Raw genomic sequence first — 67052 nt, forward strand, 5'->3', positions numbered from 1 at the left:
GTTTCATCTCGATATGGAACCCTGCCGATAGGTGTGGAATCGGACAGGCATCCATGCCGCTCAATATTGAGAGCGCTCGATGTCGATCCCCTTCCATGGCTACCACGAGCACAATCGGCCCCAGAGCAAAAGCCACAGATGGCTGTCGACAGCCAGCGGTATCGATGGCTGCCGGCAGGCATCCATCTCCACACTTTGCCAGAACAATCAGCACCTAGTGCTGTGCATCCCTGTAAGGAGCTACGGAAATCCACAGGCCTAGAGGCCACTCGAGATCGAGAGGTATGGACGCGTACCGAGAGGGATCGATCGTGTGCATGTGGCGTCCCAGCGATCGGTAGGGAGATTAACGCTCCGTAAGGCCCGTCGGCATGAAACGCGGTCCATGTCGATAGGCAGCGGCGCCTCCCGAGAGCCACCTCGGCCCCAGAGCCAAAGCTAGGCATGCCTGGGGAGAACCAGCGCATTGTGGGCCTCTCGACAGGGTTTCATCTCGATATGGAACCCTGTCGCTAGGTCTGGAATTGGACAGGCATCCATGCCGCTCAATATTGAGAGCGCTCGATGTCGATCCCCTTCCATGGCTACCACGAGCACAATCGGCGCCAGAGCAAAAGCCACAGATGCCTGTCGACAGCCAGCGGTATCAATGGCTGCCGGCAGGCATCCATCTCCACACTTTGCCAGAACTATCAGCACCTAGTGCTGTGCATCCCTGTAAGGAGCTATGGAAATCCACATGCCGCGGGGCCTCTCGAGATCGAGAGGTATGGATGCGTACCGAGAGGGATCGATCGTGTGCATGTGGCGCCCCAGCGATCGGTAGGGAGATTAACGCTCAGTAAGGCCCATCGGCATGAAATGCGGTCCATGTCGATAGGCAGCGGCGCCTCCCGAGAGCCACCTCTGCCCCAGAGCAAAAGCTAGGCATGCCTGGGGAGAACCAGCGCATTGTGGGCCTCTCAACAGGGTTCGATCTCGATATGGAAGGCTGTCAATAGGTCTGGAATCGGACAGGCATCCATGCCGCTCAATATTGAGAGCGCTTGATCTTGCTCCCCTTCCATGGCTACCATGAGCACAATCGGCCCCAGAGCAAAAGCCACAGATGCCTGTCGACAGCCAGTGCTATCGATGGCTGCCGGCAGGCATCCATCTCCACACTTTGCCAGAACTATCGGCACCTAGTGCTGTGCATCCCTGTAAGGAGCTACGGAAATCCACAGGCCTCTAGGCTTCTCGAGATCGAGAGGTATGGATGCGTACCGAGAGGGATCGATCGCTGTGCATGTGGCGCCCCAGCGATCGTGAGGGAAATCGAGCCTCAGCAAGGCCCGTCGGCATGAAACGCGGTCCACGTCGATAGGCAGCAGCGCCTCCTGAGAGACACCTCGGCCCCAGAGCAAAAGCTAGGCATGCCTGGGGAGAACCAGCACATTGTGGGCCTCTCAACAGGGTTTGATCTCGATGTGGAACCCTGTCGCTAGGTCTGGAATCGGACAGGCATCCATGCCGCTCAATATTGAGAGCGCTCGATGTCGATCCCCTTCCACGTCTACCACGAGCACAATCGGCCCCAGAGCAAAAGCCACAGATGCCTGTCGACAGCCAGCGGTATCGATGGCTGCCGGCAGGCATCCATCTCCACACTTTGCCAGAACTATCAGCCCCTACTGCTGTGCATCCTTGTAAGGAGCTACGGAAATCCACAGGCCTAGAGGTCTCTCGAGATCGAGAGGTATGGATGCGTACCGAGAGGGATCGATCGCTGTGCATGTGGCGCCCCAGCGATCGGGAGGGAAATTGTGCCTCAGCAAGGCCCGTCGGCATGAAACGCGGTCCACGTCGATAGGCAGCAGCGCCTCCTGAGAGCCACCTTGGCCCCAGAGCAAAAGCTAGGCATGCCGGGGGAGAACCAGCGCGTTGTGGGCCTCTCGACAGGGTTCGATCTCAATATGGAACCCTGTCGCTAGGTCGGGAATCGGACAGGCATCCATCCCGCTGAATATTGAGAGCGCTCAATGTCGATCCCCTTCCATGGCTACCACGAGCACAATCGGCCCCAGAGCAAAAGACACAGACGCCTGTCGACAGCCAGCGGTATCGATGGCTACCAGCAGGCATCCATCTCCACACTTTGCCAGAACTATCAGCACCTAGTGCTGTGCATCCCTGGAAGGAGCTACGGAAATCGACAGGTCTCTAGGCTTCTCGAGATCGAGAGGTATCGATGCGTACCGAGAGGGATCGATCGCTGTGCATGTGGCGCCCCAGCCATCGGTAGGGAGATTAACGCTCCATAAGGCCCGTCGGCATGAAACGCGGTCCATGTCGATAGACAGCGGCGCCTCCCGAGAGCCACCTCGGCCCCAGAGCAAAAGCTAGGCATGCCTGGGGAGAACCAGCGCATTGTGGGCCTCTCGACAGGGTTCGATCTTGATATGGAACCCTGTCGCTAGGTCTGGAATCGGACAGGCATCCACGCCGCTCAATATTGAGAGTACTCGACGTCAATTCCCTCCCACGGCTACCACGAGCACAATCGGCTCCAGAGCAAAAGCCACAGATGCCTGTCGACAGCCAGTGGTATCGATGGCTGCCGGCAGGCATCGATCTCCACACTTAACCAGAACTATCTGCACCTAGTGCTGTGCATCCCTGGAAGGAGCTAGGAAAATCCAGAGGCCTCGAGGCTTCTCGAGATCGAGAGGTATCGATGCGTACTGAGAGGGATCGATCGCTGTGCATGTGGCGCCCCAGCGATCGGGAGGGAGATTAATGCTCCGTAAGGCCCGTCAGAATGAAACACGGTCCATGTCGATAGGCAGCGGCGCCTCCCGAGAGCCACCTCGGCCCCAGAGCAAAAGCTAGGCATGCCTGGGGAGAACCAGCGCATTGTGGGCCTCTCAACAGGGTTCGATCTTCATATGGAAGGCTGTCGCTAGGTCTGGAATCGGACAGGCATCCATGCCGCTCAATATTGAGAGCGCTTGATGTTGATCCCCTTCCACGGCTACCACGAGCACAATCGGCCCCAGAGCAAAAGACACAGACGCCTGTCGACAGCCAGCGGTATCGATGGCTGCCGGCAGGCACCCATCTCCACACTTTGCCATAACTATCAGCACCTAGTGCTGTGCATCCCTGTAAGGAGCTAGGGAAATCCACAGGCCTCGAGGCTTCTCGAGATTGAGAGGTATCGATGCATACCGAGAGGGATCGATCGCTGTGCATGTGGCGCCCCAGCGATCGGTAGGGAGATTAACGCTCCGTAAGGCCAGTTGGCATGAAACACCGTCCATGTCGATAGGCAGCGGCGCCTCCCGAGAGCCACCTCGGCCCCAGAGCAAAAGCTAGGCATGCCTGGGGAGAACCAGCGCATTGTGGGCCTCTCGACAGGGTTTCATCTCGATATGGAACCCTGTCGCTAGGTCTGGAATCGGACAGGCATCCATGCTGCTCAGTATTGAGAGCGCTTGATGTTGATCCCCTTCCACGGCTACCACGAGCACAATCGGCCCCAGAGCAAAAGCCACAGACGCCTGTCGACAGCCAGCGGTATTGATGGCTGCCGGCAGGCATCCATCTCCACACTTTGCCAGAGCTATCAGCACCTAGTGCTGTGCATTCCTGCAAGGAGCTAAGGAAATCCAGAAGCCTTGAGGTCTCTCGAGATCGAGAGGTATCGATGCCTACCAAGAGGGATCGATCGCTGTGCATGTGGCGCCCCAGCGATCGGTAGGGAGATTAACGCTCCGTAAGGCCCGTCAGCACGCAATACTGTCCATGTCGATAGAACGCGGCGCCTCCCGAGATACACCTCGGCCCCAGAGCAAAAGCTAGGCATGCCTGGGGAGAACGAGCACATTGCGGGCCTCTCGACAGGGTTCGATCTCGATATTGAAGGCTGTCCATAGGTCTGGAATCAGACAGGCATCCATGCCGCTCAATATTGAGAGCGCTCGATGTCGATCCCCTTCCATGGCTACCACGAGCACAATCAGCCCCAGAGCAAAAAGCCACAGATGCCTGTCGACAGCCAGTGGTATCGATGGCTACCGGCAGGCATCCATCTCCACACTTTGCCAGAACTATCAGCACCTAGTGCTGTGCATCCCTGGAAGGAGCTACGGAAATCGACAGGTCTCTAGGCTTCTCGACATCGAGAGGTATCAATGCGTACCGAGAGGGATCGATCGCTGTGCATGTGGCGCCCCAGCGATCGGGAGGGAGATTAACGCTCCATAAGGCCCGTCGGCATGAAACGCGGTCCATGTCGATAGGCAGCAGCGCCTACCGAGAGCCACCTCGGCCCCAGAGAAAAAGCTAGGCATGCCTGGGGAGAACCAGCACATTGTGGGCCTCTCAACAGGGTTTCATCTCGATATGGAACCCTGTCACTAGGTCTGGAATCGGACAGGCATCCATGCCGCTCAATATTGAGAGCGCTCGATGTCGATCCCCTTCCATGGCTACCACGAGCACAATCGGCCCCAGAGCAAAAGCCACAGACGCCTGTCGACAGCCAGCGGTATCGATGGCTACCAGCAGGCATCCATCTCCACACTTCGCCATAACTATCAGCACCCAGTGCTGTGCATCCCTGGAAGGAGCTACGGAAATCCACAGGCCTCGGGGCCTCTTGAGATCGAGAGGTATCGATGCGTATCGAGAGGGATCCATCGCTGTGCACGTGGCGCCCCAGCGACCTGTAGAAAAAGTGACCCTCAGTACGGCCCGTCGCCAGAAAAAGCGGTCCATGTCGATAGGCAGCGGCGCCTCCCGAGAGCCACCTCGGCCCCAGAGCAAAAGCTAGGCATGCCTGGGGAGAACCAGCGCATTGTTGGCCTCTCAACAGGTTTCGATCTCGATATGGAACCCTGTCGCTAGGTCTGGAATCGGACAGGCATCCATGCCGCTCAATATTGAGAGCACTCGATGTCAATCCCCTTCCATGGCTACCACGAGCACAATCGGCCCCAGAGCAAAAGACACAGACGCCTGTCGACAGCCAGCGGTATCGATGGCTACCGGCAGGCATCCATCTCCACAGTTTGCCAGAACTATCAGCACGTAGTGCTGTGCATCCCTGGAAGCAGCTATGGAAATCCAAAACCTCGAGGCCTCTTGAGATCGAGAGGTATCGATGCGTACCGAGAGGGATCGATCACTGTGCATGTGGCGCCCCGGCAAGCGGGAGGGAAATGGACGCTCAGCAAGGCCCGTCGGCATGAAAAGCGGTCCATGTCGATACGCAGCGGCGCCTCCCGAGAGCCACCTTGGCCCCAGAGAAAAAGCTAGGCATGCCTGGGGAGAACCAGCGCGTTGTGGGCCTCTCGACAGGGTTCGATCTCGATATGGAACCCTATCGCTAGGTCGGGAATCGGACAGGCATCCATCCCGCTGAATATTGAGAGCGCTCAATGTCGATCCCCTTCCATGGCTACCACGAGCACAATCGGCCCCAGAGCAAAAGACACAGACGCCTGTCGACAGCCAGCGGTATCGATGGCTACCAGCAGGCATCCATCTCCACACTTCGCCATAACTATCAGCACCCAGTGCTGTGCATCCCTGTAAGGAGCTACGGAAGTCCACAGGCCTCGGGGCCTCTTAAGATCTACAGGTATCGATGCATACCGAGAGGGATCGATCGCTGTGCATGTGGCGCCCCAGCGATCGGGAGGTAAATCGACCCTCAGCAAGGCCCGTCGGCATGAAACGCGGTCCATGTCGATAGGCAGCGGCGCCTCCCGAGAGCCACCTCGGCCCCAGAGCAAAAGCTAGGCATGCCCGGGGAGAACCAGCGCATCGTGGGTCTCTCAACAGGGTTCGATCTTGATATGGAAGGCTGTCGCTAGGTCTGGAATCGGACAGGCATCCATGCCGCTCAATATTGAGAGTGCTCGAAGTCGATCCCCTTCCATGGCTACCACGAGCACAATCAGCCCCAGAGCAAAAGCCACAGACACCTGTCGACAGCCAGCGGTATCGATGGCTACCGGCAGGCATCCATCTCCACACTTTGCCAGAACTATCAGCACCTAGTGCTGTGCATCCCTATAAGGAGCTACAGAAACCCACAGGCCTCTAGGCTTCTCGAGATCGAGAGATATCGATGCGTACCGAGAGGGATCGATCGCTGTGCATGTGGCGCCCCAGCGATCGGTAGGGAGGTTAACGCTCCGTAAGGCCCGTCGGCATGAAAAGCGGTCCATGTCAATAGGCAGCGGAGCCTCCCGAGAGACACCTCGGCCCCAGAGCAAAAGCTAGGCATGCCTGGGGAGAACGAGCGCATTGCGGGCCTCTCGACAGGGTTCGATCTCGATATTGAAGGCTGTCCATAGGTCTGGAATCCGACAGGCATCCATGCCGCTCAATATTGAGAGCACTCGATGTCGATCCCCTTCCATGGCTACCACGAGCACAATCGGCCCGGGAGCAAAAGCCACAGACGCCGGTCGACAGCCAGCGGTATTGATGGCTGCCGGCAGGCATCCATCTACACACTTTGCCAGAACTATCAGCACCTAGTGCTGTGCATCCCTGTAAGGAGGTGTGAAAATCCACAGGTCTCTAGGCTTCTTGAGATCGAGAGGTATCGATGCGTACCGAGAGGGATCGATCGCTGTGCATGTGGCGCCCCAGTGACTGGGAGGGAAATCGAGCCTCAGCAAGGCCCGTCGGCATGAAAAGTGGACCATGTCGATAGGCAGCGGCGCCTCCTGAGAGCCACCTCGGCCCCAGAGCAAAAGCTAGGCATGCCTGGGGAGAACGAGCGCATTGTGGGCCTCTCAACAGGGTTCGATCTCGATATGGAAGGCTGTCGCTAGGTCTGGAATCGGACAGGCATCCATGCCGCTCAATATTGAGAGCGCTCTATGTCGATCCCCTTCCATGGCTACCACGAGCACAATCGGCCCCAGAGCAAAAGCCACAGATGCCTGTCGACAGCCAGCGGTATCGATGGCTGCCGGCAGGCATCCATCTCCACACTTTGCCAGAACTATCAGCACCTAGTGCTGGGCCTCCCTCTAAGGAGCTAGGGAAATCCACAGGCCTCGGGGCCTCTTGAGATAGAGAGGTATCAATGCGTACCGAGAGGGATCGATCGCTGTGCATGTGGCACTCTGGCGACCGGTAGGGAAATCGACACTCAGCAAGGCCCGTCGGCATGAAAAGCAGTCCATGTCGATACGCAGCGGCGCCTCCCGAGAGCCACCTCGGCCCCAGAGCAAAAGCTAGGCATGCCTGGGGAGAACCAGCGCATTGCAGGCCTGTCTACAGGATTCAATATCGATATCGAAGCCTGTCGCTAGGTCTGGAATCGGACAGGCATCCATGCCGCTCAATATTGAGAGCGCTCGATGTCGATCCCCTTCCATGGCTACCACAAGCACAGTCGGCCCCAGAGCAAAAGACACAGATGCCTGTCGACAGCCAGTGGTATCGATGGCTGCCGGCAGGCATCCATCTCCACACTTTGCCAGAACTATCAGCACCTAGTGCTGTGCATCCCTGTAAGGAGCTATGGAAATCCACAGGCCTCGGGGCCTCTCGAGATCGAGAGGCATCGATGCGTAGCGAGAGGGATCGATCGCTGTGCATGTGGCGCCCCAGTCATCGGAAGGGAAATAGAGCCTCAGCAAGGCCCGTCGGCATCAAAAGTGGTCCATGTCGATAGGCAGCGGCGCCTCCCGAGAGCCGCCTCAGCCCCAGAGCAAAAGCTAGGCATGCCTGGGGAGAACCAGCGCATTGTGGGCCTCTCAACAGGGTTCGATCTCAACATGGAACCCTGTTGCTAGGTCTGGAATCGGACAGGCATCCATGCCGCTCAATATTGAGAGCGCTCGATGTTGATCCCCTTCCATGGCTACCACGAGCACAATCGGCCCCAGAGCAAAAGCCACAGATGCCTGTCGACAGCCAGCGGTATCGATGGCTACCAGCAGGCATCCATCTCCACACTTTGCCAGAACTATCAGCACCTAGTGCTGTGCATCCCTCTAAGGAGATTCCAAAATCCACAGGCCTCGAGGCCTCTCCAGATCGAGAGGTATCGATGCCTACCGAGAGGGATCGATCGCTGTGCATGTGGCTCCCCGGCGACCGCTAGGGAAATCGACCCTCAGCAAGGCCTGTTGGCATGAAAAGCGGTTCATGTCAATAGGCAGCGGCGCCTCCTGAGAGCCACCTCGGCCGCAGAGCAAAAGCTAGGCATGCCTGGGGAGAACGAGCGCATTGCGGGCCTCTCGATAGGGTTCGATATTTATATCAACCCCACTGTCGATATCGACATGGCCCAAAACCACTCCTTTTTCACAGGCGTTCCTATCTTTTTCTTTCCCGTCGGTGTTGGTCTTCATTCGCACCTCATTTAAAACTGCATCCATTGGAAGCAAAGCATTTTTAAATAATATCATTTTATATCAAGCATACACAAAAATGTATAGCCATGGAGGCACTGAGCTTTACGTTCTGGAGATAGGTGTGAATTTTTTATTAGATAATTAGAGTGCTGCCAGTTTGGGGTAATTTCGCATTTCTGGGTGGGCCGTAGCAAACTGATGTCTTTTCATCTGCAGGCAGCTGCATTTGGCCAATACATTCAGGGTACTCAGTCAGTTTTGTCCTTTTGTAGAGTTTCCCCTACTTTATGCCATATTTTTTGCTTTTTTTTCCCTGCAAGATTGTTTCCTCATTCATCTGTGGCACCACTGCAGTCTTTCTTAGGAAACAGAAATACCAACTGAAGCACAAAGAAAAGCTGAAAAGACAGAGGCCCCAAATGTTTAATCTCATAGATTATTCCATGATTAATTTTCCCAGATTTATCAAATACCACATCCAAATATGGTCAAACATATTATTTTAATGTTCCGCAGGACACACAGCCACCCTTTTGCACAAGCCCTGATTTTCTATTACAGAAAATTTAAGCTGACTTCCATTAATAACAATAAAAAAAAGAAGTCAGTGTTGATACATTCTGAGCTGTGTACTCAACACGTCAAGGAGATCTTTAGTGACTGACATCAATGACATGGTACGGACAAAAAGATGTCTCTTCTGTGCCTGTCCTTTACTGACATTCCTGTCATTTTCTATTCACCAAACTCACGCCATGATCCTCTAATGCTTTGGATCAAAAATTTCCCTGGTATTGTTAGTGGTTTATGTATATCACCATTTTGTTTTATTTTTCACTGTTTGTTTTGTTTATATTTCAATTACTTGAATGGAGAAGTTTATTCATAGCATAATAATCAGCATGCACACACACAAAACTGGATGCATATCATCTTTTCATTGGTTTATGAGCCCAAAGTCCCAGAGGGAGAGTCACAAATTCACATTATGTCCCTGATTTCACATCTAGGTCTCCACATTAGCTATAAATGTGTAAAACCACATACCATATAGAGGTAGTTCCTATTTACTACTTATCCGAGGAGGCACACAGTTTTTTTTTTTTCTTTCACCATATGGCTGAAGTAACCTGCACACAAGCAATTTGTTCTGATTCAGCTGTTTCAGCAGGAAGGATTTGCAGAAGCAGGATTGGGAAATACACAGGATTCACTTTCACTTCTATGACAAGAGTTTTATTTTTAATTAGCCCTTATTAGTCTTCCAAGGGCAATGTGTAGAAGTTTAATTTTGTATCTCAAGTTTGAGCCCCACTTGATAATGCCATTGTTATGTGTATTTAGGGACTAATTTTGAGATCATTTTCATATTTTTAGAAAAGTTAGTTCTTTACAGTTTCAGGTTTTTTTTACTCCCATTAGACTTGACTTACACAAAGCTTATTGAAGATATAGGGAGCAGGAGGTGGAGGGGAATATGCTACTTCACTGAAATCTTAAGAAAACCAGCTGTTGGGAAGATGTTATATAATATGTATATATTATTTTTAATTCCTGAAGATCCAAGGTTTATACATTGGGAAAGAATAAAAAGATAGCTAATAAGGGAGAGAAAAAAAAGTAGACTAATGTATTCCCTGTTAGTTGGTTACAGAATACTATCAGTAAGATAAAAGCAATTGGATTCACTTAAAATCTGAGAAGTAAAAAGAAAAACTGAAAAGGTCCATTTTAAATAGATACTACTGGAGTAAAAATTTAGCATGTAAGTATATGGATTGACTAAAAACTATAACCAACAGAAGAAAAAAGAAGACTGCCTAGAACATAAAACAGCCTTATTAATTCACAGTGTACACAGATTTTAATAGCAGCTGAATGAATGTGGAGTTGAACACACTTAGGAAGGAGGAATGCAACATCCAAAGGACTTCTAAAGTGTTTTGAGTTCATAATTTCAGATACTACATGGATATATTTGGTGATGTCTTAAAAATCAGCTATAACACAGTATCCTGTTGGCACTGCTGTGGTTAAGAGCCTGTGCAGGAACTTCACTTTAATATCACTGGCCCTTAAGTTTTCAGTTTAGTATTTAAGCTGTTTCTAATTGTGTGCAACTAAAATTTGTCATACAATTTATGGACTTGGATGCAATTTTCATTTTAGTAAAAAAAGAAAAAGGGAGGGGGGAAAAGAGGCAAAATTTTAATTTGTGCTGTTTCCTGAGTTATTGAGCAGTAAACAAGGCAAAACTATCAATGTTTCAGTCATTTTTCCCAAAGTTTTCCAAGTCTATTTTCCTACCCTAAATATAATGTAATGTAATGCAATATAGTATGTGCACATGCACACATAGCCAAGAACTACTCGAAACACTGAACTTTGAACCTTCCACAACATACTCTAAGAAAGCCAAATTAGGATTTTGTTCATGGTGGTTGGGATGGGGGTTTACTGAGTGGAAAAGAAGGTCTCTAAACATTAGAGGAGATTGCATTATCCTTTGTCAACACCACAAAGCTTAAGTGAAAAGTCAATGTCAGAACCAAAACCCAAAGCAGCTTTTAGGAAAGTTCCTGAATTTTTATCAGTGGATATGCCTAGTCCCGCATTTCTTATGTCATTGATCCCCCCGCCCCAGGGCCTGCCCCCTCCTTGCACTGCTGCTGGAGCCAGCTGGCTTCCTTCATCCTTTCATCAGCAAAGATTGCAAGATATGTACTCCAGCCTCGGAGAGCTTTTGGGGAGTAAAATACATCTGCCTATCCCAAAAGAGACAACGGGATTACAGGAAAAAAACTTGCAAGAATTTTTCAGTCTGTGATTGTTATATCTGCAGCCTGTCCCAGAGAGGTGGTGGTGGTTCTGGAAGAGGAGAGAAATGCTCCTTCCTTCCCTCTTTCCCCCTAGGCTATTATGGTTGGCAGAAATACATCTTCTGCCATCTACAGACCAGCTTTTGCTTGGGAAGAGCTGTTATTTAAAGACCCTTGTGTCCCGATCCAATATCGGGATGGTTTTGTTACAATCCCAAGGACGAGATTAAGCCCCTAAAACCGGTCAAATGTCGTACAACCTTTTACCTTTATTTTCAATGGAGTGGGGAGAAAAGGTAGGGAAAGGAGAGGGGAACAAGGGTAAGGGGAAAAGACAGAGAAAGTTGGAAAAGGAGAAAAGAAACTAGCTACCACCACTCCGAGTCCGATGATGTTCCGCTGACTCCACTCGAGATCTTCAGTCGTCACAAACAAGCCCCCCCAGTCACACCGTCTGCAGTTTTTTATAGGTTCTTGCCCTACCTCTGGGAGGTGCTTCCTCACTTCCCATGCAGATTAGCTGTCATGCGCAGTCTGCCCTCTCGGAACCTTCCAGAAACAGGCTGGGGGCATCTGGGGGGGGGGGGGGTCTCCTGCTCATGCGCAGATGGCAAATGTGTACGTGCAGTTCGTGCCAGACGTGCTGTTCCCCTAGAAGTGACCTTGTGCCCTTTTTGCGCCCTTTTTCCCCCGTGCAGGTGCATGGGGTTGTTTACCTCGCGCACGGCTCCCAGGGGTGCCAGCGCGGCATTGCCCGACACACCTTGGCAGTGGCGGGTCTGCAGCAGCAGCAGCAATGTTAAGACAAAACTGCATTTAGTACCGGTTCTCTACACCCTGTTGGAGGAACAGCCATCCAACTTATCCTGAGGTCCAAAAGAGAGACAAAGGAGAGTCATTTCGGCCCAGGAACTCAGCCAAAAAAGGAGAATCATGACCAGATATAAAAAGCATCCCTCCCCACCACTTCTTCTATCTGGGGCCTCTAAGCAAACCCCCATTTTCTGGCACAAGCTTCTGAAAAGAACAAATACACACTGCAGGAGGTTCATTAGCACCCATTAAGAAATGACTAGTCATCCAGTAAATTCATAAGAGCAGGAAAAACAGCATCCTTGGCTTTCTTCAGCCTGCCTAGACTTCACGCTCCTTCCTCACTTCTATCAGAGTTCTCAGAGTAACAAATGAAAAAATATTCTTGAATATCAAGTGTATGGCACTATGGAGGCACAGCAGGTAATTGAGGAGTGTGGTTGTTTATTTGTAAAGGGAAGGAGAGAGCACAGAAATCTCCCCCCTAGACCTCTGTGCTCATTTTGCTGATTGCAAGAGTAGCAGCCTTTGGGGCATTTAATAAAAAATTATTAAGGAAGAGACAGGACTGTAGCTACATTACTTGTCCATTAACTGGATACACATGAGAACAGACATTTCTCTCCCTGAAGCAATATAGCAATGGGCATGCAGTCCCTGCATGGGTGCACTACTCTTTGTACCACCTAACAAAATTGCAGCTTAAAGATACAATGCAGCCTTTACCATTTTTATGGTTTTATTACAGTTTGTTTGGGTTTTGGTGCAAAGCATTAATTTATAACAGAATTCTATATTATGTCCACTTCAACGCTGATGCAATTTAGTGTGATTATGGTTATTACAAGGAATACCAACTTAGCCTAAAATTTAGCAACACTCAAGTAAGCAAGCAATCATTTTACACTAACACTTTGCGTGTATTTAGTCCTTTACAAGGAAGCTACAGAATATCTCACTGAAATGCACAGTCTACTGTAGTAACTGTGAGGACCAATTTAGCTCTGGCCTGAGCAAGCATGGCACTTCCACTGAGATCAGTGGGAGCTGATCTGTCCTAGGCCAGGGGTGATGTAATATAATGTAACATAAATTCTTTCAGTAACTGATTGGCAAGTTGATTTATAGCAATTCTGGATGAAACTGCACTAGCCCTAGGTATAATTTAAGTACGTAGGCACGTGGTGAAGTTTTTCAAGAGAGTGCGTGAAGTGCCACGAGGGAATCTCAAAGTGGCAGTGAGGCACTGGACTTCCCCTGACTCTGACCTGCAATCAGTTCCCATATTTGCCAGCTGTAACTTAAAGGTTCTCCTCCTCAGGAGGGGGATTTTTCAGAGGCATGAGCAACCAAATGTTCTCAGTGAATTTAGCTGGGAGCCACCAAGTGCCATGAAAATCAATCCAGGTAGTTAGATGCCAAGATGCAAACTCAGAAATGCATTCTTGCCAATTGAGACTTGCTTTTCAAAGGTGTTTCACCTGAATATTTTCTCTCTCCTGGAGCAAGTCCATAGTCACGGGGAATTTTTTTAACCAAAAAGCTCTTGTAGAAATGTGGTTTACAACTAATACTTTCTAACTCATTTACCTAACTACTGTCATTAATAGCAGCTTTTGTCATTAACTGTACATTAGCACATTCATTATTGCATGAGAGAAGGAAATCTGCCCACTAAAAGACAAGTTCTGTTTCGTAAAGAAGAAGGAAAGGAGGAAGGGAAAAGACACTACTACAGACCTGCATGCTCCCGATGAAAATGATGTAAATGGTACATATCACCCCAAAATCACTTGCAGGTGTATATAAGTAACGCTACTCTTTCTAGCCAAATTTTTGTATGCAAGGTCATCCTTCTGGTGCTACCTTAGAAACTGGCCTTATTCTATAGAGGACATTGAATGATAACACTGCAAGTCAGCTGACTGCTGTGTCACAGAGCTGCTGCTTTCTACATTATCGTAACTGCCAGAGCTCTTAGTGCTGCAGTTTTCTAGTCGCAGTGCGGCAAAGCAGACGCAAAGAACCAGGCACGAAGCAGCATAGATTTTTTATTCTCGTCTTTTTTATACGAGGGAAATTTTGCTGGTGTTAGCGTAGGAACAGACACACAGCCTGGATGTGTTGGCTTCAGCCTGGCAGCATTTTCAGCTGAACAGGGACTGCTCGGAGCTCTGTATACAAATTGCCTCTGAGGAAGAACGGCTGGTTTCCCATTTTGCGTACTAAAAGGTTTTTTTACGCCATGATGATAAACCTGCAGGAATAGGACAAAGGAGATGGTACCTGCCACTGTGTGTTTGACTGGGGCCTTTGCAGGTGCTCCACTGCTGAAGCTGGGTCAGCGTCCCAGGATCATATATATCGGTAATACAGATTGCCACAATTTCCTACATCAGTTAGAGCAAAGCTCAAACAAGAAACCAGACTCTCTGACCTAAATCAATCCCAGTCCTTCTGGATACAGGGCAGCAGTCGACTAGCAATGACACAACCAGCCATCAAGTGGAGAGTCTCTGGGACTGCAATCTGTATCAGTTGGAGCCTGTGAGAAAGAAAAGCTTTCCGTTATCCAGTCGCTTCTCCTTCTTCTAATACAGTTACTACAGCTACTACTACTACTACTTTTTTTCTTGCCTGTAAGAAGCTATGAATTGTGCTTGGTCTCTGAGTGTATATCTGTGTGGATTAGCCTGTCTATAATGCAGTCCTTATCTGCTCTGGCTGGAAATCAGGGCACAAAGTCAGCCTGCTTTAACTGTTGTTTCTTTCTGCGTGATGCTATGCAGCTAGGACGGGTTACACTGACAACAAAGGAACAAGCACAAAGCATCACTTTATTTTCTGGACTGTTATGGGAACATAGCTCTTCTTTGAGATGACACCCTCTTCTCTTTTCCTTTCTGTTTCTTTTTTTATTCATCTTTTCGAAGAGCCTATCAGACACCATCGTGGATGTGGTTTTTAATGATTTGGAAAAGACAGTCTGTGGAGACTGCGATTTGAGACAGCAACACATTTAGGTTATTGCCAATTTGAAACACTTGGTTTGTGAAGCACAGCCCTAAGGGACAAGCTCAGTAACTGAGAAAGAGATTGTAGATAAAGACATAAAAATGACAAGCGTAATGGAGGTTCTGCAAAAGAGACTGTCAGAGAATCAGTTCATGGATGGCAATTTCACCAGTCTGAATCTGAATAATTCATAGATTGAAATTACCCTGCTTTCACCTTTCTATTTAAACCGGCATGATCTGAATCTCTAATAAATTTTCAAGATAAAGTAAAATGCCAGTCTGAATCTGAAGAGCTTTTAAAACCAGATGCTACACCCTGAATCTTTCAATACCTTTCACAATTATCCTGTGAGAACCGCACTTCATCACGAAGCACCATTACCAGTGAAAATTACTGTGATTACAATAGCAACAATAAAATACCATCAAATGATCTGTAATTTACCTAATTTACCAAGGCTTACTGTGTGCCTATTGTGTCTCACAATGTCTGGCATTGGATCAATATCACAGTGGAACAAAAATGCCTTAGTACATGCTTCCGTTTGGTACCTTTAACTTTGACAGCACAGGAAAATCCATCTCCTGTTAAACATTTTTACAACCAGACTGTCTATGTGCCTGCTGTAGGATGTGATTGATTCTCCTTGATTTTCTTTAGTTGCTGGGTATTGGATGTCATTATGGTACTAATTTGTTTATAACATATACTCATGCACAAAGACTGCAGCAAATGAGCAACAGCATAGAGAAATCTGCACTGCTACAGCAGTAGCAGCGCTCGCACAGAGGAAGCCAATACGAGTTCTGCACCCTATGTGAATAATTACTCAGGTTTGAGGTAGAAATGCTTTCTAGCACCACTGGTCTTGGTTGTACTACATGACAAAGGTACGCAAAAGCCACAGCCAGGAAAAACGATGATGTGTGACACTAACAAGATTATTCCCTTGTTCAGTGATTAGTTCGTGATTGTGAGAGACAGTGTGACTCTCTATGTAAGTGTGTATGTATATATACACATATGTATATATACATGTGTATGTATATACAGGCATATGCAAATGTAAAGATATTATGCTGTGTGAATATGTGCTGATCATTGCAAGTAACAACTCTTTCTGACAAGCCAGGCACAGTGCTTTGCCACAATCTGCTCGGTTGTAACAAATCTCTGCTTTGGAGGTGTAAATTCTCTATAGGACGATGCCGGACTTCTGCAACAATAAGTAGTATTTATGAAATATGTTGGTGCTGATAGCTAGGCTACAGAATAGCATTTTAAGCATAGTTTGAGTCCTTCTATCATAATCTCAATGGGGAGAAATACGTACAGAAGGCTAGAAACAGGCATTCTTCATGGAGACAACTGTATCTGCTGCCTGTATGTGTATGAGTTGTACACTTCAATTTTGTTTTTCATTTTATAACCAGACCTACTCTGCCTTCAGGGAATATTTTCTAAGGAAGGAAGGTAAGCAGTATTTCTTTTTATTTATATGATTGTTTTCTTTCTTTGGGGGAAAATGCAGGTTTATATCATGCTGCTTTATATAATACAGTTTGGTCTCATAACATTTAATTAGGTGTTTTAGTATTTGTTCATGTTAAAATTGGATAAGAAAGTATATTTAAAAATGGCTTGCTTTATTCAAAATACACTTGTAGAATTGCTGCACAAACAGAATTAAAGATTGGTTTTGTATTCAGCTTTGACTCTTTAACATTATTAAATAAGAGCCTACTATATCTTGAAACCTTTAGATTTTGGATAATTTGCCTTCTTAAACCATGATTTATGGTCTAAATTTCCTGTATATGAGTGGAGACTGCTGTCATACTAAAGGTGGAGGAAGCAGAAGGTTTTACAGCTTGAAGTGTGATAACAAAGGAATTTGAAAGGGGCACAAAATATGGTTACACAAAAATCTTGAATTTTAAAATATCTGTAATTGTGATTTAGCAAACTGTTTTTCTTAGAAAACATACTCTGAAGTTACTGCACTGTCTGGAATTAACTAGTCCATTCAGTGCTAAATTTATTTCATGTACTTCATTTTCACATGGTATTCAAAGGTTAACAAAGAAAAACCTTTGTACAAAGCAAAGACTGAAACTGGTGAAAGTGCAAAACCTACACTATAGTACAGTGGTAATAAAACCAAAAGATTCAAACCAAACTTTTCTGAAGATGAGTGTTTTGGTTTGATTGCTTTGAGTATTTTATGTTTCTCTATGCATAAATACAACATATACTGATAAAACTACTATATTGCAAGGATCATGCAAGCAAGAATTTGAGTGCTTTGAAAAATACAATACCTGTTAGCATTTAAATTATTATTGTTACTACCATAATCTTCTAGTATGATATCCTGCTTTGAAATCATGGTCTGTTAACCATTTTGATTCTATACAGTGTTTGCATTCAGGTTTTTTTAATTAGTCTTATCTGCAGTGATAGTCTGTAGAGAGTGGATGGTCATGGGATGCTAGATTACAAATTGCAAAGCAGTACTACTACAGAGCTTAAATGCTCCTCACATCACCACTTTAGGGCCTGAACCAAATTCTCCTGCAACTCACTCTGGAGTCTTCCAATTTCCTTTGCATTTGAATTACTGAATTCTTAATGTGTCACTAGCTTTCTTCCACTGCTCCATACTGGCCTCATGCTTCAAAATACGCAATGTTGGTCAGGCCTAATATTGTTTCTCCATTTAAGTCACTACAGTAGTTGCCAGAGGATGTTATGAGAGTGCCCTCAGGAGGTGAGGTTATCTGTAAGACTCACTTTATTATAAAGTACTCTGAAAAAGTTTGCAAACCACAGAAAGTAAACTCTGCATTTTCAGTTGGCGTGTGTTTCAAAGACAGCAGGACTGCACTGTGCCAGCAGGCAATATTGCTCATGCGAATAGTGAAAAAGCGTTAAAACATTTTCAGATACAGGATCATGAAGTGAATATTACCAGTATAACTTCATAAAGAGCATCAAAATATAGTCAGCTGTAGCACAAATGTATTTCCTGATATGGTTGTAGCTAATCAGGTATACAGTTACAGCTGAAGAATTTAAGCTGCATGGGTTGAAATAAATGGCAAACGGTACAATATTAAACTTTTAACATAAAGCCACTGATTTTAGCAATGACAATTTAACAGTTAATCTACATTATATTCCAAGATGTATTAGTATTTGCTTTGTATGTATGCTTTTATTGTATTATACTTGTACATAAATGAATCTGCAGTGGCAAAATAAAGGCCAAAATGCTTCTTTACATGAGGTCCCAATTAAATGGAATTATTCACTTGAGTAAAATTCCCTATATGTGTTTAGGTGGAACCAAGCCCTCAGCTACATTTAGACATTGATCATGATTCAGTAGCACATGTGAAAAATGCATTCTACTCCCATTGAAGTTAATGGCAAAACTCCCTGTGACAGCAACAGAAAAAAATGTATTGATTCATTTGCTTCCATTACAGATGTTTTGTGAAAGTTGTTCCTGTTTTTCCTTGACTCTGAGAGTCAGCAGAGTTGACATAATGTTAAATAGAAGATGCTTTCTGTTCTCCAGGACACATGACCTGAGCTAAACATAAGCTTAAACCAGTAACTCAAGATAGGTTAATTAGCAAATTAAAGGGAACTTTCTGACTGTAGTTTTTCCTGATAGTAATTAAATATGCTCACTAGCTTGTCAATTCTGCATTCTTATTAGCTACTATAAAATACACAAGTTCTGATTTGTAATGGTCATACCTATTTTGACAAGAGCCCTGAGAAAAGAGAGTTGTGTGTGTGTGTGTGTGTGTGTGTGTGTGTTACAGTTGCTTTGAATTAACTGTAATTGCCTATGGGAATATGATCTCTTAAGAATGTAGAAAAGTGCATTATTGATAAGTATATACACAGTATCTCTAGATTCCTCTGCACTTTGGTGGATATGAAACTCATTTCATTATTCCCAGAAAAAAAATGTTAGGACCAAAGTAAGACTGACGTAACTTAAAACTATAACAACAGCAGTCTCAAACAAACCAGTTCAATGAAGAAAATTCACAGTCAAACAGAAAAAAAAAATTGAGATGCGTTCACAGATACAATTAAAACACCTAACCAGCTTACCCCTTTTTTCATACCATGTGATAGCCACAGGATGTCATAGAGGTAAACAACTTTTTCATTTCAGTTTACATAATACAGATACTTTAAAAGACACCTTTGGCTTTAGAAGTGTCTCCATTGCATTTTACAGTATCATTTCAGTTTGTTTATGAATTATATAGGTACACCTGCTCTGTAGCTTTTATCTGAGTAACTATGATGTAACCAAAATTCTGAAACTTGATTTTTTTTCTGACCAACAGAGAGGGCAAAATGAATTCAAAAATGGGAGTTGCAGTGAAGGTAATGGGTTCCCCAGTTCCTATACCAATAGAGACAATGCTTTTATTGCCTTTAGACTACATAACATGAGAAGAAATAAAATCTTTTCTTTATCTGAATTCCTCCTTCCATGAGGGAGTTATGGTGAAGTGATAGACAGCAAATGTTGTTTGGTGCGTTCAGTTGTGAACAATCAAGAATTATTCAGTTCCTCAAATCAAGTTCTTCTATGTTAGATTTTTGTAGAGCGCTGTCCAAAAGAGAAGAAAAATCCCAGTCAGATATTATTTCAACACTGCCTTAAATATATCAGTGTAGCAACAGCAGCACAGTATGCTTTACCTAATTTATAATAGTCTCAAAACTCAAAAAAATTTACAAAGGTGAGTGGTATTTTAACAGACCAAGGAAAGAATTACTATCCTAGCAAGGCTTCATAAAAGTTTTTCAAAAGTGAAATGCTGTTTTTCAGAAACTGTGTTTGAATAATCCATATTCTTTACAAAAATAGAAGCAATGCATCTGCTTGCATTATTCACAAAAATACTCAGATTACAGTAGCTGTATTCACAGCAGAAGAAATGATTCCTGAGAAGTTTTTTGGCATTGATTTTAAATGCAGACTATAAATCAACAAGTCCTAGAGGGTCATTGTGTTCCCTGACCACCAACACATTCCCTAAATTCTTCATGACATCAGCTCTTGTGTTGAATCAACGCATATGATATATATACATACTGCAGATAATGGATAAATTATTCCTCCAGGAAGAAATATCACATTTTATTTTAATACTAACTTATATTAGCCATTTGTCAGTTACGTCAATAGTTTCAGTTTGATTCATTCATAGAATGGACTACAGTAACTGCAGATGTTTAAATGATTCTAGATCATCTGTTCCACTATCCCAGAACTTTCAGATGTTTCAGCAATCAGCAAATTAATCATGTACAACTAAATATTATTTTGCAAGCCACAAATTAATCAACTTATTTCTTCATAAAGCAAAAGATATTTAAAAGGATGATGTAATTAGCTTAGCTTTACCCTATTAACTTCAATTTAAGCACAGATCATTGGCTTAATATTTATATCCCTGATTGAACATAAATATAATTTAGTACAGTTATTAAAATGGTTAAAAGTACAGTTCTTCATGAACCTGCAATATTATTACAAATAGAAATCCATCTGACTTTCACAGAAAATGCAGGGATTAATTTTAACTCCCAGCTGACAGGAATTAAGATATCCAGCAATACAAAAAAATAATGTAGACATTAAATGTGAAGATATGCATAAATGTAGCCATAGTATTGTTTAAATTTTGTTGGCCAGGAGATAAAATATTATCAATAGAGTGTTTTAATTTGACATACTTTCTTTAGCCGATGAACAAATCTGATTTATTGCTTCAGCATGTAATGCAAGTTATAAAAGCCATATTATGAAGTCTTGAATGTGTCCTGAATGAGCCTTGAATCAGGTTGTACTCCTAATTATTTTAGAATTTGTCTCAATGAAGAGTAAGTTAAAAATAAACAGTACTTCAAGATATAGCCCCATCAGTGCCTGAAAACTTGCCTTTGTTTTCTAACCATATCTCATCTTATTTCTGCCACAGGTCTTGTCTCAAAAATTAGTAGGGAGTTTTATCCAAAAGCATACTTACAAAAATTCACCTCCCTTTTTATTTGAATACATCTGTAGCTAGACATAACAGCCAAAATACACACAATGAATACATTTAGTATTTGTGGAAAATGCAAAATTGGGTAATGCTGTTAAAAGGAAAAAAGCATTTTGAAAGGCTGTAGGATTGTGAGAGTACTGTTCACTTGTTTTCAGCATTTTACAGAGATTTTGCTGTAGCGATCCTACAATTAAACTATACTCAGTTACACTGAGTAAAACCTTTCATAGCAAAACCTTTTCTTGTACTTACCCATTTCTGTTTCTTCTGCCTCCTACGTTCACTCAAAAACTGTGCCTCCAGTGGAACAACAGTAAAAAACTGGCTGCTCCTCTGACCTGCAAGTAGTAAGTGGCAAAAACAAGTGTGATTCGGATTGGGAAATGGCCATGCGCCTGCATCCATCGTGCACAATGGGCATCCCGTGGCTCACCAAGCCAGGGCGGAGGGAGGGAGCCAGAGAGAGGGAGAGGATGGGATACCACTTGCTTACTACATACTCCTGACTTCTCTGCTAAAATAGTACTTGAAAAGAGGATACTTATTAATGGACCAAACAAGATGACTGGGAACTTTTTTAGTTTCCATATTTCCTCAGGCAGATCTTCTATGAACTAGCCATCTTTATACTTAGAATCAGTGTCGTGTATCAAAACTCTGATTCACCCAGAAAATTTAACTTGTCTGTCAACGTGAGGCTGTGGAAAAACAGTTTCTATAACCCAATCCATTACAATAATGTTTACTCACATACATATATACAGTCACAGCATTACTCTTCAAAACCAGCTTAAAAGCATTTTTTGCATGTAAATGTAGCTACATATGCCACTGCACCTGTAATATGTATAAGCTGACCATAAATTTCATGTGAGCATAAACAACTATATTCCACTTAAATTGGTGGTCTACCACTTGGTAGACCAAATTGTTGTTCTTGCCCTTTCTTTGAGTGATATTGCATGGCCTGTATTATTCATAGAGTCAACATGGATTATTGTAATTCCTCTTCTGAAAAGGAATTATTTCCTTAAAAAAGTCTTGTCTGTATTAAACTTATTTATCTCTGTGTGAGGGGTGGTCTCTGTCTTTGGCAAACTGAAAGGCCTGGTCTCGTTAAGAATTGCTCACCATTTCAGCTTTTTGGGTAGCACTCTGTGTTTGTTTCATCATGTTTAGGGGCTGTAGTGTATACTTCCCTCGGCCACAAAATGTGATGCCAGGCAAATCACTCAAAACAGACTTAAAAATGACATATGCTTTCATGGCATGTCTATCAGGCAGAAAGCCTCCCTCTTCCTTCTCCAGCTCTACTAACTACTCCAAGAAGCACAGGCACAAGAACATTGCACTTATTTTTTACCATGGGAAAGGTCAAGGGCTTAGAAACAGTGGAATAACAATGACAACAACAGCAACAATAGAAACAAACAGGAAAAAATCAGCCTCATGCAAATGTCTGCACGGAAAACTTCAGCTGACCAAATAAAGTCTGGCAGGATTGTAAGCAGCAGGAAACAGGGTCCTATTAATGAGAAGTGCTGAGAAGCTTCAAAACAGTCAGAGTTACCTGCATAGACTTCCTATGTCTATGCCACATGCAGATTCGTATGTGTACAACTGCATATAAATGGGAAAAGAGTGACTTTATGTGTCTTTTCTGTAGGGCATTAAGAACATGCTAATTCTGTGTTTGGGGAATACAGGGTATTATACTGAAGAATATAACCTGGGGGAAGTTTGACCAGCATCCCATACACATAGGTTACTGACTACTCCAAAGAATTTTCAGTTTCATTGATACCACGGGGATGACAGAGGGAAAAAATAAAATATAGTTGTCAGGGGTATCATAAATGTGTGAAAAAGACTAGATGCCAAACCGCAATAATCATTCCTGTTTATCTGGAAAGCGTTATCATGTCAATATAATTTGGTACAGGAAAATTTCCATCTTTCCTCCTGTCTTGGTTTTGGAGAAGGCCTTTCATTTTCCACTAGAGCAGTGACCCAGGGACTCTAGGCAGGTATATACCTCTGAATAGATAGTTTATCTAGTTTGTAGGTAAGTGGGTATTCCAGGTTCTTGTGCAATTTCTTCATATTCATAACAACAGTCTGGAAAATATTCCCATTATTATTTATTTAGCCGCAATACCTACCAAGAAATGGCTGCCATTTTGAAAGGCACTGTATGAAGGGACAACAAAAGATCTACAGTTTGGAGCCGATTTTTATCTGGCTGAGGAACAGCCATGAACCATTTGAGAGAGCAACGTGCCATTTAGAGATATTCAGAGATCATTTTAAGAAAACACACAGTTAAAAAAAAGCTATGAACTATACACAGAAAGATTCATATCATATATGCAACCCAGTTTTTGAATGAGTTCGTTATAATTCTCATCTATTTTTATAAAAAAATGCTAATGTAGTCAAAGCAATGAATTGATGATTGCATATAAAGCTAATAAAGTGTGAATCCCCCATCCTCCCAGAATAAGAATTGTGGTTTCAGGCCAAACTCTTATTAGGTGTTATAAAAACTAAGGACTTTAAAAAAAAACCACTCTTTGAACATTCTACTACATGTATATCTATTAGAATGTAATTTAGTTTGCATGCAAGTCATGAACAGAAACCCATCGGCTAGTGATAGTTTTTAAAGTTCTTGCATGGCCTATAAAAATTTAAGTGCTTCTCAGGCCCAGGTTGAAGCGACTTCTACAAATGAGGTAGCCAAAATTCTGTATATTTAGTAGTTGTCACTTGAGCATTATGTAAACAGATCTTTCACACTCATGTAATAATCTATCATCTAGACAGAGATGTTTCTAGATGTTAGTTTAAAGAATTCACAGTAAGTCACTCATTTTCATTACCTGCAGAAAAAACACTGCATTTTTTAACAGAGACAGTTTTTCAAAGGACAGATCTTCAGATAAGAATTTTAGAAAATCAACTAGTATATTGTAAAATATCATAACCAGAGAGACTTGTTGGTTTAGACAAACATACAATTTATACCATGAGAATTTGTGGCTATTCCTATTATATGTGTTTGGTTTTTTAAGTTATTGTAACTGTAATCATAAAGGGATTTCTTTAAAGACATGATTATGAACTCCATCGGGGTCATGAGCTCATTTAAATTCCTTCATAATCCAGTGTTCAGTCAGTATCGCCATGTCCATGTTAGCAATCTGTTTAAATGAGTGAGCTGAAACTCGAGTTAGAGGAAGGAATATGGCATTTTTTGCACAATTAGGAATGTAAATTTCATTGCTGATGGACATCCAGGTAGGCATTTGTCGCGGCCCAAAGGGAGTCGTTGAGGACGACCTCCCTCCCCTTGGGGCCAAACGACCAAGCTCGTGATGCCCTTGGACTGAATTAAGGTGAAACGACACCAGCCAACCAGTTTTAAGATTTATTAAGGCAAAAATGGAATCAACTAACTAGACACGTCCCGCATCACACGTTTAGGAAAAAGAGAGGAAAAGGGGAAGACAGACACACAGAGAGAGAGAGAGAGAGAGAGAGAGAGAGAGAAAGACAGATATCACCACCCGTGGATCCAGAGGCGTCCCGTTGGTCCTCTTCTCTTGGGAGTCTCGGTGGCGGGGGGGGGGGCCAGCGGCGGGAAGCTCCCGTCTGGTTCCGCTGACTCCGTTCAAGTTCCTCACTCGTCGCAAACAAATCCCCCCCTCTATTCACGCAGTCTGCAGTTTTTACAGGTTCTTGCCCCACCTCCGGGAGGTGCTTCCTCGCTTCCCATGCAGATTAACTGTCATGCGCAGTCCGCCCTCTCGGAACCTTCCAGAAACGGGCTGGGGCATCTGGGGGTCTCCTGCTCATGCGCAGATGGCAAATGAGTACGTGCAGTTCCTGCCCTAGAGATGACCTTCTGCCCTTTTTACCTCGTGCACCTTGTTTACCTCGCGGACGGCTCCCGGGGGTGTCGGCGCGGCACTGCCCAATGCGCCTTGGCAGCAGCGGCTTTGCAGCAGCAGCGGCAGCAATGTTGAGACAAAACCGCATGTAGAGAACCGGTCCTCTACAGCATTCTAGAAGTACCTGTCACCAACTGTCTAAATAATACCATACACCATTTACTGTTTTTCTGCATCTTTACAGATGGGTCATGGCTAATATCTGAGTGGTAACCTTATACACAAAGAATTTGAAGTTGCTGTATTAATTGTTTGAACTCATTTTATTCTTAAAAGCATATTGAGGTCTTCAGGCCTGTAGTTTCAGTTAGCTGTTAGTTGCAAAACCTATTCACTCCGCTATTGGCTATAGCTAGTAACTATGAGTAAGAAGGGGTTAAAAAGGAAGATGAGAAAAAGCAGTTTCATACAAAGCTCAATTACAGTGAACAGAAAATTGAGTTTCATACTTCCAGTTATTTTGCATTATTTTTACTGCATCTTTGCATAGTTTGGCTTTGGTCAACAGTAAAAATGAAAATATGGAAATTGCTATTATTGCTTTATTTCAGACAGCTCATACTGAAATCTACTCTACAGCTCTCAGTAAAGCCCATTCTTTTCCAAATATATACTTTTGCCCTTGATTGCTGGAGAAAAGATACACACTCAAATCTTTGGCAAAGAAGCAGGCCATTTCAACGAATAGATATGCAAAAATAAACCATTACAGAAAATTTTCCAAAAGAAGTTGTATCATTAATCAAATTTTCATTAAAAAATGATCGTGTGTATATGCATGCACATTTTTTTTGCTTGTATATCTATATTTCTCTAGTTTGGTTCTGTGACCATTAGGACTGTTACTATTTTTTCAACAGATAGAGTGAGGCCTCTTACAGCCAGCCCACATAGCTGCGCTCCTCCTCTCTTAGCAGGGTCAGGAGTTAGTACATGCGCTTTTCCTCTAAATGGTGCAACCAAATTCCTCCAGTATCTGTTCAAGTACACTTACCAGTGTGCATTTTGACATATTATCATAGTACACTTTGACATATATTCATAATATTTGATGAACAAGTATCAACTATAAGCTAATAGTTACGCATACTGCAGTTGATAATACAGTTTTTGTTAACAATTATTCACATGAGGCAGTTTCTTTCATAATACATCTTTTGTAAGTGGACTTACAAGAAGAATATAAACCATAACTAATTGGTGATGAAAATACATTTATAATTATATACATACATGTACACATACACTTGCAAATAAGAATAGTTACCATGACTTTAAAATACACATATGCAATCCTTTAATTTTGTTTTCAAAAGGGTTTTGTCACTTGTTTATATTTTGATACTGACAGGGGAACAACTTTATTTTATCTTTGCAATGTTTTATTCTTCTTTCTGCTCCTTGGCTTTGCTGATGAGAGAATGTAGCCTAGTTTTTAAACAACTGAAATTCCTCAAATGGCACAGTGATATAGCACAGTTTTGAATTTCAAGGGCCATTACAGTGTTGGGTGAACCATATTTATTAGGTATTAACAGTGAGACTATTAACTATGGGCATCAGAGGCTGCACAAGAAAACCTTAAGCACTGCTTTAATGTTAGGTGTCTAGGCTAAACCCATAACTCCAATGTCAGCAAATTCTTCCAGTGTTTGTGGAAATAGTTTCTCAACATTTTTCCTTTTTTTTTTGGGGGGGGGGGGACACTCTTCCTGAATTTTAACTTATTTTTCTAACTCAAATACTGTTTTATGGCTCCTTCTTTCTTTCTGATACTCAGATTCCATTTTTCTATAGTGATCATAATAGTGTTTCTTTCCCCTAACACTATTTTAGACTAACAGCAAATTCTCATCTGAAAAACTGAGTAGCCAAACTTGGCTTGATTGGTATAAATAAATAGGCAGGCATTATTTTCCAGCTGTCTCCCATTGCTGTCCACATATGCTGACGAAACAGTTTTCTAGAACTTAAGAGACTGAAAGAAGATGAGGCAAAATAAAAATAGTAGAAAGGTACACTGTAAAGAAGCAAGGAAATTAGCATGTGACAAATTGCATCTTTCCATTAAAAGGAATTAGCTTCTAACCACCAAAGAACAATGTGATACCTATTTATCAAGTTAAATTGTTTTCCTGTTGCAAAGCACAAACTTAGTTATAGAGATCATTTACATATGGATGGCATTTGCCTGAGCAGTATTTCTGACACTGTATGCATAAATATAATTTAATTTCACTTTTTTTACCTCTGCTTTCAGAAAACAGCAAAACATAACTCTAGAAACTACCTCCTGGATCATCAGAATGCAGTTTTTTTTCTTATATGGGCAACTATGCCTGTAGCATCTTCCACTTAACAATCATCATTATTAAATAGCTTTAGTTGTTGGGTTTTTGTCCCCACTATTTGTATTACAAAACTACTCTAGAACCTCACTGTCTTTATGGCCATAAACCTTCTCATTTCCAGCCTAAAATTTATTCATGGACAAATTATACCCATTTGTTCTTGTGCCAACATTGTCCGTTAGAGTAAACAGCTCCTTTCCCTGCCTACTGTTTACCACCCTATTGTGTTTTTATACAATAATTGTTTCCTGTATCAGCTTTTGTTTCTACTAGACTAAAGAAGTAAAAATTTTGCAGCCTTGCACTTAGAATGACTTCTCTCTGATAATCTCAGCAGCTCTTTTCTTTACCTGTTTCATCTTCCACAAACATGATGGAAAAAAAACGGTGTGAGATTTCTCAGGTGCCTTAAACAGCAACACAGGTAGTTTCTTGTTTTCTGTTAGAAACACCTTAACTGGTTCATCCTTAGATTGCAGGGGGTTTTTTCATCGTTGTATCCCACTGGCAACTTAATAATTGCGCAGTCAGCTAATATGCATACCTATATCCCTCTCCTCTGTTGTTTGCAACTTTTTAGTTGTTTTTACTGATTTTTAAAGCTGACATAACAACAAAAGGCTTGAGAATTTTATCAAGCATGTATTTTTAAAGTAGCATTGGATATCCTCTTTATATAACTGTTTCAAAGTAATTAGGATTATTACATCAATACTTCTAAAGTTGTGCATAATGAAAAAAAAATTTTGATACTACCTGGTTGTGAAGATTCTGCTTTAAGGGCAATACATTTTTAAATGAGGAATACATACCTATTAAGTTTTAAAAGACATTGAGACTTTCAAAAGCATCTCAACAATTTTAGATTGCAAGTGAACTAGGAATTTGGAAACTTTAAATTCTTAAGAAAAACATTGCTGTTTAAATTTCCTGATTTTGTCATGGATGCCAGAAATTTATGAAATGCTTTTAGTTGCATAATTACAGAGAGTAGAAGGCTTCTGCATTGTTAAACTTACTAGCAGGAGCTTCACCATTCATCAGAAAGACGAACTAGGTGTTTGAGGGATGTTTTGGAGGGAGAAAGATTCATGTTTTAAAGCTCACATGATAGAATTTATTTGGGGTTTTTTGGATCATAGTTACTTATTTTGTATAAAAGATGAGTGCTGGGATTAGAAAAATTATTCAAAAAAAGTGTCATCTGTTAGGGTCTGCAGCTTTATAGAATTCTTGAAAAATACATCTATGTGTCAGTTTTATCTTTGATGGCAATATGCTTATATTCAAGATTTATTAAGTTATTAAAACATAGTTTTACTTAGTGTGCCCTCCTTGACTGTTGCTGTAATACCTTCTTTGATGTTGATGTGATTAAGATGAGCATATTAACTTTTTGGTGCATTATTAATAACGATTTAATTTGTTATATTCTGTTTAGGGAGTCCCTGTGGATTTGATAGCTGAGGTCTAACGACTAGTATACTAAGCAGGTATGTTCTTCACATTTTTCAATGTTAACATAATGACTTTCATCAAAGGAGGAAGAAGCCTTGACATTCTTTTTTTTTTTTATGCTGAGTTTGGAAGGCTTTGAATTTACAAATAATCCTGAGATCTCTGACTTAAATAAATGCAACTTAGGCAAATAGTGGCTTAGAAAAGTAAATGAGTTGATATTCCTGTCAGAAGAGATTATTTCCCTTGACCATAATTCATTACCTTTTGAGAAGTATTTGAGACAAGTTCAGACATAGGAAACCTGCAGGCCTTCACTGCAGCAGGGTGAAACCAACTGATCATTCTGACATGACAAGATTGATTTTAAAGCAATTCTTTCCCCTCTTTCTGTTTTGCTGGTTGTAGTTAGTAGCAGTATCTGTCAAACTGCGACAAAGCTTCGTCATTAGTCTCATTAGTCTCTTCTCTTTGGACAGTGATAGACTTACTGTGTTGCTAAAGGAAAGGGATTTGCAAAGTACCTTACAAAGAGAAATGTGTCACAGAAATTAAAGCATACAGTTCATGGTAATATTGTACTACTGATTTTAATCTGATAGAGGTGTTAGGCTAATTAAGAAGGCATTAAACTACTCATGACAGATATCAATCACATTGCTTAATATACTGCTGGAGGATACACAGAAGCATAGGGCTGATGAAAGCATTGCAAGAACAAATATAAAATAAAATACAATTGCTGCGTGCAAGGACGGTAGGTATTCAAGGTAAATCATAAATATGGCATTCTTGTTTGACAAGATGTTCTTTCAAATAGTATAATTTTGTTATTAATACAGTTTCTATATAGAAAACAGTTGTTAAACTATTTAAAATAGCTTGAGGAGCTTCAGTGAAGAGCAGAGAGTCACCTTCAACAGTTATTCATACAGGAAATTCTTGCATTGTTCTCTTAATATATTTTTTTCCTCTTATGCCGTACATTCTGGTGTCATTTTAAAATGAAAACCAATGAAAATTTTCTAAGGTAAGAAAATTTATATATCTATGAGAATCTTGACGCCTTGTTAACAAGCTCATCTAAAATAAAAATCAGTTTAGCATCTATACGAAAAAGTATCCAGCAAATATTTTCTAGGTAAAATGGAGAGAGATCTGTGTCAGACATTTTCTCTCAGTTTATTTCCTTTCCATTAGATTTCTGGACACTTTGACACAAGGTAAAACAGCTCTGTTGTTGCATCAAAGAAGATCTGTTAGTATGGGAATACACAAAAAGTCTTTGGTCTTCTCCACATTATGATACTATTTCCATTTATTTACATGCTCAAGTTACAGAAATCCTTTAGAGCCCCTAATTAAATATCTCCATTCCCTAACATCAGGGAGATTAACCTGTTTTAAGAAGTGAAGAGAATTAAAGGGGTTTTTTTAGGCAAAGGAGTGATGGCAGAACATATAATAAAGCATGGAAGAGAAAAAAATATACGTTGCACTGTGTGTACAACAGAAGGATATTCTAAATTGCAATTTCTCCTTGCAAAGGGAGCCATAGCAATACAAGGACAAGAGAAGGCACTGCAGGTATGGATGGCTGTGGCAGGTCATGCAGGCTCCTGTGTCGCCCTCGCTGCAGCCTTCCGTCCCGCTGCCCCTGCCCCAGTGCTGGCTGCTGCTGCTCCTCCATCGGGTCAGTGAGAGATGGAAGTGGCTTTAAACAATAGTGCTTACAATACAGGGCCGTTAGCAATTTGTTCCTGTTCCGAGTTAGTTGTTTAATATTTACAGCGATTCTATGATTTGGGAAGATTTTCTTGTCTTTCTAGTAACTCCTTAAAACCAGGGGTTTCGGGGCATGTCTTAACCTGCGCAGATGACAGCGGAGCGTTGTATGCAATTAGCTCTTGACTTGCGGATTAACTAAAGACAGGGCAGACGGTACACATACGTGACTACTGAAACGACACAGCAGGTCACAGATTCGCTCGCAGATCCGCTGCCCGTACAGCTGTGGTGGGGTGGCTGTTTCAGGGGGCCGTGTGGGAGCACCTCAGCCGCAACTGGGAAGCGAAGGAAACGTTGCACCAACCAAAAGAGAAATCGCAGTAACGCCAGAGCTACGAGGAGACACTGCAGCTCATGATGGTTTTGAATACCAGAGGTTACTGTAATTACTAAAAAAACAGGAAACAAGCGAGCAGTTCCCCCTCTTAGGTACACTTCATATAAGACAGCTGCGAAATGGCGGAGCTGAAAGGGAAGCAAGGGCATACGTATTCTGCACTGGGGCTGGATGCGGGTTACTCCCTTTCAGGTGTGTGGTCTGAGCTTCAGGTGATGGGAGCGGTTTCATGGGTTTTGAAGTTTTTCTTTTTCTTCTTTTTTCATCTTCCTTCTGGCATATCGCTCTGCTTTCTCACGAATGGTGTCATTAGTGGAGCAGTAACCAGATGTCTCAGCAGCAGTTTCCATTTTGCTACCACAGTATGTACTTACCCTGGGTCACCTTGCTTTCTTGTGCATTACATGTTTTCCCTTCTATCTGAGCTTCAGCTGAACACACTGGCTCACTGCATTCGATTTCATTTCAAAAAACGCTATCAAAAACAAGACAGAAGAAAAAACCTACCCTTACAAATCATTCCTAAGTTCACCTCCAGACTGGAAGCTGCTGTTTCTTTTTTCCAGTCTTGCCATTTTATTTCCAGCTTTTTTGAGCCTTTGCAGGCTTTGTCTCTTCTAGAGTAGTGGAAAGTGGATTAGAATAAACAAGAATAGGCTCTTTTAGAGGCTTTCTCTGTGAGTATCCAGGTTGAAAGTCCCTTTAACAAATTTAATTGGTTTAACTAAGAAAAAAGAATCTTCCAAACCATTCTGCCTTCAGTAGCAGCACAAAAAAACACAGGTGCTCAAACAAAAGGAAAGTAACAAAAACTCTTATTACTTAAATGCATATAACGTTAATAGAAAAGGTACTGTGTAAGTAGTATGTTTTAGTACTATATACATGAACACTGAACACACATTCCCTTAAAACCATCTAGTAAGGAAATAAAATAACCATTTGCATTTTACTCTTGCACATAGGTTTATTAAGATAATATATGTATCTTTTTGTATGCTGAGCCATTGCGTTGCCTCTGCCTCAGCCTGTTCAAGGTGTATGAATATTGACTGTTTAATGTACACTCTGTGTTGTCATAATACTGCATGACCTTGTTTTTTCTGTTAATTATACTTTTCCCTTGTAGGAAAGTAAGTTTACTCATTCTGAATCATGCCAAACCACATAATCTGGAAAGGAATATTGTGGCTCTATTTGGAAAGTACTAATTGGGCTTCAGCCATCACTGGGAAAGTTGTATAGTCTTTTATTATTTTAACTGGCCAAATGCCCTTTGTTCCCACATTAACAGCCTCCCTCTGGTGCCTGTAAATTTGATATTATTTTCACTTTTACACTAAATTTCACCAGATGAAAGACACAAAACCCTCCAATTTTGAAATAAAAAAATAGTATGTTTTGTTAATCCTGTATTTCAGAGAGAAAGCCTGTGAAAATGATAACCTATGTCTGCTGGCTGAAGTTTTGTTCAATAAACCCATTTTGCCAGCTGTTCTCATTGGCAAGAGGAAACATAATATTTTGGTATCTTTAATTTCTCCATTTCAGAGCAGAAGTTTTGCTTGTGTCATCATTTAAATCATGCATGTTAACAACAGTCTGGCAAACAGTACAGCACTTTATAAAGACCCAGGTTTGGATGCTATCACTACAATGTTGCAATAAGGCTGTTTTAGAATATTAAATACAACTTAAGTTACTTACTGACTACGAAATATTGCAGGTGCTCTGGACTATGCTGCTGGAGAACTGCTCCGGAAGTCCTACAGAAGACAGTAAAGCAACATAAAGGTGCATTTTAGTCTGATGCCACTGGGAGCCAAAGATGCTCAATAATACCTCAAAAGATTGGGCTCTCAGTCACATGCCTTTTGGCCACATCTCCTGGTGTAGGCTGGAAAGGATCAGCAAACAGCTCAGGTCCAGCCCTTAGAGTAAGATGAGGGATGGCCTGGAGGTGCTAAGGCAGGAATGCTGGCATCTCTAAGGGATGACATGCAGCAGGTAAGCTGGAGCCTGAGTGGTTTCAGGCATATTGGATTCCATACCTTGTCAGAGAATTATTTCTGCATATATTCCAAGAGAATTCAGCACTAAAGTCTTATAAGAAAAATAAAAATCTTGATTCTGCAACAATTTTTTTTTGATCCCTTGAAGGTTTCAAGGATTGCTTAAAATCCTTAAGGGGCAGGACAGGCAAATTGATCGAATAAAGCAAGGTTTCAAGTCTTTGCTTGTCTAGACATAAAATCTCTCTGACTAAAAAGGAGCATGGGGGAAGATAGAGAATTCTTTTAAAACAAGAATTTCATTCATTTGTGCATTATTGTAATTAAATGTTCTACGGTGGATAATGTTTGTGACCTTTCCGGTATGTTTCATAGGGGGATAGTATAACCTTCTGCTGCGCTGAAACAGAACTGGGCCCTTCCATCTATTAAAGTTGTCTTAGGCAATTCAGAGAACCCTACAATGGCTCCTTTATAGCCCATGATTTGTACCTAACAGTGTAGGGCACATCCCAAGGAAAATGGGGATAATTCCTATGTTTTGCCTATTCACTACTATTGGAACAGCTTGATGTGAAAGCTGATAATAAAACAGATTGTGCACCTTTGTTAGCATGACTCAGCCCAGCAACCACACTAATGCTACCACAATTATACCAGGGATGCAAGTTCACTTTTGAATATGTTTTCCCTGACCTCCCCAACATGTGAATTCAGAAGAAAATATTTGTTCAGGTTTTAATTTCTCCAGAGGCATATAATAATTCACTGCCTTTTCCTCTCCTCAGGTTAGCTCTCATCACCACAGATACAGCTGCAAGTCGAGACCTTTTAGCTGGAGTTTTCTTGCTTGCTGAACTGCCAGAGCAGTTCAGGGTACATTTCAGTAGGTAAGCCCATTAACCAACCACAAAGCACTGGAAAATGTGTTTTAAAATGACAAATACACTTTGGTAGCACTACTAAAAGTTAGTTCTCTGGATGTGGCTTATTGCAATTAGCATGCCTCATACAACAGCCCTCCCAATTACCATTTTACCTCTAGGTTGTTGTTACTGCATACTACAATTTCACAGAAGAGCTCCAGAAGGTCCTTGTCCCAAAGAGTTTTGTCAGGGGGAAACTGTAAATTCCAGCCTCCCTGGAACAACAGCGATTTTAAGTTCCAGCTCCAAAATATTGCAGCAGGTGGCTGATAGCCCTGTGTAGTAGTGAAACGGTGACCCAGGCAGCAAGCAACACAACAGCTGCTGGGGCATTGCCAGGTGATGCACTAGTCTCTACCCTGCAGGTTAAGTTACTGACACTTGTTAGCTGCCGGTTGTGTGGAAGAACATGAACACCTCCATCTTTATCTTGAAAAAGACAAATATTGTGAACTGTAACAATCTATACCGAAAAACAAAGATGATAAATTGAGAGAAAGAGTAGCACCTTCCATGTTTTAACTTTGTCCTGAATAACTTGAAATATTGTAGACTATCACATCATTTTAAATGAAATGAAAAATAATTAGGCAAAAAGACATCCATACTCATACTATTTGAAGCTGGCCAGGAAAGACATCTGACCTGTTATTTCACTTCTCCTATATCAAACAGCCACACTAACAGTAATTGTAATGAAATTAGACTTTTATCCATACATGAGCAAAGAAGAAATCCACTAGTGATTAAGTTTAAGAAAAGGAAAGAGGTAGCTTGAAAAAAAAATGTATCAAAAGCGACAGCCCCAAGAGGAAGGTATTTCCCAGCAGCATGAAGTCTCAGAGCAGAAGTTTTAGGAAAAGCTGCTACAGTTAAACAGAGGGTAAAGAGGTTTATTAAGAAAGATCACGTCCTTCAATAAGTTGAAGATGAAAACAGAATATAAAACATAAACATATCATATACTTGAAGAGATGTTGCAGGCCATTAAAAACGTACATTAAATCCTTTTTCATAGGAAGCAGGACACCTGTCTGAGAGTCAGTAGGGCCAGTAGATTACTAAAGTAAAGGTAGCACACAGAAGAGAGGCAGCCATGGCAGTAAAGCTACATGAATTTTCCACATTCCTGTTTGCCCTGGAGAAACTCAAGGAGGATCCCATATGGGAATCCTTCTTTATATAGGATAAACAGAAGAGAATGCTGAAAATTACATGTAAATAGTTCCCTAAGAAACAAAGACACTGAACGGTAACAATTTTCCAGGACTAAGAACAACTACAACTGCGATTTCTCAGCTTGGAAAAGGGTAAAGAAGAGAGCTCTCTAAAATCATGAGTAACAAAGACAAGTGAAATAGAGAATGGAAGTTTTTGTATCATGAAAGACAATGAACAAGAAGGCATCAAATCTGTGGTCAATTCAAAACATGAAAATGGAAGCATTTTCTCACATAGCACATAGGTAACTTTGGATTTCCTTGACACACAGTGTTGTGGTTCCCAGAATTTTACATGAGCTACAAAAGCTCTTGGACAAAATCATCTGTCAGGAGACATTAAACACAAAGACTCTGCCTCTGACTTAGGAAATCATGTCACTGGAAGCTGGGAAAGTAAGGCAAATAGCTATCACTGAATGGCTGTCATTTCGTAGTACTTTTAAGCAGTCATCCACTTTTCATCACATTTGGAGCCAGGATACTGGGCAAGATGGATCTTTTCTAGTCTCAGCTGGGACAGTCCTTCTTACATCTGTTTTTAAGTGCCTCTTGTGCACCTCTGTGAGTTCATTTGGATCAACCTAAGTAACAAGAGCCAGATTAAGGACTCCAAACTGAATTAAGACTGAAAATACTAGGAACAGTACTATCATAAAGAGAGTAGGGTGAGCAAGTAATGTAAAGAGAAGGTAAATCAGGATTAAACTTGCATATGGTCTGTAACTCTTAAAGTGAAAAGTGGAACCATACACATGAGATAACAGAAAATAATTCTTCATCCCTGTAACAGAAAACAATATTTCTTTCCTCTCAGAGGCAGAATTGACACAAGAATTGCAATTTGTACTTCAACAAAAATTAGCTTAATTCTCAGAACAAACTTATATCAACACAACCAAAAAAGAGCTCTGCAAGTGATGAATAAGTATGCATAGAAAATGGGAAATTCATGAAAGTGTTAAAATCATAGAAACTTTTTTTTTTTTTTTTAAAGTATCTGACTTAATTCTATAGCTACCTAACCCCTAAATACAAGGGTCTTGGTCATGCCAATCCCCTGTTATGAAAAATGACTGTATGTAAAACAGTCTTTTTATACTCATCATATAAATGAGATCCTCACGTGGTAGGAATTGCTCCAGCCTCACTGACTTTCACCGAACTCCGACAAGTTACAGCAACTGAGAATCTGCCCAACGTGTACACCATGTTGGCTTGACATAGCAAAGTAGTAAATTCAGCCTTGAGGAAATAGTTTTCAATGAGCTCATTGCACATAAGATGATTGGTAACTGGCCATTTACTAAGGTCCTTATACACCATGATCTACAGACTGAAGGGAAGGAGGAGAAGGGAGAAGCAATGGTACGAAGAGCCTGCGGCTCCTGTTTGCTGCAGCCCTTTGCTCAAAGGGGGCCTCCCAAGCCCGGTGCAATAAAGCTGTGGTTGCAAGTCAGTACAGGAGTGAGACCTGCAGCTTTCCTCCTCATGGATAGCAGCACACACTCTACTGCTGTCTTGGGGCTGACAGAGTGCAAAGCCTTTCTGAAGACAGACTGGGAATGGAGGAGTCCTCTCAGTATCATGAAGATTGGAAAGTCTAGTTGTCAACCCTCTCCTCAGTGAAATGCTGGAACATGTACTTACAGTTAAAGCCAGACGTTTTCTAAATCAACTGCCATCATAAAATTATCTCAACCGAGAGCAAAGAGATGATCGAGCTGCTGCCCAGCGGTTTGCCCTCTCGAGCACCTTCAGAGGAACTTCCACCTCCAGTGACAGGATGCTCTTCTGAGATTCATTATTTGCTTCGAAATAATCAGACCTCAGATCTGTCAAAACTTTAGAGCCTTCTAAGAGGTACGCCTCTAATCATCTTTCTCAGTTTGTTCAAGAAATTCCAACTCCTATACAAATTCCTTGGCCAAATTTAGTAATCCTGTTAATCTCATGCCCCATATTTCTTTATCTTCTATTTTACACTAGTGAAAATTCTCACAGCGCTCTTTCCCCAAAGGGACGGAAACCTTCTGTTCCCTTTCCACAGCCTCAGGAAAATATCCCTGACCACACATACTTTTACATTCTTTCCCAGTGAAATCCCTGAGGCTTAAATATCTCTCTTCCAATTGTCCACCTAAATTTTCATTCACTTTAATTTCTAGGCCAAATAACTAAATTTAAAATTTTAAACTGTATAATAAGGAAAAGTTTTGCTTTGAAATGAAATGTAATAAATGTTGCATTTTCAACTGTTGAAACAGATTTGTAGTTATTTAGCAGACATCATGACTTTAAGTTAACCAGTATTTTTGTTAGGACATACAGCTGAATAAAATTTTTTCATTGTAATGCAACTCCTGTGAATAACGAACTTTAGTCAACATACTAGTTTGTATTCTGTGTAACCTTGAAAAAAATACAAAATATTATTTTTATATTTTAATGTTTTTACATATTTTTATATTTTTAAATATACTGATTTTTATTATTATTATATTTTTGTTTTTGCATGAGAGGTATAAACATTTAAAATGTTTCCTGTTGTTACGAGCTTTAAAACATGACTTTCGTAAGCATTTACCTATATTATATCACAAATAAATTAGCCCTGCTAGAAGGAAAAGCAAACATTTTGTATTCAGGTAGTCATGAAACAGAAGCAGGAACATTTGCTAAAATAAGGGATCCAGATTATTCATTACCATTATACTTTACTGGTTGGAATAGATACCTGATAAGAACCTTGCTAGAACTATAGCTACTAATGAATCATTAAAGGCTAGGGAACAGATGTAATGGAAAAGTAAAATACCTCATTTGTTTTTTTTTCTGGGGATGCTTATGTGGTTCTCCTTTATTCCCTTCTACTGAGCTTTGTTTTCAGCTCTGTACAGGATATTGGACTGAGTTAGGACTAGATTTGGATTGTTTCCTGTCTTGCAAAAATCTCCCATTCCTGCTCTGTGACCAAAACCAAAAATTTAACAAAGTTTATGAACTGAAAATAATAATTTCAAAAATTTCCATGGGAAGATTTCATTTAGATGACTTTAAAACATTTGGATTGCATTAGAATTTGTTTATATTTCCTAATTGAAAAAGAAGACCAAATCTTTAATTTTGAAGTGTCAAGCTCATGCTTTATCAAATTTAAGTTTCAGTGTTCTAAAATCTGATTTGACCCATTTCCTGCACAGTTTTGGCTTAGACAAATAGAGTGGTTTTTTTGTGAAAAATCATTTTGTCAAAAAGCTCATACCTAGCTTTGCTGTCCATGGAGGTCAAAGATACAAATATAACAGGAAACTTCTAGTACATGCAATGGCATAATCAGCTGGAACTTGAAGAATACGCAGATATGCATCTAACTGGCCCCAGATGATGAGGAAATCTGTGTCTCATGCTGTTTAAATCAGGAGGTCTTAAAACTTAATGAGACAGCAAAAAGAAAGAGAACTTGCTTTCTTTTTAATCATTATCATTCTATTTTTTCACCTTATATATGTATTTAGATGCCATATTTTCACCTAATCCAAAAGATTGCTCCTTTCTTACGTCCACATCTGCTCACAGGCTTTGTCATGTACTACATAAATTCACTTGGAGTTTTGTTTTACTGGCATCCTAAGAATTCAGTTCTTGAGAATCTGGGAGATGAGTAAAACCATGGGAAATCAGCACACTGCAATTGATGGCACAAATGTATACTCTCAAATCAGTATCTTTCAGTCTATATCAATTTGCAGGCTCCTAGTTTTTTTTTTTTTTTTTCCAGTGCAGAGCTTCATGTAGCAAATCAAAGCGCTCTGACTTTTCATAGGTAAGTTCACATAGATCTCTTAGAAAAAGCTCAGAGACCTCCAGGCCTCTATGGAATCATGAGGAAAACACCACCTGTGCTAGTGGTCCAAACTTGTTCCCACCACAGAAGCTCTTTATAGTGCACAAAGACTGTGAAGTACCTTGAGCCACTTTCAAAAACATATCTCTTTCAAGTTCCAGACCTATGAATTATATTGCATATATTAAACTTGAATAAGTGGTTTCAAATTTTCCACTTTGTAAGTAAAATATGGCTTCATCCTCGTGTGTTTGTAAGTGATTTGTTCTGCTATAAATGGCAAATCTACGGACTCTAATTTGAAAGTTGATTGATTGCATAGTCTAATAGTCCTGTGTTTTCTGGTTCTAATTTGGGGGATTTTACCTAACCTTCGTTGTACAGTTTGAGAGAATTTCCCACCTGATCAGTAAAGAGTTTTTGTTGCGGTACTAGATAGAAATGTTAACTACATTTTTGCACATAAAAAGGTGTTAATGGCACCAGCAGAGATATGACTTTACACATTAGCATTATTAGCACTTAGTTACCTTTGAAGGCAGTAGGAAAGCAGGTGTAAAATGCAAAGGGCACTGCCAGAGGACTTGATGAAATTTCGCAGCGGCAGTTCAGGGGACAGTTCCCGCCTGCTGGAGGGAGCACCAGCCCTCAGCTGCCGCCGTTGCTGATAGCTGTCTTAACTGGAGGGTATATGCAATATTACTTTGGTTTCCTTATGATACCTGCACATAAAAAACAAGAGGGAAAAATCAGTTCATGGAAAAGACAGTCTCCCTGATCTCAGGGCACAGACAATTGCCCTCTAGTGAATTGAGCTGTGGTCATCCCTGCATTGAACTGGCTGTGGAAGTCAGTTCAGGTGAAAAGACAGAATTTTGGTGCTTTTTATTCTGATCCAGTTTGTCACATAGCCCCATAAAAATTGTGCAAGGACAGCTGAAGGAGGGCATAGGCTGGGAATGAGCAGCTGGGGGCTGTTAAGCTGGCTTTGGCACTGCCTCCCTGAATTTGCACTGAAACAGTTACAGCCTTCAGACAACCAGCAACAACATCTGAGGCATGGGAGCAGAAACAAGCAGATGGGGCAATACCTGCTTAAAGTGCTCTAGCTAGAGTCACTGAAAAGGACATCTCTCTCTGCTCTCGGATCCGGTACTTCAGTGACCCCCCCCAACTACGACTGGGAAGCAAAAGCTCTGCAGTGTGTTTATGAATTGATATTTTTCAGAAGCTTGTGTTCTGAGTGGTCTTACGAATTAATTTTCACGAGACAGCCAAAAAAACCCCTGCTGTCAGATGTACCAAATATCAAGTCCTTGTTGCAACACACGGAGGTACTACAGCTTCCCAACAAAACAGCTGCAGAAATGCTTGTAAGATGCCAAAACCAGCAACCTTTTTTTCCCCCTTGGCCTTGTTCAGCAGAATCATTTTAGCTGAAACTTCAAAAGATGTTTTTCACTCTGAGGTACACACTAGTTTGGCAGCTTTCAGCCCCCAAAATGAAAGTTTGCTAGCAAAGTTACAGATAGCTGAAAACTGAATTTGTAAAGGAAATTGTTCAGCACCTGTGATTGCATTAGCCTTTAGCAGAAAAAGTTATCATGTCTCTCCTTTCCTCTTCTCTTGTATGAAATCCCAGACCAACATATTTTTCTCAGTAAATGCTGGGTTCAACATACAATGATAAAAGCATATAGAAATGACTAATGTAAAAAGGCAGAATGAAAGACATTTAAAAATAAAGCAGAAGTAAATCTTTACTTAGGAATAATTGTTCTGTTTCCTTGTCATTAGACATCTGTTTGTAGACACCACAAAACATTTCCTTTTGTGTCTGTGTTTAATAGTAACAACTTTGCAGCGATGCCTGCTTTATTCCCATTGTTTTCACTTGGTTTCTAAGGCAAACAAAACCAGACATTTAATAAATTAAAGCTGTTACAGGGTTAGAACTAAATAACTTCATAATATGGAAATTTAAGCCCATCAAGCCTCAGAATGTATTAAAGGTCATTATATGCACAGTATCAAATTCTTTTGTGCTCACTTCACCCCCCCCACCAGTAATTCCCAGTACCTCTCAGAGATGACCAGGCAGAATTCAGGGCAGAACTTGACCTGAAAAATGTAATGCTAGTTCTCCTCTTCCTCCCCTTTCCCAGTCATCTGTTAACACTTCCAGACAAGAACGCAGTGAATCTGAACAGATTTGCTGGGAATGCCATCTGCATGGTGGCACCTGGGGTGGGAGGGAAGGCATATACACTAATGAACAGGAATAAATATGGACAGTAGATAAAATCAGGAGTTCTGCTGGTTTCCAGTGTTCTGGATCTTTGCATGCTTCCATTAAGTGGATACAGCTCTTCTTAAACTGCTGTTGAACATCTGGATTATTTAGCAAGAAAGCAAATTCAGCACATTGGAACAGAGATGTCAAACAAGTCAGTTTGGGCAAAATGCTAAGGCTACTGGAAATGCTGAAGTCATTTATGGTTAAATTCACTTTTTAACATATTCCAGCATTCTGGAATCAGCAAGGGGGAAAAAAAGATGACAGAAAGTATTGTTAAAAGGAGTATATCATAAATCATCCAAAATGAAAAATTAGCAAAGATCTGGAGAGAAAGTTTCTGGTGGACCAAAGATAAAATCAGCTTCTAGATTACTGACTACTCTTTCAGCACCTGAATTCTGGAAGAATTTTCAGGCATAACATTTGAATTTCCCGTTGTTATTCAAAAGGACTACCTGCATTTGAACCATCCCTTTCACTGTATTACAGAAAGGATAATTCAATGACAAAGACCAGCTTAATGAATTTAGTTCTGTAAATAAGATGACTGGAGAGGAAATTTAGATTGGAATTTTGTTCATATCTCTTCATTAACAGATTACTAACAACATCCTCTTACACAAATTCACAGAATCACTGAGGCTGGCAGGGACCTCGGGAGATCGCCTAGTCCAACACCCTGCTCACAGCAGGGTCACCTACAGCAGGTTGGTCAGGGCCAACACCCCAGTTGGGTTTTGAATATCTCCAAGGATGGAGACTTCACAACCTCTCTGGGCAACCTGTTCCAGTGACCGCTCTCACAGAAACACAGTTTCATCTTATGTTTAAATGGCATTTCCTGCGTTTCAGTCTGTGCCCATTGTTTCTTGGCCTGTCATTGGGCACCACTAAGAAGAGTCTGGCTTCTTTATTCCCTCCTATCAAGTACTTATACACATTGATAAGATCCGCCAAGCCTTCTCTTCTCCAGGCTAATATATAACTAAATATTAATAAAATATTGATAAATACATTTAATTACTTTGGAAGCACTTCAGTATCTTCCCTGATTTGTCCATGGTTTCCACATTGAGTATTGGTCCCAGGATAGAGGAATATACTTCAGGCAAGTGCCATTGCTGCTAGGAGTTTCAGCTATTGCAGCAGGAGGCCTTACTTCAGTATACTGAAGGTATACCTGAGTCATATACTTTAAAACCATACCTAGGCAAGTCATTTGGCAAGAATTTCTCCTCTTCCCTTGAATGTGTCAAATCAGAATAGACTAGACACACATTTGAACCTTTGTTATCTCATCTCAGGGTTTGTCTAAAGTTCATGAAATTTAAGAGCAATCAATGACAAGAAGTGAATTCAGTCCTTGAGCAAGTCTTCAGCTGCTCTACCCCTGAAGGAACTAAACCACACAAAGGTGGTTTAATGCACTTTAATTTATTGGAAGCTGAATTTACATCCCTAAATAGATTTGCCTTACCTTTCCTGGCTGGTTTTAAGTTCAGCGCTGCAGTTCTCCATGTGCAAAACTTACTTAAAAGAAAAGACCTGTCATACTGGTTAATGTCTTATGAATTTGGCTTATATTGGTCCACTTTAACAAAATCTATGTGATCAAAAGCATAAAAGCATATACACACATCAGTTATAATAAGCCTGTCACTGTATCTTCAGATTTCCTGAAGTGTAGTTCTCTGTTGCAGTAATACTTATCTGCAGTACAAGGTAAGACTCTCTCTGTCATGACAATACACAGACTTGAATGTCTTACATTTTCATTTATGCATTAAATCATTCAAAGCTGATATTCCATGCAGATAAACAGGTTTCTCCACAGACAGCACAAAGTTCATATTTTCAGCAGTACATACCTAAGCTGGATGTGGAAAACCATGAAGCAGCTACACATACAAGGCTGCGGTTCCACGTCACCCTGCAGGGATTTACCTGCAAGCTGACAACGCAGCTGCCCTCCTTGCTGCAGGTAGCGTGGTCCCACCTTCATCTTTGCACCATCTTTGGCAGTCCCTGATGAACAGCCAATACTGCCAGTCTTCTATGGGAGACACATTACAGCCACTGAGCTAATTCCTGTGGACTCAATTTATGGCCTTTGTGTAGCACTTCTTTGTGTCCTCTATAGCTTACCTTAAAGTTTTTTAATTTTATTAATATCTATTAGAAATTTTCTCAAGGTAGAACTTGGAACCATAGGTCATCTGCAGTGAAAAGTCACAAGATTTTCTACCTGTCACAGTGAGTGGTTCACAGAACAGCAAATAAAGCACAGACAGATTATGATGATACATTAAAAACATTTAATCTCATTGTTTTGCACGAATTTATGGAATGAAGTTATGGAATTTTTCAAGGTCCCAAGGTAGCTTCTGAAATCCATTTAAATAAAATTAACTTTAAAAATTCATGTTCTTAGTCTCACGATTTTTCAGATATCTTGAGATTTAAGACCTTCCTCCACCCCCCAAAAAAGTTCAAATGCATTCATATTACATGAAGGTTTATCAGCCTGTTTAAGGTTGCATAAGAAAATGGAGAAGATGCTCAAGTCTTGATGTGTAACTAAGGGAGAACCATTTGTGTAAACTGGTTCTTACTCTTCAACAGTGTGCATGTAACACTTTTTTGAGCAGCTTGGGGCAGAAATGCATAAACTACCAATAATGAAAATGGGATCAATGCAATGCATGAGGAACAGATTTTGATAATCCAAGACCATTTATTTCACATTAGAGTTCTTCATCAGAGAAAAAATTATGTACCTGAACTTCAGAATCAACTTCAGTATTGCAGTTTCAAATTTGCAGCCCAGGATCTATGACAAAGCAAGAGTACTATGTCCTATTTTTCTTCAACTTTTTTCTGGCACAAAAGCTTTGCTCCTCAGCAGACACTTTCATAGATATTAGTGTTTGCAGTTGTTTTATTAAAGCAACAGGTATTATACACCTGTCCTGTTCTTCAGGAAACTTGCCAATTCAGAAATGAAGCAACGGTTGAGCTGGGTGGCTACTTTAATAAAAGGTGGATTTAATAACAAAACACGTTATTCTAGTGGCCACAGAGGTTTCAGTGGAGGTCCCCAAGGCCTTTGGAAGTGCCTTCTCCACTTGAAGAACCTCTGATGCATGGTCCAGTTTCTATCTTAACCCTCTATAGTTACTCACTTTTAACTAAAGTGCTATATGCAGTTGTTAACCAGAAGAATAATAATCTTAAAAATAGGCAAACTGCAATTTTAATTCTCAAAAATGGGTCTACTTTTGAACATTTCTAGGGGAGCAGTAGAGCATTGCTTCTCATCACAGTGTTTCCTACTGCTCAGAATTCTCTGTGCTAGAGGAAAATGAAGTAGCTTTAACTTCGTGTTGTAGAGAGAGCTCTTTTTTTTTGGGGGGGGGGGGGAGGAGAGAAGCCTGCATCTATTCTTGTCAACAGAAAGATTGTGGTGACAATATCATTCTCCTGGAAGGAAATTTGCACTAGCTTAGGATTTCCATAAGTATTTTAGGTTTGTGGGGAGGAAGGAGGAAGGGTGATGATAGTCTGGTTAGGGTTGAAAGTACCCCAGAGCAGGAATGCTGATTTCCTAGCACTCTTTCCCAAATGCAAGAGAATATTCCTTCCCATAAGCTTGTAGGGAAGCTACAGAGTAAGGAGCTAATGACAGTCTTTCCCCCTTCTGCTAGCAGAGTTTGCAAAGTGGCCACCAAAGACAGGCATGTATTCTGGGAGCGTTTACAGAGGTACATGGTAAGCGCAGCAGCATTTGTGGGAAGAATTTGAGGACATCTATGGTTGAATGCCTCAGCACCACTCTTCCTGGCCTTCCTGGCTTTGAACTACATATGTAAAGTGCAGCCCTATTTAAGCTTTCATATGAAGCAGTTTTTCATATTATCTGAACTTTTCATATAACTGAACTTTTGTTTGTCCTGCTGCCACAGTTGTGCACTGTAATTGCCAGCACAAACAACACAGTTCACTTGTATCTATGTTCATCCTATGTGAGCAGGAAAGTGTAGAATGTGCTAACAGTAATTGAGAAGTGGTCAAATTAGTAATGAATAATCTAGTTCACACAGTGAATTCAAAGACTGTTTTTTTAAATATCATTTTCCACTGTTAATGGGCCCTGAGAAACAGGTATACCAGAAATTAGTTCCAAGCTGCATTTACCTTCACCAGGGGTACACTTTACAGAGAAAGCAGATACATATGTTGAAAGAGAAAAGAGGACAGTATGAACAACAACAGTGAAAAAGACCAGTCAAACACCAACTCTGATTCACATGTGCTTCTTGGTTTGCTCTTGGGGAGCAGTCAGACAACTCAGGCAGAGGTGTCTTAGTTTTGCCTGCTAAAAGTCTCCTCAGTTTTCCTCTATAGCGAGTGGAGAGAAATAGACTCCTCCAAGATGCCATCAGAGCAGAAGCCTGGGTTAGGCACACAGAACGCCAACTGGAGAAACCTTTCTCCTCATGGACTACTGAAGATTAGGATACTGCCCGGTGATATCAGGTACTTCATGTTGGGTATTCCACATTAAAAGGGTTAGTTTGTATTTTAGAAGGCAACATATAAGTGCTCGTCAGAGAATAATAATTGCAGAATACTGGAAATTCATCTTTTTTTTTTTTTAACACTTATTCATGCAAATGCAAAACCTGACCCAGTAATTTTATTCAGATGAGTAATCTTCCTTTGACTTCAGTGGGATTCTACTATCTACGAACAAAGCAATCAAATCAGGTTTTGCATTTGCACAGTAGCCTCTGCTCGATTTCAAGCGGAACTGCTTTGTTGTAAAAACTCTCAAATCATGCCAATTTGTCCAGATGAGATTTCAAATCTCCTTATTAATATTCAGTTTTAGCAAGATAAAAAGCAACACTGCCAAATGCTCCATAACCATTCTACTACAATTATGCACATTTTGATTAAAAAATTCTCATAAATACCATTTCATACGGGTGTTGTCACCTGCCCTGTGCTAGATACATAATCAACTCTGTGCAATTGGTTACACAAACATCGAAAAATGAGTTTATGATATGGAATGGAGTTTTGATAAACCCTTCTGAAGACACACCTGAAACATAGTCCAGGAGAACCTTCAGCTGATACAGATGATTTGTGTATACAGTAGTGCGTAAAGCCTCCAAACAAGCTAAAGACCTGCCAGGAGCAGTAGTAATTCTGTATCTGTTTTAAAAGGAAGAATCTAAAAGAGACCATAACTGAGGAATGAGACAGTGAATCCTCCAGCTGGGGAAAGGTAAGGAGAACACTAATAATTTGGGGGATGTGCAACATCGTTGTACTTGCTGATGTGTGAAAGGTGAGGAAGGAGTGCAGAACAAGAATGGTCTGGACAACAGCTGTGGAAAGTTGCACAGCAACAGTGCTCTGCAGTTGCCTTACTTACGTAATTTAGACTTGAGCTTCTGAGTCACAGGTCCACCTCACCGGTCACATGAGCTATAAGGCCTTAACAAGCACAACCACAGGATGTTCCTTTTGTGCCTCCTCTTACGCATCAGCTGTCTGCCGACTGTCCTGCTACCACTGTGGAGTGGGACCATTCCCACTGCACTCGGGACAACCCTCTGGCTCTTCTGCAGCATCAAATAGCAGCTAAACTAATATAACAACCAGCTGCCGTTAACAGGGGCAGCCCCACATTTCCTCTCATGCATGTTGTCACCACCTCCCTTGCACCAGCTTGGGTAGTTGCCTGGCCCCATGGTGAACTGGTTCAGGGAGCTAGACAGGAACAAATGAACTCTACCCAAAGAGGCAGCCCTTTCAGTCTGGTACTGTCTTAGCCAAGTCGGTCATTAAATAGCAGCATGCACAAGCAATTACTAAAAGCTATCTGAACATTTTTTCACATGTGGGCTGGAAAAGAAGTGGGCTGTAGTATTGCTGTAGGAACCAAGAGACCCAACATAGCTGGTATTGTGAGCACTATTCTGAAATCATGATAATCTCTTATTCCTTGGAGCAAATTACTGGATGCCTTATACTGCAAAAGAAATACACTAAACAAACTCAAACAGTAGGTTAGAAACAGGAAAACAAAACCAACTCAGTATAAATAAATCATGGACATCTGGTAACACAGTAAAATTTCTGGGCATTGTCATCTGTTGCTTATTACGGTCTCATTTACATTGGAATTTGCTGTGTTTCCATGCAACTCTAGTGTATCCAGATAATTACAGTTGTATTACTGTATTATTTTAAATCTAGTCAGTGAAGTAAATAGAAAACCCTATATCTGCATTATGCTGGCCAATATTACAGTCTATTATATAAGAAATGGGAATTAAATCAATTTTAATGTACCATTTTAATAAAACAACAACCGCAGTTCTAGATTGCAATTACAGAGATAATTACAATTTCATTGGTTCTGCTTAAGATTAAGAATACAAAATTTACCTTGGATGAACATTTCATTATCTAAGATGAAACCAAGTTATTTTTCTTCTAAATCATATCTTGGCTTGGTTTATTTCTTAGCTTTGACTGTTTAATAAAGGCATTAAGAATTTTAGAGGTAGAGTGTATCAGAGCAGGCTAACTGGTTCAATGTCGAATTACTGTACAGTGATTTGAGAAAAACATGGATTTTGAAACAGCTCTGGAGGCTGAGCATAAAGATTATTAAACATAAGTTTTATATATGCAGAAAAATTGCTTTTGCATGATTTCACTTTTAAAATGTTAATATATGCATAAGAAAATTGTGTTTCTTAATCTCTGAAGAAACACTTATCACTAAGAACCGCTTAATTCTTTCCCTGTGCTTGATTTATTAGCTTATGAAATTATGCTAATAGTTTGCATGTTAATGGTTTTGGGGCTCAAATGACCTGATTTTAATAATGAAGTAATTTATGCAGTAAAGGTAATCAGCAACTATGAATCTCACTTAAGAGAACATATCAGTGATTACCTATGCTAAAAATGAATGATTGTCGACATGTTATGTCAGAGTACTGGGATGTGATCAGCTCAGCACACCCCTTAGGTTGGTCGAGTCCCATATCCGTGAACCACGCTAGGGCCTACAACTGCAACTCTCTTAACAGCTGTTTGCAGATCTTCACTTGCAAAGCTCAGTGTTGACTGGCTTCCCCAAATGCTTGCCTTGTAAGGAGAAAGACCATGGCAGCAGATGCACAACACCAAAACTGAAGTCTAACTTGGAGCCAGTAAGAATTGCTCCAGCAGCAAAAGCCCTCTGTGGCATGGAGACCTTGTGAACCTGGACAAAGGTGGTTGATGGAAGAAGGGAGAGAGTCTGCTTGAGGGAGATGATCTTCACAACGTAAAAGAAAAACTGCACTTTTATTAAGGACATACAAAAGTTACATCTCCTTGCAACATTTGGGAAGCCTATGTGAAGCTGATCCTTCACAACAATCCTGCACTCAAACATCTTTATTTACAGACCTGCTCACTGTCAGGATGTGCTTGAACCATGCCGCTGTTCCTCGGCATCATTTGCTGTGCACTTCCCCAAGATGAGGAGAAATTCAAGATTGTGCTCTGAAAAGTAAACAAAAACTCTTTCTTTGCAGTAATGTAAACTTGTGTTTTGATAACCTGCTGAACACTGATATTCACTTTCTATTAAAAAAAACAAAAATATATTACTAGCTGCCAAAGATGATCTAACTGTTCAAACACTCGGACAGAAGATGAAGGAGGTCAGATTGGACATTATCCAAAATGTACACAGTAAATGGAAGAAATCCCATTGATTCAAGAGAGCTGGATCATCCTCCCGCAAGGAACTCAAATGTCTAAAGGACAGAACCCCCCTCCTCTTCCGAAGAGCAAAACTGAATAACTGTATTTTGTAATCAATTTAATACCGTACTTGCCGCATCTCAAGCATATTATACAAAACTGTCTTAAAACAGCTTTTTTAGTATTGTTGTTCATTTTACAAAGCAAAATCGTGGTATGTTCTTGAATGTGGCTAATGCTCTTTATTCTAGAATTCAGACTCATAGCTTTATTCAATTTATTTCATGTCACTCTAAATATCAAGAGGAAAACTAGCAGAAGTCCCAGATCCTTTAGTACTTTTTCTGTTTTATTCCAGTCATAAATGGACTCTATGTAAACCTAAGACACATGCAGATCATGTAAAAACACCTCATTAAAAGTTGTTCAAAGTCTGTTTCCTCTGCAATGTAACACAGAGGTCTTATTGCATTTTCAGGTGCACATCAACCTCGGAGTAGGGCCTCTGAGAACTTCAGGAAATGGGTCTTGACACAGAAGGCAACCTAAAACCTTGACCTGCTGCCTGCACATCACTTCAGAGGACAGCCAGCATGTTAGCCCCTGATTGGGGTTGGGCACAGAAACAAGAAGCCTGATGAAATTATCCCTGAAGAAGCTGGGGCTTATTCTGCAAGATGCCGAGTGCCCTGCTCCAGAGGAGCCCCGGCTGGGCTCAATTCCACTAGAGCAAAACTGATCGAAGCTGGTATGTTTGCTTTAGATGTGGATGCCACACACTCTGTTACCACAGAGCTGTGACAGCTTAATGAGCTATCACCCACCAATGGAGCTGCTGTTACCGTGTGCGTGCTCCTACCCTGCCCCCTTTCTCCAAAGGGGCAACCTTCTTAAATCTCAATGAGAGTCTCATAAATGAGCCCTCGTCATGCAAAGCTGTCTATTGCAGTCTGTCACACAAACCCAGACATCTTTGTCTCACCAAACTGTCCGTCTCCTTTTCCATATAATGTGCCTGGAGGACACTCCTCTGACAAGAGGGACCTGCTTTTGGCCAAGGCAGGGTTGGAAAGGCAGTAAATAAAAGATAAATTTTTCAAAGTTCAGACATAGGTTTTTGGCAAACTGAAATAGCTCAAAGGGGTAAGCCTCTGCTTCCTGTTTATTTGAAGATCCTACTAGAATAACTCACCACTGACAAACGAGGCGCACAGAGGCCACAGGCCAAAGCCACAGATCCCAGGCCACGGGCACACTCTTCCCATCAGGCGTACACAGAAACACTCGGGTACCTGGCATCAGCATTTCGAAAGCAAACAGGAAAAGCTCAACGGGCTCTCTCTTCTTCATTTGTGGGAATCGTGGCCTCTCTGGCTGGGTCAGAACCTGGGCCCTGTGGTTTCACCAGCTGTGAAAGGCAAGGGAGCACGGGAAAAGCTGCCGTCTGCTCCAAGGCAAGGCTGGGTGCTGAAAGCTGGCTGGAGCCCTGCCTGCCAGCAGCCTCACCGGCCGAGCTTCGGCGCTCAAGGTCCAAACAAAGCACTGGCATGCTAAAAACACAGTATTTACAAACGGACTATTGTGAGTATTACTCAAACACCACAACTCCAGAAATTAGCTTGGTAGAAGCCATTCTTTTATTTACTTATTTGCATTAAAGCAGAACAGAAACATACAACAGTGCAGACGAAATGCCACATGACTTGAAGCTATCAAATTATTCATTAGCTGGCTTAAAGAACAGCATTCTGTTAGCCCTGTCGTCTTCATTTCATGCTACTATTGTTTGTATATTGTGTCTTGATTTGATATTAGGCTTTAAATACTTCTGGGAATAGATTTGTTTCCTTATATGCTCATTTCACCCCTAGTATGTAAGCCTCCATTCCAGCTAATGCCTGTAGTTTCTAAAATACAATCAGCAATAATATTTATTGTTTTCTTGTGTGCCTATCCAGGAAAAGAAAATTGCTACCAGAATAACATCCAGCACAATAACAGGATGAAAATATGCACCCTATTTTTTAATTCACACATCTCACTCTAGCATCATGCCAGTTCATGTGGAAAGCAGTGGGAAATCCGACCAAATGAGGATGTCTGATTTGTGTCCCATTTGTGTGCTGGATTTATCACAGTAAATTCACTTTAGTTTTGTCTCTTTCCACATGCTAGGAATGTAAGTAAGCCAAAATGGTGCATCTGCACATTTCATCAAAAAAAGTTGCTGGGATTTCAAAAATCGTGTGTGAAAAATTCCATACTGCAAGCTGAGACTTGAATAAAAACATGCAATTCAATGTATTGATGACTTTCAGAAACAAAAGGAAAAAAAAAAGCTTCATTTCCAGTGTCACCATAGAGCCTTTCCTGAGTCTCATCACTCTCTAATTTTTATTCCTGGAATCTCAACAGCCCAATACTCTTCATCAGCTTGTGCTCCTGCAGAATACTCTGACCCTACCTAGGAACAGTTAACTGCACGGATGTGGGGTTTTGCACGCCTCTCCCTCTTTCTCTCCCCTACCCCAACCCCGAATCAAACATCTGCTGCCTCCTTCCCTGTCGTTTCATGGTGCTTGACTCCTCTCCTTCTCATGCCGCCTGCCTCCTAGAACTTCTCTGGCTTCCTCTTCTCCACAGCAGAGCAGCTCCAGGCCAGGGTGACCTCTCCCTCAGGGTATTTTGTCTAGTTTTCTCTGACAACGCAGAGTGACAGGGAGCAGGATCGCTACCCCAGTGCTTCCCTAATCAAGTGGCGCTCACACCACTCGCCCAGCTGCCTGCAGGCTCCTCTCTTTAATGTGACATTGATCATCATGACACAAAATGGTCACAGATATCATTTCCTAAAATTCAGGAATGTGACAGCTAGAGACAGAATCACTATTTTATGGCCCGGAGACTATATGGATTATTCAGGTCAGGATAAATCGGGATGGATATTTGCCCTGCTTCCATATTCTAGCTATTAATAACCAAAAGCATGCCAGATTGTGGCTTGTTCTGTGTGACTGCACAAGGGAGCAGCATGCCCTCCCCCACACCTTCATGTACACATGCACAAACTACAGTTTTTGGCTACTGTTTAAAAGCCATTCGCAAACCCAGTCTTTGAGCTTGGAGTCAAATCTCATGCAAACATAGGCCTTCCTTCACCAGGCAAGCAATGGCAGCCAAGATAGAATGTGGAAAGATACTGGAGACACACTCTGGTCTACTGCCCCAGAAACCCTAAAGAATATAAGACGCTGTTTTCTTAAAGCCACAGCACAGCTCGGTCAAGGCTCACCCCCTTCACAGAGCACGCTGTCTCAAAATTAGCTTCCTTCTGGAAAGACTCAGTAGAGAAACCAGTGAACACCTACCTGAAGTAGCCTAATCACCCTGCTCCTGGAAAGCTTTCCATCCTGGTGAGAAGTTCCTGTGCCTATACAGGATTTTGGTGTGAAGAAGCAGCACTTCTTTCTCAGTACTAAGACAGACAAAGAGATCACATGGTTACGGAATTAAATAAAGTAAGTTGCATCTTTCCCCGATTTAAAATAGCAAGTGACTTCTCCTTCATCTCAAGTCATCATTCACCTTTTAAAAGGATGCAAGAGAGAAACTGTAGGGTGTCTCTTTGCAGAATATTAGGTTTCAGGTGCCATCACTACATTTTTGGAAGATTAAACCTTCAGAAGCCTGAAGCTCTTCTACTTTTAAAATAGTCCTTCAAAAGCCAGCTTTTGTTTTTGATTGCAAAGGGAAAAACAAAGATATTTTTCAGTCCACTGACATGGAAGAAAGAACAGCTGAGACAGCTTCCCTGAATAGGATCCCTGTGCTCTTGGGAGTTGGAAAGCTATTCTCTGTCATCCCTCTTGGGTCGCTTATGCAATCTGCCTCAGCAACTGGTGCCAGTTCAGTTCAGCTACAGACCAGACTCTCTGGACTGTCCAAATGCCATGCCTTGAATCTGCCTGGGAATCCAGCCCTGATACTTCTCTCAGCACCCGTATTCATGGCCTATTACTGTAGGCATTACTATGAGTCCCAGTCCATACCTGTTTCCATTAGCTGTACTTTTATTTTAATTCTAAAAAGATAATTCTTATGTGATAACTGGACTGCATAGCAGTTATGTGAGTAGTTGAACTCTAGTCTGTCTTTCTAGACACTATTCCAGAGCTTATTTATCAGATAAAAGCAAAGCAAAGTAACAATAATGAGAGTAGGTCAAGTGCCAAGAATAGCATATGACAACACTCATCTTTCCACTCTTGGTTCTCCTGCAGTGCTCCATCCACTGCTGATTCTGATTTTACTTAGTTGACGTGGTGCCTCAGTGACTGCAGTTCATAATCTTCACTTCTTTCTTCCTCTGCTGAGCATATTGCAACTATTTCTAAACAGTTTCAAACAGGCTGTTCTTGCTCAGCTCATTTAATAACTAGATTTGCTAGATTTCTAGCCATTATTTGGCACAGGGCATAACAAGTACTTCCCATGTCTTATCTTGGGTTACTCTTCCAGAGATTCTTTAGGCTGGGGATATAAAGAGTATCTTTCACTTTGTTTCAGAAAGAAAATCAGATATTTTCTGCTTCCTTTGATTCTAATCATAATATTATCTTAGACAGTCATCTTCAAATAAATAATGGTCAGAGGTTTCCTGAGGACCTGAACTGAGTGTAGGTTAATAAAATAACAGAAAGCTCACTTTAGTCTCCCCTCATTGGCTTATCCATCTAAAGTAACTATGCTTTTGCTTACTAAGGCACAAATTAGACCAAATCCTTCACAGCAGCTCAGCAATCTGGATGTACTAATAATTGTTCAAAGCCACATTCTGATGAACATGGGTTCCTCCATTTCCACAAGGGTTGGAGCCTCCCCATTGAAAACAACAAGAAAAATTTTCACGTTTGTTATGTTGAAAGGTTAGCCAGGAATAAGACAAACAACCTGGGGAAAGGAGGAAAAAAGTGTAGTACTCCTACATTACCAACATCTTTTAGCACAGACTTTTGACAGGTTAAGAGAAGCAAAAGAATGGGTGTTTCCTTTTATACAGGATAAAGCACAGTCTTGGTGCTTGGTTGAACTTTCTAAGCCCAGGGTCTAAAATAGATCATTATGAATGGCAGAGAGAGCAGCCTTTCAGTGGAAGTACAGACAAAGAGGCACTGACAGTCCAATGAAGCAGGTGGAGTCCAAAGGCTTTGAATGGCTAATCTATGAGCAGAGACAGAAGATGATGAGTGGAAGATTGCCTGTCCCTATCAGCCAAAATCTGAAGAAGGAGATTTGATGTACCCTTCCAATAGCAACCTTCAACATCTCACTAAAATAGACTGTGAATTAACAGCTATAGTAGAGCCTGACAGGCCTAAGACAGTGAGTTTCAAACCTATGTTACATGAGTTAAGAATGAATGCTGGGCCAAAAGCTGGAACTGAAAGAAGGAGTCAAAAATTTTGGAGAGCAAATAAAGAAAAATGGGCCCATGTCCACATAGGAGTGCAATTCAAACACAGAAGCAGCTTACTTTTGAGCTACAGCGAGCCTCTATTTACTGTAGAGGCTTATTGCTGCATTGGATCCCACATGATAATTAGCAAACGTAGCATCAAATGATGAACATCTGACTTCCTTTGCAAACACATATATACACAAGATGATGCCTCGTCAATGCAAAATACAAAGGCTTAACAAATTATGCAATTCTACATTTTCAGCAGATTTTCTGATTCTTTTCATATAGTGTTTGAACATTGCTTGCCATGTTATCAACAGCTTTTCATTATTTAAATATTTAAACAGCTGATTGCCACATTTCTGCATTATAGAGCTATGAAATTCAGTTCTCATATAAAAGGTACAGGTATAAAATTGACATTGTATTTCAGAGCCTTTTTCTCAAATATAATACTGGCTTTTTGAGTAACAAAATATATTGAGAATGTATTTCCATATAAATAATATTCCTACTTATTTTTATTATTCCCTGTAATACACAACATGTGATAAAACTTAAGGAGGCATGCTGGAGCTCTTAAGGAGTTATTTTTCCCTACCTGATGTTGCCAGGGTTATTTCTCACTATACTTATTTCAGAGAAGCACCAGTTCAATAAAAACCTTAGTTCCTAAGGGAAATTTCCTTGCAAAACACCAACCGCAAGAACTGATACCAGATAAACAAGATGAAAAGACATTGGAGTCAGTTTCCCAAACAAATCTAAACTCATCCTCCTGTTCCTCTACTCAATAAGCCAACAACTCTGAGCTTGAAGGATGTGCACAAGAGATGCAAATGTACTAATACTTTTCCTGGAGGGTTACTGGGGGACAAGCAACAATTTTGCAGCAGCATACAATACACTTATCAAGTATATACACATATTGATTAGAGCAACGTTAAAACAACAGACTGCTTCTTGCAGTTAAAACAACAGACTGCTTCTTGCACATGTCTGTGCAGCTTGCAGCACAATGGGAGCCTCTCTCTGTTCCGCATCTCTGGGCACTACTCCCTGATTCAAAAAAGAAACAACAGCTTTTCCCTCCTTCTCCCCTCCCATGAGTATTTGAGATTCACATGGGTTTGTTTGCTTCACTGAGAAAGGGTAAAAAGACTAAAAGGAGGGTTACAAACCCACAACAGTTTGCTGTTTTGTTCTTACCAAAGGGTGATATTTACCTATCTAAAATCATTTTATTTACTTATATGGCAGGAGCTAGGAAGGACTTTGGAGGAAAGACACAAAGTTAAATCTGGTTTTGCAGAGGTAATCAAGAAGAGTTCTCAGAAGATAATTCAGAGATATCAAAACTCAATTTAGCTCTTGGATACAACTTGGGTGTTCTTACAGACAAACATTGCCACCTAATTCCTGGAAGGATTTCATCAGCGTAACAAAGAACAGCAGTAATCCCACTTAAAATGCCTTCCACAAAAAGACGGCTTTCAGCAAGGGACTGATTCCCTGGGGCAATCTCATTTATCTAACCAGCACCAAAAATCCAAGCTCATGCTTGTCTCTGATAAGTGTCCATAAAAGACAGATATCTGATTTATGCATGTGTGTACTTACTGGTTGTAACTGTCTGTATTTGCCAATCCAGGAATAATTTATGTTTCCATTGGGCCAGCCAGGAAACTGATTGATGCTAAGTGGAATCCAGATTGTACAGCCACTACTGGGCAGCCTCTGGACCCTGCCTAGGACATTATGTATACCTTGGCTCTTAGACATAAGCATGTTTAAGGGAAGAAATTTCTTATAAGAGCAAAAAATTACAGATAAGATTCCTTATTAAGCGTCAGCTATGCCCTGAGAGTTGGTCAAATATTCTGACAGTAACTCAATTTACCAGACTTCTTCTATTTAACTATCACTGATTTGAAGCTGCAAGCAGTAAAAATAATTTTCTTAAATGCATGATGATGAACCCGTTTTGGTCACAGCATGATGCCCAGCACGCCAAAATAGCACCAACATCAACTTCCATTGTGCAGTGGGGTACCCAAGAAGCTACAATTGGATTTACAAAGTGAGTTAAAAGTTTGGGATATGATCCCTACAGAAATGAAATTTAATATCTCTGGGTAGGTGGGGGTTTCTTGTTTTGTTTTGTTTAGACCACAACAATCACTAGCAACTCAAGCATCAACCTTTAGTGACTGAGTCACTAAAGAATACAAAGTAGAAGCAGCAATATATTTTGGGAGACTGGGTGAACTCACACAGGCATCTTGAAGTTCAGAGATGAACTCTGTATAGCAGAGAAGTTAGTTAAACTCCTTCTCTACAGTTATTTCCGTCCTTTTGCCATCCCTAAGATGGATGCAGGAGGTTAGAATAACAAAAGTATACATCAAACATTAGAGATCAAAAGACTTTCACCCCCTTCCTCTCCCTCCTTCTCTGCCCCACATGACATACAGTAGGCTAGAAAAAAGCAAATAATAATCAAAACGTTGGGTGAACACCCTCAGCCTTCAAAACTGCTGTGGGCTAGAAAAATAATATTATGCCAAGTATGCAGACTGGCCTTCCTGAGGAGACAGCCCACACTGAGAAAGAGATCATACTTTGTACTATGAAGCCATCTCTTAAGTAGCTGATGAGGAAAGGTCTGTATATCAGCTGGCCTATCATCCTGGGAGGCAAACTGGGAGATCTGAAAGGGAAGTCAGAAAAAAGAAACTATTCTTTGACCATCATTGCCTTGTAAGTAAGGACACTTGGCCTTTGAACCTTTTTAGCCCACTACACTCCAATGTAAGTGTTTATAGTGTTTGGAGATGTGGTTATGGCCCACCCACTTTACAAACTGTAATCACACTGTAATGGAGTTAGTTCACTGTAAATTCCAGTGCAGAAGGGGATAAATGGTGACAACATCCTGTATATGCATGAGAGAACTATAACATTTTTTTCCTAAAAGCTGCTTGGTCTCTACTTTTTCTAGTGTAACTAAAAGAATCAGAGGCACATAAATACCAACATACCCAGGTAGAAAAACTGGACTTCCATGTTAACACTGGATTATGGACTCTGTATGGTATGCCACATGCTAAGGGTGAAAAGCTTCCTTCTGAGCCAATGGACCTTCACTATCAAACTAAGGGTTTGGAAGTTCACCCACGCGGGAGTGAAATCATCAAACCAGGTTTGGAGATGTGATTCAAGACAGGCCCAGACCACAGAGTGCCAGCATGACTGGCATCTCTTAAAGTTTAGGAGTGCCTGGGAATGTTTGGTGCCCAAGCTGATGTTTGGATTTTCTTCTAGAGATAAATCTTAACCACAGATGTGAAAAATCTAGGGTCTAATATACCGTGAAACAAATATGCTGGAAAGGGAAGGGGGAAGAGAAGACAAAAATATTACTAGTGTACTGGAGAGGAGAGAGAGAGGACACTAGAGAAAGCACACAAGGTAGGCAGAAAGTCTCCATGGCTTCAAGACAGGTTAAGCACCCCAGGAAGGCCTGGATCTCTCGTCTGTCCCTGGTACTCTGAGCTACAATCTCTAACAACAGAAATAAAGTGGAAACCCAAATTCTCACTCCTGATCTGTACTTCCCTGAAGTTTGGCTCAGGATATTTAAAGGGGCAGACAGAGTCAAGAGCCAAACTCTCAAAATTTAAAGTTTTTCAACTTGGGGCATGAAGGCTGGCCAATGTGCTTGGTGGGGTTGTATGCTAGATTGCACCATGCCATGTCCCACAGAATCGTCTGGTTAGCTGTAACACAGTTTGCAGCCTCTGTCCTGCAGACATCCAAGATCAGAACAGCATACGCTGCTGAATGGTGGCAGTAGGTGTCCTGAGAGAACTAACAAGGGAGGTTTAGCTACCATCTGCCTCTTCTTGTGTTAAGTTCACACTAGTTAGTATCAGTTCATCAGGATTAGAAAACTTTATTATACCCACACAGAAAACCAAGGAATTAAAAAAAAAGGAGGGGAAAAATTTATCTCTTGTTCACACACTGAAGATGGAACAAGTCTGATAACAAACATTTCAGGCAAATAATACAGAGGAATTAAATAGATGTCAAGAAATTTCTAAGAAAAAGTCTCACTTAGGAGATTGTAATAGCCTGCATAGCAGAATTCAGAGTAGTATTTTTCTATGACATATTAACAACAAATACTGATGAAAATTCACATTGTTCACAGTGAAAGAAAAACATCAGTTCTTTTTCACTGTCTTGCCTTCAGTTTAATCTTGCCTCAATATATTTTAACTCAAATCAATCTGCAATGTTAGCAGCATACAAATACTTTTTCCATACAAGCTGCCAGAGACGGTTTTTTTGAGTTATAATTGTGGTAAGCTGATTACTTCTTTTAATTCCTTCTTAATAATACAGCATTTTTAACTGTTTGAATCTTAACAGCTGATATAACTGTTTAGAGAGGGTCAGGGAATGCAAATGAAGACTACGAAATTCTTTCAGTATAAAATCAGAACTCTCTCTATGCCATGGCAACAGTAATTTTTCATTAAATTACAGATTATTCAGGGTTGCTCTCTCCATATTGACAAGATCATTTCATAGGGAGAGAAGGTAAGGGAAAAGAGAGATCTCACTGAAGAAATAGAATTATTATGACGAGCAATTAACAACCTATATCCTAGCATGTCACAGTGGGTCTTCTCCTTTCATTCCATGAAATAGACTGATTATAAAAATGCTTTTCATCTGAGAGCCTCGAGCCTAATGCAATTTGTGTTAGGCAGCATTTTCCCTCAGGCTGAAAAATACTGACATCGACAGGACCACCAGATGTTTTGAACCTACCGTCATCAGCTTGAAAAACTCCTGTCCTCGCTATTTCTCAAACATTCTAGTGAATGGCCTGCTTGCACAAACAGAACTAACCCAATTCCATTAAGAAGTCTGCCATCACAGGGATTCATACTTCGCCATTTCCTCCAAATATTTCTGTTTTTCACATGCTCCTTCTTTGATCTCACCTCCTCCCTTTAAAATCCACGCAAATCAGTTACACCAAAAAACAGCCCAGAAGTCGGCAGAACCTCTTCTCTATAGTCATTCTAGGTAAAAGATCCATAACAAGTAGTAATAATGTAAAGGCGTGTTTACATGACTACCCTATTTGCATACACAAATTAGGCCTCTCTAATCATAACAAAGGTGGCACTGACAGAGCTGTGACAAAATGTGTCTTGGTACATACATAACACAAAGTTTTTGGTTTTTTTAAAGGGACTTTTTCTGATTTTCATTGCTTACAAAATCGGTAGTGCCTTCCCATCTGAGCTTCAGTACAAAATGTCTTAATGGAAAACTCAATGCATCCTTGTTGTTCCCTCTCCTGTTCCAAAATCCTGATCCTGGTTGTAAAGAATTATTCTTTACACTAATTAGTTAGAGAGTGAAGACTTTTCTCTTTCAAATACCCCAGAGTAAGAAACAATATCAGACACTAAATCACAGCGGAGCAGTAGGTTCTCTACAGCAGTTGAGTCTCATCTGAATATTAGGCATAGAAACCCATAGAAAACCTTGGTAGCCCAAGGTCTGGATTTGAGCGTTAAATCTGGGTCCAGCCACAACTTGTTCTATTGGGAGGTTTTAATTGGGAAAAAAAAGTTTGCATAGGCTATACTGTATTACTGCTTGAGCTTTATGCACTAATATCTTCTGTCCAGACCACATTTCCAAAATGTTTCCCTGTAATGAAATGGAAGTAATTAATCTACATAGTTTTCCCTACTTCTAATCTCCTGGGGTATTTTCCACCTTTGAAACCATGGCCTCTTCACAGCAGTTTAAACAGCTGCATAACCAGAGAGTACTGAAAGAAAATCTAACTCAGTATTTTTCTCATACAGATTTTCCTTTAAATTTTAAAGATAATTAAATGGCACAAAGCAATGATGGAAAGGAGAGCAAAACTATGGTATTTCTTTTTTGATCTAAGAAATCAACTCTATTTTCAAAATCAAAGCTTTAAAAATGTAAGCCTTCATACTTTATTTGCATTATATCTGAACATACTAAAAAAAAAGCTACGTTCTTGATACTGATGAGAACATAGTAAAGGAAATCCTATCCATGCCAACAATCAGAGATGTTTTATACCATGTTTATCAGGATCATAAAAACTAAACGTGCTTAAGAGAGAGTTCAGCTTCTAGCAATGAACCTCAGTGACAGGGCACTGCTAAAGGCCTTAAACAACTGGGGGAGAAACATTATTTTTGAAATCCATAATGGGAAGCTAAACTAAGTTTCCCTTCTCTGTCTTCTTAAGGCTATCATAGAAACAAGGCCCATCTTCAAAAGACATTTATCAAAGATTTGCCTACAAAAGCTGTAGCTTCAAAAGTCACATTTGCACATACTGAAATGGTCCCTCTTCATGCACAGAAAGACACCTGTGAGCAATGGGCTGTTTAGTATAAGAAACTGTTGGCCTGAGATCACAACATACACTCACATGCTGAGCCCATGAGAGTTATTAAATCTGCTGTTTCCAAATATTTAGACTTGATTAAACTTAGTTTGAAAGTTAGGCACTTCTTTTTGGTACTACCTCCCCTGGCCTCTCCCACTTTTCAAGCCCCTGCCTACTGTCTTTCAACTTTCATCAGAAAATCTGACTGTAGATTTCCCTATCTAGTACTTACCACAACATATGGACTTTTTTCTCTCAAAATACTTGCCTTTTTTTTTAAAAAAAAAAAGACTCCAACCAGACTGACCCAATTCAGAAACCTGGTAAAAATACCAGAAAATGCTAGCAGAGTGATCTTGTCCACATATTCACTCCTGCTCCAATTTGGGGTAGTGGGGGGTGGGGGAGAAATAGTAAGGAACGGACAATATGCTGCTGTAATTTTCCTACAAATTCCTATGAATTATGCACAGCAAGGAAAATAATATAAATAAATATTTGCAGCATGTTTCTTTCTTCCCGGTGGTTTCCAAATGGAGTTCTTTCACTCTTTCTAACCAAGCATTCAACTAAAACCAGTTTACTAACAATGAAGGATTTACTGAGGTGTTCAGATACTACAAACCTGCCACAAAATGAATTCCCCTCTGTGTTTTACAGCTAGTAGGTCAATTATTTTATCTGAAGGTTTGAATTGACAGGCACAAGTGCACACAGGCACAATTTGAGATGAAATACTGGCTTTGCCCTATATTATAGGTCATTCTTTCAGTACTTCAGTCTAACACCTAAACAAAATGATATGTCTTGTCTGTGCTTCAGATTATATTTGCTCTAACATTTCTACACAGAGACACTTACAAACTTCTGGAAGCATCAAGTTTGGTGGCTCTCTATTCTAACAGTATGTATATATGTAAATGAGCTGTTTACCACATAAACTATTCTCAGGAAGACCCACTGACTAAAACTACAAGAGCCATAAAAAATAGCTGATATTTAGACAACAAAAATGGTGGGAGATCTCTCCAAAAGCATCACTTCTAAAAACTGTTTTCTAAACATTTCACTTTTCCAGAATGCAGTGTTTTTGGCTGTTTGCACTGAAGGTTGTATTTAATGCTCCAGATGTTGAACTGAGAGGGGAGCACCGAGTAACCTCTGCTGTTGCATAGCAGAGCTGAGTATGCCCAACATGGGAAAGCAGAGCAGCAACTTCCTTTCAGTATGAAATCTGAAAAGTAAAGAAAAGAAAAACACAAGCCCGTGCCCTTTTATAGATTTCTTCATCATGGAGAAAGGCCACTGAAAACGGGGTGTGTATTTTCCCAGAATATTTTACATTCAAAACAACAGCCTTGTCTGCACTGGAAAATTCCATAGTAAGTGGAGACCTACAGAGGGAGAACTGGTCATGTCACAAGAGACTGAAAGAAGGGACTTGGGAAAAAAGATGCATGTTTTAATCAGATTCAATAAGGATAATGCTCACAACAAGACTCACTCAGATGTTCAGAAGATCCTCCAGAAAAATCAGGGAAGACAGATTTTAATTTGCCTCCTATTTCTAAAATTCTGGATATTGCCAACAAGCCAAAACCCCCCACATTTCTCCACCTGACATTTACCTCCTTTCAGACATTCTTATATAACAAGTTTTAAAAAGAAAAAGTTAGATGCTTTTTAACAATCTTAAGTGGTGGTCAATGATTTCAGTGAAAGCTGATTGAGCTCCGCCCCTTATAAAAATCAGTGCCTAGTCTGATTCTCCATTTTAACAAAGGCCTCTCTCCTATCCATCAGGTATAAAAATATTCAGTGCTAGGTCAAGCTATATTCCTGTGAAGAAATAAGCAACCTGAGAAAGAGCTTTATATAAAGTGCATATGCATTCAGTACTCTAATGCTTTCCATAAAACACATTTAGCATAACACATGCACACACAGATTCTCCATGCAGAAAACATATTCACTGTGGTTATTCAGAAAACTCATTAAAAATTACAAGGGGTGTACAACTGCATCTAAGCCTTTTGATTGTTCCTACAATCCCGATGCTAACAGCTGGAAAAAAACCTGAGAGCTGTAGGAGCATTCTGGGAACTAGATGGAAAGCTAACCAGAGCTTCCACTTCGCTTCTAGAATAGCCCTGTTATAAAAAATATACTTTGAGTAAAAGAGCCTTTCCAGATGTAGCTAGATAATACTGAACTCTGTTTCCACTAAGAGCTTTAGTAGTAGTATTACCTCACATGGAAATAATTTTTTAACTAGCTGGGAGTGGTTCCCTAACAGTTCCTGAAGCTGTTCCCCCATGCCCATATCCCCTCCTCTCCGGCTTATTTTAGGAGCTACACCCAGTGTGCAAAATGACCTCTGCACCTAAAGAGGCACAAACTATTTTATACATGGAAAGAAAGGAATATCATAACTGACTGGTTAAAAACACTGTAAGAGTCAAAGCAGAGCTCTGTACAGTATTTATCTGACAATAACCAACAAGAATAATCTGTCTTTCATGATGCTGTGATGAAACACAATGACATTAGCTTTACAGAGACCTGGTACCTTAAGACAAATGCAGCTTTCCATATGATGATGTAAGAAAGCTGAGAAGATTGCTAAAACAGCATGCATTTTTGCTTGAAGTCTGTAAATTCTGAAGGTCCTGTTCATATAGTATGAGGGTAGAAGAATGGAGGATTATATAAAAATTAGTGATGGGGGAAAGCGATTCAATTGCATTTGGACATGACAGCAAAGATTCAGTGCTTCAGTGCACTGAGGCTGAACCAGTAGGATTTCAGTTAATCTTTCTCTCACCTTGTCTTAACCTAGTAGGTTCCTTGACCTGTTCACTTAATTCTTTCTTCTACCCACCATCTGGGTATATTTCTGAGATATTAGAAACTCCAACATATCACAGCAGTCAAAATAGTTTCTTCTGGGAATAGTTTATAAAGAATGAAACACTCACGTGAAAGGTGGGGAAGAAGAGAGATCGAGACCTTCAAACTCAAGGGTGGAAGACAGCAGGTGCATGACAAACCTACTACTGCAAAAAAGGAGAGGCAAGTATGAAGATCAACCCAAAAGAATAATTTCCTGAAGAACAGTAAATACCCAGAGTTATCTGCCAAGTAACCAACTACCTAAGTAGATAATACCAACTGGTCAGAAGAGCAGAATAAGAAAAAAATAAAAGAAAGAAAGAAAATGGGACCACATTCTCCCTTCAGTCTAAGAGTTTCTTGACCACTGTAAGACATGGGTCCAGAAGGCCTCAACTGGCTAGTCACACACCAGCCACTTTCACTCACCTGTGAGTCCAAGTTTCATTGCTGCAACTTAGCGGTCCTAGCATCTTTCACCCTGCTCCATCTCTGAAGTTCAGAAGGCACAAGAGGCTTTTTAACTGTCCCTGATTCCTATCTCTGCGTAAGAAGAATACCATGACTATGGCAATCTTGGGCTACCAAACTGTTTTATAGGCTTCTGAGGATGCTCCAGTGAACCTGGAGAGCTGAACCAGCCCCAGTTGCAAGTGGGACTGGGCATGCCAAAAGTGGTAGAAAGGCAGTTTTATCCATGCTCTTCTCTACTTCAGATCTAGCTCATTATATTAAGCCATATAACTTGAGGAACTACATTAACTTATCTTGTGAGCTGCCTTCCTTCTGCTCTCCACTGGCATAACAGAGTCTGACTCTGGGTCTCTGCACTGATATGTTGTGCTGGGTCTAGCTATATGACAGACTGTCATATAGATAGACTCATGCAGCCATGGTCTCCCACAACTTTTGTCTTCCAGCATTAAAAAAAAAATTCCAAACTTAGGACATGCAGGACACAGAGCCTACACAGAATCTTGGCTTGGCTTATGGTACCCATCAGTACTGCAAACAACCCCAGGCTGCAATCTCTTCCTCTACAGAACTAACTCGCATGTATTCCAGCTTAGATTCCCCTGAATACATCTCTATATGTAAATAAAAATGCCACATAAAAATGAAGTTTTTTCTCCTATGGGCTGGAAAACAAGAAAATAATTTTGCTGTTATACCTATTGTTAAGTATTTAGGAGTAAATCTCCCACTTTCAGGATGAATGAATGGATAGAGATATTCAGCCTAGGTACATTATTAATAATTTACATTATCTTTCAAACTATGTTAAATCTGCCCAATGCATACCCTGTACTTAGAAGTTAAAATATCAAATTAGATTATTGATTAACTTAATTTTCTGCTATATATTTCACCAGCTTTGCATTTCAAAATGAGACTTCATTACATCCATATCATGGTTGATTATCTTCTACCAGGATACTGACTCCATAAATGTCATTATTTTGTAATAATATATAGCATTAACACCTATTTAAGCCACAATTCTCAGAGTGCAAATAGAGGAGCTGACATGGTGATTCAATTGAATTTTACACGCCAGTTTGGACTCACATTTGTTTAAATCCAACTTAGATGTGGCTGACAGTTAGAATATCACTATGCTGTAAGCCAAGAAGACAAACCAGTCAACCATGGCACTGCTAACTATATGGATTTCCCATTTTGCTAATGTAATTCCCTCCAGTTTACAGGTCTTGCTAGCAATATCTTCGGAAGTAAACAACTGCAGGAAGAAAATACCAGATTCAAATAAAGATGACTTTAAAACAGTAAAACCAGTTTATTTTCAGGACCATGTCTCTGAAACATCTATATTCCTTCCAGTCACTTACAAACCAGCAGTCTGGATAGCTAAACAGCTAAAATAAGACACGAGCTATCACAACACAGGATAACACTGCTTCTGCTGTCAGCCTTCCCCCCAGGAAGCAAAGATCCTCATCCCCTTCCAGAAGTGAATTTGGTCTGTCTGGGCTTTCAGCAGCGAGCCCACCAATCTCGCGTTGCCATTGAAGCACACAAGGTTTGTTCTTGGTTACATGTCCCCTCTTCCACAAAAAGGTCTGTGAGAAGAAGCTCCCTCAGAGTTTGAGGCCACCTCCTCCATGGATACGAGCACCAAGCTATGAACAGTCAAGGGCTTGGCTGCAAGGAGCAGTTAAAAACTCCCCTCCCCACAGCCTGTGGTGCCAGATGGCATCTCCTGTGGGTCTCTAAACGTCACTGGGGTGACCAGCGCAGCCCCCCAAAGTTTTCAGACTAGGACAGGGCAAAGGTGTTGAGAAGCACCTGGTGCTATCTGCAAACCCCGTGAGGAAGCTGGCGGGCTGGTTTCTGCAGCCCAAGGTGGGTGTCCCAGGACGACCCACCAGCATTCGGCGCTGTCACCCGCTCATCCTGCCTGTCACTGCTAGGGGGCATGTGACAGGTCCCTGAGGAACGAGGTAGCAAAGTAAAAAATCTGGCACTGAGCCTAACAGCTACAGTTGACAGAGGGACGCACTGGCAGACACAAGACCTCTATTATATCTGGATCCACCACTTATTTCTCTGCAACTTTCCAAAATATACTTAGCTCCAAAGCAAATAAACACGAGTTAGTGCACCCTGCTGCCCTGTAACCATACCAGCCAACGACAGTGAGTTTTGCGGATTACTAGTATACCACAGTCCCCAAAAAACAGGAATGTCTTGCCCATTTACTTCTATTTATCAAAGTGGTTTAATTCTAATACTGATCACATTCAGTCTTTGAAAAGAACAGGTCATTCTTCTCACAACACACGGGGGAACTAACTACTCTTTCAGATTTACATGTACTGGAATAATGTCAACTGTCAGTCCCCTTTCTTACCCCCCTCTCCTCCCTCCTTGAGTTTCAAAAACTTACTTTTTATTATTTACTTCAGTGTATGAAACAGCTGCTTCATAGTAAGACAAACTTGGCACATCTGAGGCATCAAAGCTTGACTGAGTTTTGCAAGGTATGATTTATAGTTCCCTTATTCTTGTACAGTACATGGGGAAGCCAAGAGTGAATAAACCTTTTGGGTATCAGGAATCCAGAAGTCTTGTATCCTAGCAATAGCCAGCATGAGGCGACTGGCCCAAACACAGTTTTGTTAGATTTTGGC

General features: G+C 41.2%; 2 long non-coding RNA genes across 4 annotated transcripts; one reads left to right on the forward strand and one right to left on the reverse strand.

Moving 5' to 3' along the window:
• The first annotated feature begins 13972 nt into the window (after positions 1–13972).
• On the forward strand, positions 13973–51241 carry LOC112990763 (uncharacterized). Of its 2 annotated transcripts, XR_003261148.2 has the most exons (6): positions 13973–16492; positions 28857–28908; positions 31312–31360; positions 32725–32792; positions 33799–33900; positions 38938–39006. It is a non-coding gene; the product is annotated as an uncharacterized LOC112990763 (long non-coding RNA). The 2 variants fall into 2 exon arrangements; XR_010387810.1 differs by lacking the exons at positions 31312–31360; positions 32725–32792; positions 33799–33900; positions 38938–39006 and adding an exon at positions 49560–51241 and having other exon boundaries at positions 13974–16492.
• Positions 17607–52885, reverse strand: LOC135327535 (uncharacterized). Of its 2 annotated transcripts, XR_010387812.1 has the most exons (7): positions 52450–52885; positions 41084–41245; positions 39534–39725; positions 32706–32764; positions 24681–31473; positions 21364–21449; positions 17607–19664 (listed from the first exon to the last, which is right to left on the reverse strand). It is a non-coding gene; the product is annotated as an uncharacterized LOC135327535 (long non-coding RNA). The 2 variants fall into 2 exon arrangements; XR_010387811.1 differs by lacking the exon at positions 52450–52885 and having other exon boundaries at positions 41084–44662.
• Positions 52886–67052: the final 14167 nt, after the last annotated feature.

This window comes from Dromaius novaehollandiae, chromosome 2 (genome assembly GCF_036370855.1).
Source record: "Dromaius novaehollandiae isolate bDroNov1 chromosome 2, bDroNov1.hap1, whole genome shotgun sequence".
Taxonomy (NCBI): Eukaryota; Metazoa; Chordata; class Aves; order Casuariiformes; family Dromaiidae; genus Dromaius; species Dromaius novaehollandiae.